This window comes from Primulina eburnea, chromosome 10 (assembly GCF_022965805.1).
Source record: "Primulina eburnea isolate SZY01 chromosome 10, ASM2296580v1, whole genome shotgun sequence".
NCBI lineage: Eukaryota > Viridiplantae > Streptophyta > Magnoliopsida > Lamiales > Gesneriaceae > Primulina > Primulina eburnea.
In genome coordinates this window covers 15,323,172-15,395,260 of record NC_133110.1, presented here as the reverse complement: position 1 = coordinate 15,395,260, position 72,089 = coordinate 15,323,172, and the positions used below count along the sequence as shown (strand labels likewise).

Genomic DNA, 72,089 nt, shown 5'->3' with positions numbered 1-72,089 from the left:
TTCTTAATCACCATTACTCCGTTAATTACCCAATTTGGAATTCGGGCTACTACATTCTCCCCCCCTTAAAAACGATTTCGTCCTCGAAATCAAGCTTAGAGAATGAACAAAACGAAATAACAACATCATTACCCTCAAAATCTAAGGGACAACCCATCACTAGACGCTTGGCTAAAACCGAATGACCCATCGGATTAGAAACGGAAAGAATGACATCTAGAGAAACATGCGGTAACTTATGACGCTTAACAAATCGTCCTGGTCACCCCAACGACCTACACTTCCCTGACTACTCTCATCACCAAAGTGGTCAGCCATTGCTACAACATAGAATGGGGAAACTAGTAAATTGGTCAACGGAAATCCCAAAACAGAAATCTATATCCCAAAATCGTATGCATGCTCTGATACCATAAATGTAGTGACCCGTTCCAGAATCACCTACTAATCAAAAACTAAGCATGCAATTAACCTAATTAACAGTAATCAGAGATAACAGCGGAAAAGTCAACAACAATACCGATTAACTAAACCAACCAGATACTCAACGTCCTCCTCCTGCTCCTCCTGAGCTGTCCAACCTGAGGCCTGCCCCGAGGGAATGGGGTGTCCAAGAATAAACAAAACCGAGGACGTGAGCGATAAGAACGCCCAGTACAAAAGTATGAGTATACAGACCTATATGAAATGCACATGCTATGATCATGATACCGGGGTAGTCAAGAAACAGGAATCACAAAAGGATCTCAACAATGCTCAGTCTAGAGGCGCCAAGTGGATAGTGCCGCGCGGTCCAACCTCTGGGTCACTGCATCCACTACAAGACAGACGTGGACCTAAAATGTCCCGGACCACCGAAGCCCTCCCGACCCGTCGGCCACTGTGTACTCTCGGTGTCCATGCGTCCACAAGACAGGGCTGAGCGGCCCCAAGATATAGCTTATCTCGAAAGAGATACAGCTCAACAGTAAAGGCTATCTCGAAGGAGAATACGGCTCAACATGAAATGCAACGTGCAGTAATAAACGTGACATAATAGCATGCATCATATGACATATATCAATGCACCACATAATCATGCAACACATATAAGAATGTATACTCAACCAGGATATCTCGGATAGTACTTTCGTACCTCTATCACAGCAATCCTAATCCACTGGAACCACCAGACAACAGGTCTAATCCAAGCCTATTCATCAAGTGAAAACCATCACTAAACTTATCTACCAGACTTAACTAGATAATCCTGAGATAAATACTGATAAAATTCCAAACCTTCGTCCGTCGCTAGCCCGCTGATGCCGCTAGCTCCCAACTAGAGCACAGCTCTGCTACAAGACCAGCAGCTCCCCGCTAGTGCCCAAATCTCGGAACAAGACTAGAACCTGTCAGAAACGACTGAAATGCTATGGAATTCTCTGAATTGGCGAGTCAAAATGAGGAAATCCGACCACTATTTATAGGCCATGTTCGGATCGTCCGAACCCTCTTCGGAACGTCCGAACTCTTACGTGTCCATCGGCTCTTGACAGCTCATGATCGGATCCTCCGATCATACACTTCGGACCGTCCGAACATGCACGTGTCCAGCTGCTCTTGACACCTCATGATCGGATCCACCGAACCTACACTTCGGAACGTCTGAACTCCCACGTGTCGATCAACTCTTGACACCTAATGATCGGATCCACCGAACTCACTTCGGACCTTACGAACTCTTCGGTGCTTCCGAACCATCTTCGGTCCGTCCGATCATGACTCGGTCAAAATTACACCTTAAACCTTCTTAATCACCATTACTCCGTTAATTACCCAATTTGGAATTCGGGCTACTACACTTACGAACATCATGAACTTCGTTGGATCGTCCTCGGGCATGCTGCCACAACATCCTAAAATAGTAACCGAAAACAGCCCTTAAAGTGCATTCGACACATACAACTCTCAAATTAAATAGTAACACTTAGGATGTACCAATCTACTCGGGACTCGACCCACACATAAAATAAATCCCAACCTACTACTCAATGAACTAAACCAACCCCAAACCATGCCCGAACCTCATACCATGTACAATGAACCATGAAGACACAAGCTCCCCTAACGAAAGACACTATAGCACTTATGAGTTCCGTATAATTTCCTATCAATTCCAACTCGAACCAAGCCCTATACTAAACCCTTAGACATCTCTTAAGACCCTAGTTTGACCCTTTCTAGACTAAGACACATGAACAACCCCTAAACTACACAAAAATCGTAGCCCTAATCAAGAGCACCCTCACCTGCACTCACGAAAACCACGACTCCAGTCCTTATGCTAGCCAACCAGACCATAATGAACCCATACCGGGCCTATCCCAGGACCCTAAGACCCATCCTAGACCCTAGCCATGAGCCTTGGTCGAGCCTACACCACCATCTGCACGCACCAAGCCACGACCGTCCCTCATGTGCACGGTTGCGCTCTTTTTATTTTCTGCTGCACCCGCAGCCTTTTCCCCATAATGGACCACCTAATGACATCTAAACACACCTTAAAACATAATAATATGTAGCATCAATCCCTAGGTTCAGTCCAGCGAAGCCTATGATCAAAAACTCGATGAAAACATAAAGGTTCATGCATAATATGTATCAAAACAATTTTTAATAACATTATAGCATTCATATAATCAAACCAACAAGTTTTCATGCATACTTTGTATCAAAATACAATATATAACATGATCGATGCATAAAAGAAAGGTTTAGACATGCATTTGTGTTATCACATAAAATATCGAAAACAAACGCGATGGAGAACGGAGGCCGATCGGAGATGGTTTGCTGTGTTTTAATGCTTCAAAAGTGACTAAAATATTCAAGAAAGGTAGTGTGATGATTTCCCATAGTTGTTGCTAGGAGAAGGGCCAAGAAAAATTCTCCAAGCCCTAGCTAGGATCGGCCGAAAGATGAGTGTTTAGCGTGTGTCAGTGAGTGTGTGTGGTTGTTGTGTGCGCGCTATGTGAGAGGCGTGAGAATGAGTGTGAGTTAGGGTATGACTCTTCTTATAAAATATTATTTACTAAGTATTTAGGTTAATTAATCAAAGTTTTAATTACTAATTTAGCCGTCCAATTTATAAAATTTGACAATTGAATTGTCCTTAAAATTTTAAATTCTACCATAAGTTAAATATTACCTAATTTAATTAATTATGACATAATAAGTATCAAAATATTATATTTCGAGTGGAAGTATTTAAATTCCTTACTTTTCGAAATATGCTAAATAAAATGCTTTAACGTCTCTATTATATTCGTTATATTAAATTTTGCTCTTAAATGTTAAAATTCATTATTCCTTTAAAATACTTAATTACTCAGCTAAAAATAAAAATGTAACTTTAAATTTTGACAAAAACGTCTCTGGTCCCCTTTCTCGGTTCACCATCGAACATTCGCCTGAAAAGTAAAACTAGAGAAATCATTTTAAATTGCATAATAAAATAAATAAGTAAATATATATATATATATATATATATATATATATATATATATATATATATATATATATATACTTTTAAAATAATTTAACACATATCATGCATTACCTAGATTATTAATTAAATTATTTCAATCTTGCATGAGGTTTACATGTACTGGTTTTTGGGCACTACAGTTCTTATCCCCGTTAAAAAAATTTTGTACTAGAAATTAAGGCTTACCAAATAGACCTGGGTATCAACTTCTCGTGTCGGATTCGGTCTCCCAAGTAGCTTCCTTATCAGAATGATTCAGCCACTCGATCTTGACCAACTTGGTAACTTTGCTTTGTAGTCTCCTCTCCTGTCGATCCAAAATCTGAATAGGCCTCTCCTTGTGTGTCAGGTTAGGTGATAGCTGTAATGGCTCGAAGCTTGGTACATGTGAAGGATTCATCATGTGCTTCTTTAGCATAGAAACGTAGAACACATTGTGCACACCTGCCAGATTCGGTGGTAGTGCTACACGATAGGCTGATGTTCTTTCTTTCTCAAGGATCTCAAATTGTCCTATGAATTTCGGACTTAATTTGCCTTTCTTCCCGAATCTCATAACACCCTTCATAGGTTTTATTTTTACGAAGACGTGATCTCTTACGGCAAACTCAAGGTGCCTCCTTATCTTGTTGATGTAGGTCTTCTGACGACTCTGAGCAGTCTTCATCCTATCTCAGATTTTGACTACTACGTCAACACTCTGCTGGACAATCTATGGATCAAGTTATGATCTCTCGCCTATCTCATCCTACTGAATAGGCGATCCGAACTTCCTTCCATTTAATGCCTTGTATAGAGTTATACCTATAGATGACTGAAAACTGTTTTTATAGGTGAACTCCACTAGAGGTAACTTTGATTTCCAATTCTCATAGAAATCGATCACGCATGCACGTAGTAAATCTTCCAAAATATGTATAACCCTCTCTGACTGTCCATCTATCTGAGGATGAAATGCAGTACTGAGTAGCAATTTTGTCCCTATTTCGGAATGCAAACTCTTCCAGAAGGACGACGTGAACCTCGGGTCTCTGTCGGATATGATAGTAACTAGGATCCCGTGTAATTTGAAAATCTCCTAGATATAAAGTTCAACATACTGCGTCATAGAAACAAATGTCTTTACTGGCAAGAAGTACACTGACTTGGTAAGACAATCAACAATTACCCAAATGGCGTTAGATCCTATGACTAATCTCAGCAAACCGACTACGAAATCCATGTTAATTTTTTTCCATTTCCACTCGGGTATATGAAGAGGTTTGAGCATACCTGCTGGTCTCTGATGCTCTGCTTTCACATGCTGACAAGTTAGAGATTCAGATACGAAGTGTTGGATGTCTCGTTTCATTCCTGGCCACAAATAAAACGTCAAATCTTTAGACATCTTGGTGCCTCCTGGATGAATGAATACAGTTCTGTATGTGCTTCTGACAAAATTTCTCCTCTAATTGAAACATCTCTAGGTACCCAAAATCTCCCTTTTACCTTACAATCTGATCGCTCACTGCATAAAGCTTACGACCCTTAGACTAATTTCTCGACCGCCATTTCTGTAATTGCTCATGAGATAAATATCCATTACGAATGCGGTCTATCAAGGTGGACTGCACTTCCAAGATTGATAACCTAGGAGCTCAGCCCCTAGGATAGATGTGACGAACCATGTTTTAAAATACTATTACTTTAATATTTGCGAAAAAATTTAAAATTTTCTTATTAAATAATTTGTTATAAATATAACTTGTAGAATAAATCATGGCCACCACTCGTACTAAAAATAAAGTTAATATTAAACCTCCATCGTTCGAAAACTACAACCAAAATCCAAGTTAAAAACATCCATCATATTTTGAAAATTCCAACATAATATACAAAGTCTCAACTTACTGGTCACCAATACTAAGGCATAAAATTAGAGTAAATAGTTTTAAAATGTGAATAATAACTCTCGTAAACTACAAGGTCCTCGGGTTTGCACTGCCACTGGCCCGAACCTGCTCACTGGTCACCACTTCCCGTCTCCTCAACAACATCATCTGCATCGATGAAGTCTAGTGAGCATAATGACTCAGCATGGATAAACTGTGGATAAGAAGTAATACGTAATAAAAATCTATGCAATTTAAACATAGCGCGCATACATAGCATAATATAAGCATAAATATGTATAACACGAATTTCCTGCGTACACATTTTCATAAAATCATATTTTCATGCTCGTCATAGTAATTGAAACAGTAAATCATTTCTTGTAGAGTTCTGTTCAATACAAATGGCCCATAACATAAATTGTTTGATCAAAATAACCATAGTACTGGGCCAGCAGGGATCACAACAGCCCTTGAACTGGATGTACATTCCCTAACATAACATATTTCCTCCGAAGAGGTTGGAGAGGTCCCCAAACACCTTTTTTGGCTTCCAAACCCGTAACATAATTCGACCACAAGAAAAATCACATACCTCAAAATAATTATTTTGTACGTCGTACATACTTATCGTGAACTTTGTTGGATCGTTCTTGGACATGCTGCCCTAACATACTAAAATCTATACCCAAAATAGCCCCTAAGATGCATTCGGGCCACATATGACTCCCGAATTAAATAGAACCACTGAAGACGTACCAATCGACTTGGGACTTGACCCATACATAAAACACATCCTAAACTAATGCCCAAGACCCTAGACCAGCCCTGAATCATGCCCGAACCCCATACCATGCACAACAAACAATCTGACACAAGATGCCCCAAAAGTGACGCTATGGCACACATGCTTTCCATACGACTTCCTATTGATTCTAACTCGAAACAAACCTGAATCAAGCCCTAGACTCAACCTTTAGACATAACTTACAACCATGGTCTAGCCCGTTCCAGCCCATACACACACAGTCCCTCAAACAACTCAAATTTGTGCACCCTAATTTTCAAACACACTCATGCACGCTCACTTGTAACTCACGGCTCCAACCCATGTTGCCCAACTGGACCCTAACAGTCCCGTACCAGGATTAACTAGGTACCTTAATACCCCTCCTAGACCATAGCCACGTACCGAGGTCCAGCCATCAACCAAACTCGATGTGAAACCCGTGCACGACCCTCTTGGTGCGGCCATGCGCTTGTTTTAGTTTCCTACTGTACAGCAGCCCTTTTCCCAATCATGAACCACCTAATGACAACTAAACACATCCAAAAAAATCACCATATGTAGCAGAAAGCCATAGGTACTGCCCAACAAAATCTATGATTAAAACTCAAAGAAAACGTAGAAGTTCATATGTATTTCGTATCGAAACGAGTTTTAATAACGTACTAACATACATATAATTAAACAAACGAGTTTTCATTCATATTTTATATCGAAATACAGTATATAACATGATCGATACATAAAAGAAAGGTTTAGACATGCTTTTGCGTTAAACACACGAAATATCGATAAACGAACGCGTGGGGAAACGAAGGCCGAACGGAGACGGATTGATGCATTTATTGGCTTGAAAAGTGGCTAAATAAATCATGTAATGTTGTGTGATGAACGCCTAAGGTTGCTGATGGAAGGAAAATTGAAAACTTCAAGCCCTTCCTTTTGCAAACTTCGACCGAGCTTAGTGTGTTGCTAGTGTGTGTCGTGTGATGTGTTGTGATATAGGGTGGAGTCTTTTATATATATTGCTTAGGATGATGTTTATTAGGTTTTAGTTTAAATAAAACACCATTTAAAATTACTAATTAATCTATCACAATTTAAATTACTATTTATGTCCTCCAACTTTTCAAATTAAGGGTTCTACAAATTTTAAATTCTACCCATAATTAAATACTACCTAATTTAATTAATTAAATCATAAAAATAATTATTAAAATTTTTTATTTCAAGTGAACGTATTTAAATACCTTATTTTTGAATTTTGCTAATAAAAATACTTAACATTTCTATTTCACTCGATGAATTAATTAGCCATAAAATTGCTAAAATTTATAAATCTTTTAAAATACTATTTTCTTGACTTAAAATAAAAATATAACTTAAAAGAATATAATTTAAATTTTTAACATCTTAATCTGAAACATGCAATACTTTTATACCTTAAAATCCTACTAATTTTTTTTTTATTCAAAATCGAAACTTGAATAGACAAAATTTCCAAAATCCAAAGTTAATTTAACATCAAAATAATTTAAAGTGCATAAAAATCCCTAAATCGTCAATTAACAAAAATCATACGTCAACCTTTAACATGATCAACTAACTTCAAAATAAATCATAAATATCTCTAACTAATTCATTAACAAAATCTTTATTCCAAAACTTCAATCATCAAACTAATGCGGAAAATAATGTCTCTCGAGAGTGTATTGCCGGACTCGATCCACTCAAGCGTCAGCGCCTTCCTCCATCTCATCCTCACCTACAACATTCAAACATATTGAGTCTAATGACTCATCACGTTCAAAACATAAGTAATAAATAATACATATAGGCGCACATCTATTAAAAATCATAATTTTATTCAAAATAGCTAGCATAAATTATAAGCATAATTTAATCATAAATCGTCAAACTATAAATTTTTCCATCATTTATCATTTTGGGTGAAGTTTGATCAATGAAAGTGACTAGCTGTATCCTCTGGCCGACTGATCAATCTTAGCTCACCATTGCGCATGGGATGGATACTAGGCACCAACGTAAAATGGGAATACGATCGTTGGGCTCCCTCTAGGGATTTCTCCAGTAAATAGGCTCTCTCTGGGGCCTTTGTCCTCACGATATTCTCAAAAATCATATATCATATCCTTTTTTGTCACAGTTAATTCACATCCTTCAAAATATTTTTCTTTTCTTTTTAATCATAAAATATTGCTTCCTCACCAAATTCGTAAAATACCATTTTAACAGTAAAAATCACAAAGCTTTATCATAAAATCTTTTATTTTCATCGTAAACGTTTTAAAAATTCATTTAGCATATGTTATGATTCTTCGGGACACTGCCATCCATTTTTGTACTACCCAAGTGTAAAATGTCCGTTTTGCCCTTAGACTCGAAAAATTCCCGATTTTGACGTTTCTCTCTTTTGTTGACTCGAGATTATAAAATTGAGAAAAATTCAAAACCGAGAATTTTTCAGTCCAGGGGAAAAACGGTCAATTTACATTTGAGTAGTATAAAAAGGTTTGACAGTGTCTCGAAGAATCATAACGAAAGATAAATGATATTTTAAAACGTTTATGATGAAAATATGGGATTTTATGATTTATGATAAAGTTGTGCAATTTTATTATTAAAATGTTATTTTTCGAATGTGGAAAGGACACGATATTTTATGATTAAAAAGCAAAAGAAAAATATTTTGAAGGATGTGAATTGACTATGACAAAAAAGATATGATATATGATTATTGAGAATATCATCCCTTGCCTCTTTTGGAGGAGCCTTGTAAAGTACCTATGCAATCTTCTCCGAATTCAAAAACAAACTTTAAATTGAACCATAAAACCTATGATTGTTGTTTCATCATATTTCCGATTGACATCAAACAAAACGATATAACGAGATTAATCACCTCGTTATAAGGATGCAAAGTTAAACTTTTCAACCACTAAGTCAAAATACAACCTTCTACGTACTCTATATATGTTCATTGTCAATTTTGAAACACTTCCACATAATTTTGGTAGGTTCACTCTAACTATTTTTTAGCTGTTATACTAACTTTCAGAGCTTCCAAATATGGAATCCGCTTATAAATTATTCTATAAGCTAAAACGTTTGTTCACCTCAAACTCCCATAAACAAATTCAACTTCTTAAACATGACTCTCTCAATGGGAATATAGAAAACAATGTTTGTGTGATCGTCAATGGTTCAAAGATATAACTAGTCATGTTTCTCTTATACATGCTTAACTTAATTAGCTTCATTATATGCATCAACTCATTGATGATAAGAATGTCAGAATTCATTTCTAATTACACCAATTGAATCATAGTAAGAACGTCTAGTAGCATCGTTCATGATTCTCTTAGTATCACTGATAGTGTATGCGCCGGTCATAAAGACTAATGGTATACAACTATAACCACATATTTATTTAATCGATGATTGGTAACCACTTAGAAAGTCTTGAGAAGGGTTGTTCGGTAAGCTTATCAAGTGAGCACCCATAAGTATTCATATTTGAATATCTATATTTTCTCACCAATTAAACGTGCTACAGATCTAGGGTGTCAATTTGGGTGGGTCGGGTCGGGTCGGGTCGGGTTGAGCAATAGTACTATTCAAAAATTTCTCAACCCGAACCCAAGCCAACCCGAAAACTCTCAACTGAACCCGAACCCGAATCAACCCGATCAACCCATCAACCCGCATAACTCGATTTTGAATTTTTTTAAATAAAATTCAAAAAATAATAATAATATATTTTAGTTTAAACACATAATAACAAAAGCTCCTTCATATATATGATTTAAATTTGAAAGTCTAATCGTAGAAAAATAAAGTATACTAAATCAAATAAAAAATTATTCAAAAAATAGAAAAATATTAAATTATGAAAATTTATGATATAAATATACAATAAATGTTTTTTCAGACATAAAATATATAAAAAATGTAGGCAATATTTATTAATTATTTATTTTTAAAAAAAAATTAAATTTTCCGGTCGACGTGGGTCGACCCGAACCCAACCCGTTCATTTTTTCAGGTCAGCTATCGGGTCCAACCCGAACTGACCCGAATCTGAAAACCCCAAACCCAGACCTTATTTTTTTCGGGTTGAATTGTGTCGGGTTGGTGGGTCTTGTCGGATTTTGACACCCCTATACAGAACATCATAGATGCTAAATGTCGAGCTTTAACGATCTTTATCCTTCTTTTAAGCGGTTGATCCGACTAAAAACTTGTATAGAATATATAGTAACTTAATATGTGTTTCATGATTGTCATCATATGTACAACCTTATATTTATTATACTATAATATATTTAAAGTCTATATTTATGTGTCTTGTATGTGTATAAAGATAAAATAAACGTCAAAATAAATATAAAACATAAATTATATTAAAATAAAGAATTTATTATACATGACTCAATAAAATTAACAGCCACCACTTAACTTGTCGGTAATCTACTCAAACACTAGCTGCACGCACGTCGCTCGGGTGAAGACTCGGATCCGATCCTATATTTTTTGCATGGAAGAACCGTGCGTTGGTCATTTTGTTCCATTTTATTTACTGAAATTTGAAAGAAAAATCGAGTAGGTTATCGAAAATTAAATTAGAATTTTATTGAAAAAATTTTAAAATTGCATTTGCCTAAGTGAGTAAAATTTAACTAAATTTTACGAATGGAGTGTTATTTTCGAAAATGGAGTCACTCAAGAAGCACGTGTATGCAAGTTTAGAATGAAATCTTATAAATGTTTTAAATGTATTGTGGCAAGGTTAGGGTTGTGATGCGATCCGCGTGGATTGGGTGAGCAGGGTCGGGGCAACCCACCATATCTGATAAGAGTTTTGTTTGAGAAGATGACCAAGAAGATATATCTTGTGATGAAGGTATATCTCTGTATAATATGGCTATAACCATGTCCTGCGAAACGAACTCGTAAATGGACGTCGGAGGGTGTCCGGCGTGACCATTCTGATGTTTAAGTCAGTAGGTTAAGGATGAAGAAGAAAACTATGTATATGTGTGAATATACGTGAATGTCAAGAGCTTAGAAGCAAAAATATTCGGATGTCTCAAATGAAATATATACCTGCTATTTATAGAATGAAATCCCATGATTACTTTGTTTACAGTATCCACCTGCTAATTAGGATAAGGTGGCTGCCCATACCTTACCTCTGATGACTTCTCTGACACGCCAAACTCATGTAGTTCTGACAGTAATGATTGTCAATCATAAGGTAACTCATACAAATGCACTCGAGTGAGGTGCTATTTTCTAGGTAGCCTTAGAATGCTTCCTGGTAGCATGTTTGAAAGTCTGGGTTTCTGATAGCCCGGTGAGAATACGTCCCAGGTATCCACTTGCCCAGCTTCAGAAGAATTCATCCTGCAGATTTACCATGATTTAGGCTATTCATATAATATTTCGGGTCATCCATGACCCATGCTCTAATGGGGGTATCACTACACATCCCTTAATTCATACTCGTTATCCGATCAATCATGCTTGGAATTCAACAAAAAGATGATCAATTCGGGCTATAAATCCATCGGGGGCTTCATGTTTCCTAGAGATGGGATGATGTGTCGGGGCCTCATGTCTCCTACGGAGCCCTGGGCCAGGGTACGGGCCTGGACTTACAGAATAGGCTGGGCCTCATATCTCCTGGTTTTAAGAATATTTTTGTCGTTTAGTATTCTCGTGTATTATGTATGATGTCATGATGACTTATGCCCTAGAATTTGAACAGTCCGAAACGTTTCGTATTCTTAGCATGCGACCAGTCTGACATACCTTGATTCTCCCACAATCTTCTTTAAAACCCAAAAACGTGAAACAAAAATTTTCCTCTTCCGGCCCTTCCTGAGCTCTGAAAAAGGACATGGGTAAGGGCAAGGCCCGTTCTTATGAGGCTCCGGGAGTTCCTTGGTTTGCTTCAATGATCAGCACCTTGCGCTCAGGAACGGACGAGGAACTTATGTCTCTTGGCTCTATCCCCTCTTCTTTTCCCATCTTAATTCCCGGTCCTTCTGATAGGGTTGACCACCCTCTACCTGGTTTCAATACTTTCTTCCGGGACCATGTTAGGAATGTCCTTCGATTCCCCATTCTTGTTTTTTTTTATTGAGGTCCTCATATTCTTTGGTGTACTGGTTAATCAATTTCATCCCAACTCTTTCCGGATTATGGTCTCGACCTATATCCTTTTCAAAATGCATGACCTTCTCATTAACCCTCTTGTTCTTCACTATTTTTTCGTTTGTCGGCTGGGAGATAATGCTTTCTCCTTATCTGCTCTGCTCAAATATTGATTACTTGATGATATCCCTTCTTCCTAGAAGGGATGGAAAGGACGTTTCTTCTATATAAAACTCTCGACCTCCCTTCCCTATTTGATCGGGTTTCTTTCTACTCTTCCTCCACAACCATCTCTCCCTAAATCTTATAAATTCGAGGAACCTTATACCCGAAGCCAAGAACTGGTGGAAGCTCAAAAATTTTCTTCTTCCATCCTCATTTCCGAGGAAAATTTAATAACATACAGGTTGAGTGCCCGATCTGAAGACCCTATAGACCGGGTAGTTGAAGAAGTTGATGTCTCGGGCGTTCAACCCGATGACTCTTAATTCTTTGAATTTTATTTTTTATCTTCTCTGTATGCCAATTTAAGTTAACCTTATTTCCTTCCTTGGCTTTTCAGATAATTCCAAAATGCAGGAGGACTTTGCCAAGAAGTGGGCTGCCTTCAATTTTGCAGCCAGGAGAGCGGTGACTGAGAAGAAAAAGATGGCCGAGGAGGAGGTGGCCCGGCTGCATGAATCTGTTCGGGCAAAAACTCAGCAACAACGGGAGGCGACTCGGGAGGACTCCCAAAAAGAGCCTGAAGACAATGTTCCCCTAATCCAGAGGAAGAGAAAGGCTATAAAAAGCTTGGAACTGATACTGGTTGAAGGCAACCAAAGAGAAGGCCAGGGCACCACCTCCCAAACAACACAATCCACCCCTCTTTCCCAAAGCCGGCCATTCCAAGAACGTCAGCAGCCCAATCTGCCTACCCAGGCCAATATCTTCACGGAGGGAGCCACTCCAACTGGACTTAGGCTTCTTAAACAAATGCTCATTCCTGTTGAGGAGGTGCATCTGAAGAGCTCCCTCCCAACCTTCAAGCTCTTTGAGGGGTCCAATCAAATCATTTACATAAGTCTTTCTGATTTTCTTTTTTCTTCTGCTTTCCTTGTTTTTTTTTTTTAACTAACTCCTTCTAAACAGTGTGTTCAAATGCTGATATCGGACTTTGAAGAGGTAGCTTCGGTGGCCACAATTGCAAATAATAGAGCCCAGGCATCCCAAGATCTTCACGAACAATTGCAAGGGGGATTGTCCCAGGTTAGATCAACTCATGATAAACCAGTTGCCGGCCTTCAAGCTGCCCTAGAGAAGGCCAACCAACAGCTCTCAGCGGCTCAAGCAGATCTAGCGAAGGCTAGAGATGATGCTAATGAAGGCCTCGTCCAGGAAAAAGCTCACGAGGGACTATATCTGTGTTGGAGTCGAGGAATCATTCTCTATCCGAGCAGGTAGAGACACAACAAATCCGGGTGAAAGCTGCTGCTGCGTACAATAAGGACAAGTGGCAGGCAAACTTCTTCCAATCTCCGGAATTCAAAAAAGCAGTTGGAGATCGGGCTTATTCTTTCTTCCGGACCAATTTTGACAAGTTTCGAGAGCAATTTGAAGAAGCCGATCTAATTCCAGAAGATAAGGAAGAGTTTTCGGACTTTGAACGAGCCATAGCATCCCTTCCCAAAGATGCCGAAGGGGAGGAGGACCCCTCAAGCCCAATAGATTTAGAATTGGATTGTAATTCTTTTTCATTTTCTTGATTGTAATACTTGCCTTAGGGGTTTTTTCTTTAATGAAATTTATTTTTCTGAACTGTCTTCCTTAAATAGATCTAAAATTCTTTAAGTCATGAATAATAACCGGGTTATTCTTCTTTGTAGAATTTTAACTACTTAGAGAAATTTCTAAGTGTTGGAAAGTAACCAGTATTTTCAATAAGTGATCGGAATATTGAGCCCTTAGCCAGGTCTAAATCAATTTACTTAGTAAATGATCGTGGTGCAAAGCCCATGAGCCAGGGTACAGAGCCCTGGACTTGATAAATAACTTGGGTATGGAGCCCTGGGCCGGGGAGCGGATCTCAGAACTTGAAGTGGTCGAGGTTCGGAGCCCCGAGCCTGGGTATGGAGCCCTGGGCTTATAGAATAACAAGGGTACGGAGCCCTGGCCCGGGGAACAAATCCTGGGACTTGGGTTGGTCGAGGTGCGGAGCCCCGAGCTAGGGCATGGATCCCTGGGCTTATTGAATAACCAGGGTACGAAGCCCTGGGCCGAGAACGGATCCTGAGACTTGGAGTGGTCGAGGTGCAGAGCCCCGAGCCAGGGTATGGAGCCCTGGGCTTATACAATAACCAGGGTATGGAGCCCTGGGCCGGGGAACGGATCCCGGGACTTGGAGTGGTCGAGGTGCGGAGCCCCGAGTTAGGGTATAGAGCCCTGGGCTTACAGAATAACCAGGGTACGAAGCCTTGGGCCGGGGAATGGATCCCGGGACTTGGAGTGGTCGAGGTGCAGAGCCCTGTGCTTATAGAATAACCAGGGTACGGAGCCCTGGGCCGGGGAACGGATCCTGGGACTTGGATTGGTCGAGGTGCAGAGCCCCGAGCTAGGGCATGGAGCCCTGGGCTTATAGAATAACCAGGGTACGGAGCCCTAGGCCTGGGAATGGATCCCGAGACTTGGAGTGGTCGAGGTGCGGAGCCCCGAGCCAGGGTATGGAGCCCTAGGATTATAGGATAACTAGAGTACGGAGCCCTGGGCCGGGGAACAAATCCCGAGATTTATATATTAGCCGGGGCATTGTTCCTCCCGAGTTTAGATATAAAATTTTTTGAGAAGAAAAGAACTTCATTATATCTTCAAACAATAATTACATCTTTCAAGCGTAATACTTTTTCAAATGAAATATATTTCAGTTCGCTTGAGAGAGTGTCCTTGAGCATCCTCCAGATAAAAAGCTCCCGAGCTAAATTTACGGATTATCTTAAAAGGTCCTTCCCACCGAGCTTCCAATTTACCAACATCTCCAGCTGGATTGACTTTTTTCAACACCATATTGACTATTTTAAGGTATTAGATTCGGACTCGCTTGTTGTATGATTTCATAACCCGGCTTCGATAAGCTTCCATTCGAATCATAGCCCACTCTCTCTTCTCCTCCAAAAGATCAAATTCCATATCCCAGTTCTGATCATTGCCATCTGGATAAGATTCTACCCGGGCAGAAGATTGTCCAATCTCAATAGGAAGAACTACTTCAGAACCATACACCAGGTTGAAAGGAGTTTCTTGAGTAGGTGCTCGAGGAGTAGTCCTGTATGCCCAAAGGACAATAGGTAGCTCCTCCACTCAGTCTTTTCCTTTGTCTTGCAGCCGAGTTTTCAAGGCCTGGACAATAATTCTGTTTACGACCTCTATTTGGTCATTTGCTTAAGGGTAAGCAACAGAAGTGAAAGACTGAGTGATTTTCATTTCTTGGCATCAGGATGTGATCTCCTTCCCCTAAAACTGCCTTCCATTGTCTGAAATTAATCTCCCGGAAACTCCAAACCAGCACAAAATGTTCTTCCAAAGAAGCTTCAACCCCTCCTTCTCAGTAATCCTAGCCAAAGGTTCCGCTTCAACCCACTTGGAGAAATAATCCACTGGTACCAAGAGGAATTTCTTTTGAGCTCGAGAAATTGGAAATGTCCCACAATATCCATGCCCTACTAGTCGAAGGGACAAGATTCCCAAATTGGTTTCATAAGATTGGTCGGGTTGTGCTGAAAATTAGAATGATGTTGACAACCTTGACAACCTCAGACAATTCGAGAAGAATCTTGGGTGATACTCGGCCACCAAAATCCAGCAAGCATTGCTTTTCGGGCCAATGTTGTCCCTCCGAGATGCTCCCCTCAGCGTCCTTGAATTTTCCGGAGTACATAATCCACATCTCCCATAGACAAGCACTTCAACAAAGTCCCTGGTATGATCTCGTGTACAAGATGTTATTTAAAAGAACAAACCCGAGACCTTGTAATTTGATCTTTTGAACTTGAGCTCTATCTTCAGGTAATTCATTATGGGCAATGAACTTGATCAAAGACGTCATCCAGGAATCCTCTGGTGCTGGTAGCATCTCATCCTCCATGGAAATAATTAGCCGGGTAACATGCAATATTTCTATAGTATTGTCTTCTGTTAAGGAAGCGACCATTTCGGCCAAAGCATCTGCTTCCCCATTCTCCTCTCGGGAGATCTACTTAATACTCCAATCCATAAAAGATTTTGCCTGGGCATTAATGAGTTTTAGATATTTAAGCATTCTGTCAACCTTAGCCTCATAAATATCCTTTATATGCTGAGTAATTAGTTGTGATAGCAACCCGAGGCTTGTATTCGGTGTCATATTCTTCCAGATACCTCCGAGTGAGTCATAAGACTATTGATAAGCACAATAATTTGGTGCGACAGAAAATAAGGCCGCAGTTTTCGGGCAGTCATAACCAAGGCTAGAGCTATCTTTTCCACTTAACTATACTGGAGCTCGGGTCCTCTGAGAGCATGGATGACATAATAGACATCCTTCTGATAAGATCCTTCCTCACTTATAAGTACAGAATTGACATCATACTCTGTAGCGGACAAATATAAAAACAACTTTTCCTCGGGCTCTGGCTTCACTAAAACAGGAAGTTTTGCCAAGTGACTCTTAAGATCCTTGAAGGCTTGCTCGCACTTCTCATCCCATCCAAATTGTTGTTCCTTTCGAAGGACCTAGAAGAATGGATAACTCCGATGTGCAGATCGGGATATGAACCGAGAAAGTGAAGCAATTTTCCCGGTCAGCTTTTGTTCTTCTCGGACAGATCGAGGGGATGAAATGTCTAGTACTAACTTGACTTTCTCAGGATTCACCTTGATCCCCCGGTCAATAACCACAAAACCCAAAAACTTACCACTCTTCACTCCAAATATACACTTGGCTGGATTGAGGTTGATCTCATAATGCATGAGAGTGAAAAAAGTCTCCTCCAAATCAAGAATAAAGCAAGAAGACTCTCGAGAATTGCCCAAGATATCATCAACATACACCTCCACATTCATCCCCAATTGATTCTCAAATACTATGTTCATCAGACGCTGATATGTAGCCCCGACATTATTTAACCCGAAAGGCATAACCACATAACAAAATGTGCCTCCCGAGGTAATGAAGCTGTCTTTATTTTGATCACTTTTGGCCAGGGGAATTTGATGATACCACTGGTAAGCATCCATGAAACTGAGTAATTCATATCCAGAGGTGGAATCCACCAACTGAACAATCATGGGCAAAGGATAATGGTCTTTGGGGCAAGCCTTGTTGAGATCTCTAAAATCAACACACATCCTCCACTTCCCGGCCTCCTTTGGTACCAACACCAAATTCGAGAATCATGTAGAAAATTGTATTTCCCGAATTTGATCATCCTGCAACAAATCTCGAACCTGTACATCAATTGCTTTGTCTTTTTCAGGACCAAAGTGTCACTTTTCCTGCTTAATAGGTTGAGATTCCAGGAGGATGTTCAGATGATCCTCAGCTATCAGGGGTGAGATCCCGATCAATTCCTGTTGGGACTAGTCAAAAAAATTAAGATTAGATTTTAAACAGTTTAACAAACTGACTCGGGTAGATAAGTCGAGATATCGAGCCATCCGGATCTCCCTGCCTGGCCCAATCTCCACCACTTCCTGCTCCTCCTCCGCTACAAAATGAACATCACCCTTTTCCACTACTCTCTCCTCCTCCTTATCTCTGCTCACTCTCTTCTCCTCCTTCCTCGCCTTTTTTATCCACCCTGATTGCTTCCACGTAACACTTCCGGGAAGAGGACTGATCTCCCCGGACTTCTCCTACTTGGTTTTTCCACTAGAAATTTTATTTTCTGATGATAGTGGATGCTACAGCCTTCAATTCATTCATTGTCGGCCGCCCCGAAATAATATTATATGATGAAGAGGCATCCACAACAATGAAAGTGGTCATGGCAGTGTTCTTCAATTCCCTGGTGCCCAGAGTCAAGGGCAAGATAATCTCTCCCTCCGGGTAGACAGCGTGGCCAGCAAAGCCAAAAAGTGTTGTTTCCAATGTCTCCAATTGGTACCCTTGTAAATCCATCTGTATGAGGGCTTCTTTAAAAATAACATTTACAGAACTGCTCGAATCGACAAAAGCCATCATGATGTCATAATTTTCTACCTGGGCTTGGATTACCAGAGCGTCATTATGGGAAAGACTAACATCCTTAAAATCCTCCGGACCAAAGCTAATAACCGCCTACTCCTCCTCACTCCTTCAACTTCCATACAATCTCTCATACTTCTCGACTTCAGAGCCCTATTGGAATCACCACCGGTAGAACCTCCAGAGATCATTTTGATTACCCCCAAGGCAGGGGGAGAGATCTTCTTTCTCTCGGGCTCCTGATTTCTCATCCCACTAGGGGCACCTCTCGAGTTCTCCCGGGCACTGAGTCCTGGCAGTGCTCTATGTTATGAAAACACAATTTATGAAGGGTACATATCCCTTTTTTTTGGGCCTAGCAGGCTGTGGAGTGCAATTCAGATCTTGTGATCTTTCTGCACTACATTCTTGTACTTCTCTGTCCCGGGAAATCTTTAAAGGCACATGTTGAGAAAAATGTTCGGGACTGCCCTTCCTCTACCCTCTCTCCTCGGGTTTGGCCACCCGATCACACCTCTATCTCTCTCTTCAAAGCCTCTCTTTTCTGCTTCTGCGCCTCCTCCATATTAATATATTTTTCCACCCGGGCCTAAAGATCTTCAAAATCCCCAGGCGTCTTCTTGGTCAACGATCGAAAAAATACCCCTTCCCTTAGCCCCTGAGTGAATGCAGTAGTTTTGGTCTCCGGGGCGCAGGAGGGAACATCCAAAGCAACACGATTAAATCTTCGGATGGGCTCTTATTTACTTCAAAAAGACTAAAAGCAGTCTTTTTATACTTTTTGCTGATGTTTAAGTGATGTAAAAACACCTTTTGAAAATCCTCAAAAGATTGAATGCTCTGAGGGGACAATCCTTCAAACCACCTCTGGGTCGAGTCCACCAGAGTAGTTAAGAACATCTTACACTTGATTCGATCCCTATAGCAATGCAGCATGTCCATGTTCTCAAATCGGGCCAAATGTTCCTCAAGGTTAGCTCTACCATCATAATCCTTGATTTTTGCAGATTTAAAATGCCCGAGCAGAGGTTCTCAGACAATGGCGTCTACAAAAAAGCATCCTTTAGTGATTACCCGAGCATGATTCTGACTCTCCATTTTCCCCACCAAAACTCTCTTCTTTTGCTTCAATTCTTCTAACTCCTCGGCCACTGTAGGATACTTAGAACTGGCACTAGACTTCCTCTCATCCATTCTCACTTCCTCATCCCTCACCTCTTGCTCTCGCTCTTGCTCCCCTTCAGGTTGTGTAGCATGATGAGAAAGGGGCCATTCTTGCTACGGCCTTCTCTACTGCATCGGATATAATCCCAGCCAAATCCTCCTCTGACAAACTAATAACAGGTGGAGATCCTGTGGGCAGAGGACCACCTTGTCCAGAGATAAGTGCATCATCTCCAGGAACCCGGGAAACATCTTGATTTGTCCTTCTGGTAGGATCCATGTTGTTGGAACATTTCATGTTCGCAATCTTGATTTTTATGTTAACAAAACTTGTTATTTTATTTGTAACATAGTTACTCAAGTGTGAAGTTGCAAACACAAGAAGCAAGCTAAAACTGAATTCTGTACAAACTGAATTTCTGGCAAGTTTCGGTATTTTGATGATATCTCTCAAATGGATGATTCAAATGACATTCCACCAACTGAGCTGATCAGAAAACGCAATTTGGAAAAAGTTGTATTTCACGTCAGTTGGGAAAAATCGGATGTTATCTATGTCAAACTGATCATAACTGATCGTAACTGATCGCACGAAGACATCAACCAGTTTGGTTTGAGCAGCTGCAGTATTTTGGTCATATCTCTCAGCTCGGTTATCGAAATGAAGCGATGCAGTATGCGTTGGAAAGATAAGACGATATCTACAAATCATCTTCAGAAGACAAAGTTTGATTCAAAGCCTAAGATGCTGATAAATGACGATGAAGCTACTGGTTCTGCACAAACTGAAATCAGCTAGGCTGATTTCAGCACAATAGCTGAAAGTGGACCAACTGCTGACCAGCTGACCAACCAACTGAAACTGAACCAGACCAGCTGAAACTGAACCGAACCAGTTGAACTGAACAAACTACTGACCAACTGAATTGAACCAGTAGTTGACCAACTGAACTGAACTGAACCAGCTGCTGACCAGTTGAACTAAACGACCAGTTGAGTTGACAAGAGTTGACCAGTCGGGAAAATGTCCAGCAAGGCGAATTTGACCGTTTCAATTCCGGAAACAGTACATAAACTTTTCAAACGGTCATATTCTTGTGTCTAACGTATATATTATTGTTGGAGCCTATAAATAAAACATATTGAAGATCAAACAAGAGCTTTTGAAGAGGATTCAAAATATGGGCAATTAGCATGAAGAAATCAGCTAGTTGAGAGCACAAGCCCTTTTGTGAGGATATATTTGAGATGTACACTGTAAAGAAAAATTCCTCATACACAATCACTCACATATACAAGAGAGTTGAACTTCAAAGTTTAGTTGAATGAGTCTTCACACAAAGACGTAAAACAATGTGTTTGTAGTCTTTGCATATGAGACATTAAACAATATGCTAATTTTGAGGTGCTACCTACAATCTTGAGTGCTAAGAGTTCAGTTTAGGCAGTGAGTAAGTCCTAGCTGAGTGGGTTTGTACAAAGAGTTGTATAAATCAAAGTTTTCTAGTGAATCCTTCCCAAAGGAAAGAAGGGGTGACATAGGAGCATTTGAAGTCTCCGAACATCCAAAAATAAATTCGTGTCTATTTAGTTATTGCATTGCTTATCATTTTCATAGTTTTAAAGATGCATTGTTGAAGCATTTTATGTGTTCTTCAAATACCAAAATATTGCATACAAGTTTTTGATAAAATGCTTCAACCAAAATATTTTTACTCATTCAATTTGCATATTTTGTAAATGCTTTACAAAATGTTTAATCGGCTTTTCTACGAAGGATTATTACGAGTGTATTCCGCTTGATTTGAAAACCAAACTTGATTTAATTCATCTGTGTTCAATATTTCAAGAACCGAGCTATTATAGCTCAACGATTACCTCCCAAATCGATCTCATAACATGTCTTCATCTTGAGCTCTATTTCCCACACACGGCGCCAATGATGCGATCCACGTGGATTGGGTGAGCAGGGTCGGGGCAATCCACCGGATCTGATAAGAGTTTTGTTTGGGAAAATGAGCAAGGAGATATATCTTGTGGTGAAGGTATATCTCTGATAATATGGCTATAACCGTGTCCTGCAAACAAAGAAACAAACTCGTGAATGTGTGTCGCAGGGGTGTCCGGCATGGCCACTCCGATGCTTAAGTCAACAGGTGAAGGATGAAGAAAAAAATGACTATGTATATGTGTGAATATACGTGAATTCCAAGATCTTAGAAGCAAAAATATTCAAATCTCTCAAATGAAATACATACCTTCTATTTATAGGATGAAATCCCATTATTACCTTGTTTTCAGTGCCCACCTGCTAATTAGGATAAGGTGGCTGTCCATACCTTACCTCTGATAACTTCTCTGACACGCCAAACCTCTGTGGTTCTGACAGTAATGATTTTTAAGCATAAGGTAACCTATACTGGTGCACTCGAGTGAGGTGCTATTTCTAAGGTAGCCCGGGTAGAATGCCTCCCGAGAGCTTGTATGAAATCTGGGTTTCTGATAGCCCGGGGAGAAGACGTCATGGGCATCCCCCTGCCCAGCTTCAGAAGAATTCATCCCACAGATTTACTATGATTTGGGCTATCCATATATTATCCCGAGTAATCCATGACCCGTGTTTTAATGAGGGTATCAGGTTGTTTACGGGTTTTGAGTTTAGGTTTTTGAATCTGGACATCTCTATCACTCTGAATGATTACGGGTTTTTGGTTTTGACCGTTGAGTTCTCTCTACTAATTTGACTGATTATGGGCTTTGGGTTTTAGCTCTCAAGTCGGAGTTCTTCTGAGTTCTGCCAACCTAGCTCCATGATATTTTATGTTTGACCAAATGGTTATGACTAATGACTATAAGGAATTTTTGAGCCACATTTCAAAAATTAAAGAAATATTACAAGATTATTTTTTAGGAAAATTTGACTGATTAATTTTACGGGTACTAGTTTATGCTCGATGTGTAAGGTGAGGAGATATTTTTTATAAATTGTTACATACATTTTCCAAATATGCGTATGTGAGAAAATAACTTTTTATTCTAATTGTTTTGAGGATTATGAGCTCAAAGCATGTCTTCTTTTTTACTACAAATTATTTGTTATATTCGGAACAATTTGTTGAGTCATCGGGCTCATTAACTTTTATTAATGCATGTACGAACGATTGAGGTGATGCATGCTCGCTAGCTAGGATATGCAGTCCGAGGTTGAAGAGCACTTATTCGATCTTATTTCATGCTTTCTGCATCCTATTAGTATTAACATATGTTTTTCCTTGACGATGATGAATTAAATTAAAGTTTAGTAATTTGAGAATGGATTGAGGTCTAATATTTGTGTCGATGGGTGAACAATAATACGTTTAAATTTTTTTTTTTTTAATGATGACAGAGGTATTATTTTTAAAATTAGAATTTTTATGTTTTGATTCGTGGTTTCGTAAAATATGTATTAAAAAGATCCCGCTTTATTTTTAAAAAATTACGGTCATTATAGAAATTATTTCGGACATGAAGAAAATGAAACATAAAAAGACTTGAAATTTGAACTTTCATAAACAAATTCGATTCTATTTATTTTATGTCATTTAATTATTGTTGTTATATTGATATCATAGTTGAAGCATTTTATGTGTTTTATAAAATATCAGAATCTTGCACGTGTTTGATAAAATGTTTCGATGTTTATTTATGTTTAAATTGCATGCTTATCATATTCTCTCAAATATTTAAGAAGTTTTAAATGGGTTATTTATAGTGCCTTGTGCTCGTTTGAGAGGCCAAACTCGATATAATCTTTCATATTCCATTGATCCTGATAACATCCATCATCAAAAAGAAGATGCAGGGAAAAGTATTTGTTGTTGTAGTTCTTTTGCATGCTGGTATGATGGGAAAAAAGTTGTCCATTTCTATTGGATTTAATCGAGAAAATTGAGTTGTCTTCCTCATTTGGAAACCAGTTTGATTACTTTTCAATCTTCTGAGTGGGCCTAAGATATGTATTAAAAAATGGAACATTTTAAATTAATCCGTAAAACGATCGTTCACGCTACCAAACACTATTTTAAAGCATAATTTGGTACACGTGATAGGATAAACATGTGATATATAATATAAAGATAAGTTAAGGATAAATAAGATGTAAGATATTATATTTAATGTTTGATATGATTTTGATAAGAGTGATTAAATTTATATATTAGATTGTAATGACAAAATTAACCTTATCATAATAAATTTTATAATTTCAAAGTTGTTGCTTGAGTTCATATTTTTTATCTGTTCATGCACCAATAGTGCTTGCATATTTATTTATTTTTACCTAATTTTATATATTATATAATATGATAATTGAACTCTTGATTTTGTGAGTCAAGTCAAATATCAATTTTTAAGGTTAATCGTGTAATACTAATAATTTTATTGATATTTATAAAAATTATTTATATAATTATCTCGATTTCATTTATATAATTATCATATTATATAATATATAAAAATAAATAAAAATATTTTTATTTGATTTTAATTTCTACCTACTAGCATAAATTTATAAAAATTATTTATAAATTGAGGGTAATTAAGTAATTTGTAGTGTATTTTATCCTTAAATTAAAATTATCACACTTAATAAAAGAGACATTTTACCCTTCTAAAAAATTATTTATCAAAAGCTCATGACAATATCATGACTTTTTAAAAAGGTACCAAACATAGGATATGGAGGATTATTTATTAATCCATTCCTTATCCCATGTACCAAACTATATTTTAAACAAAAGGGAAGTGTTCTTATTAAAAAAAAACTATAATTGCGAATATAAAAAAAAAAATGTCATGCCAACAATTACCATCTTAAAAATTCGAGATCACTAAGAAAACTTTAAAACAACACGATACCATCACAACAATCGTCGAACTATCAATCAAATCTACAAGCTATAGGACAAAAATGAAGAGATTTTAAAAAAGGAGAAAAAGGAAAGATTTGTTTTCTACAATTTGTATCCACAAGTGCAAAGGACTGTAAAATGCTAATATCGCCTTCAAAAAGTTGAGCTAGCAGAGGGCAAGCTGGGCGAAGACATTGAAGATCCAGCTTCTCCTGCCACGCCCTTTTGTTTTAGCGATGCGAAGTCACCAAAAGAACCAGGTTCTGGCACATCCTCTATGTCCAATGAGTCAGGAAGCTTTTCAGAGTAATCTATATGGTCATACTGCACAATTTGAAAAAATGCCGTACATCATTATCAAGCAAGTCCAAATTTCAAACTAGTAGGATCAGCTCAACTTGCAAGAATTCATCAAATATTCAGTATAACAATCTAGAAGCAGAAAGCACAAACTTAGATGATCTGGGAAAGTTAATGTAGTTTATCGATGACACCAAGACCTGAAAGATTAACAAATCATGCGTCCACCAATCTCAAGACAATGTTCGGTAAGGGTGTAAGAGAAGATTATAAAAACAAGCCAAAATCCAGGAGTAGAAGTACCAGTATAAACATCCTAAACAGAAGAAAACTACAATCAATAATACCTCAAGACATTGTCAATATTCTACTAGAAAACATGTCTACGTCTTTAAACTAGCGCAAGTTATAAAACTTCAAGGGTTTCAGCTCCGGTTCTTCAATATTTTTTGTCCAAGCATCAATTTCCAATTGCTCAACTCCTCTTTCTTCTAATGGCAATTAGTACTAACTAACATGGTGAGTGGAAGTACTATAAGCTTCTGCTGCATTTGGCTCGAGATTTTTGGAATTATTACAAATTTGATTCTTGCTTCCCTTTAATTTTTTTTCTTCATACTAGATCTTATTGATTAATGATGAACACATACTGAAAATACCCATGCACATAAGTGGACACACAAAATGAACACCTATATACAAAAATAGAAGCACATGATGAATAGAAAACATATTATACAGAAATTGCATAATTCAAGGGAAAAATTGGAAGCATTCATATAAAAAAACTGAGAATATGAAAATGACATAGACCATTTAATATTCTTTCATATTCTTTGGATAAATTGCCATTTCAAAAAAATGAACTTCGAAAAAATCTTGAGGCTCTTCTCTAAGGACAACTATAACAAAAGAAACACCGAGGAAAACAAAAGCACATAAATCCCGGAAGTCTTTTACTTGTCATTTTTCAGAATAATAGTAATATCAAATGCAGAACACGGAAGGTAGCGAGATACTACTGGTACAATAGGGGGAAATACTTCATAATCAAATCAGAATGCATGCATAAAAGTTTAAATAATTCAAAAACTTTTGTAGTTAAAAAAGACAACCTCAAGATGATTCAGCATGTCAACTGTGGCATCTAAATCACCTCTGTTGGCCATATAGGCTTCAGAAATAGACTCTTCTGATATTCCAGGAAATGCCATCTGAAGATATGCTAAATCCATATCAGATTCTTCATCAGAGTTTGACCTTTCAGGCATATCATTTTGATAATAAGATGACGAAGCATAAATCTCGCCAGCATGACGATCCTTCCATTTAGAAATCTCAGCAGATTGGAAAGCACCAGCATTAGGTAAATAACTACTCGAGACATTTCCGAGCTGTCCTTGGGTATTTCCTGGTTGATGTCCAAGCCAAACAGCCTCGTTCTCATTCTGCAATTCTAGAAGTATATTCGAATCCTTGCTCTTATCAACAGCCACTCTTTTTGAGAGTGGTACGTATGATGATGCATGGGGATTCAAAGTGGACGATCCAGGCTTCATCACTGCAAATCCGCACACTCCACGACCTTGTAAAGGAATTTCCACTTCGGACAAGCCAAAACAAAAAATAATATTTTTTAACAAGAAACCACAAAACATCAAAGATCAATGAATAACAAGAAAACCAATTGAAGGAATTGATTCACGATCATAAAGCTAATATGTCAGATTATAAAATTCATGGTCATACAGAATTCCATTAGTACTAAGGCAAATCAATATAACATGAATAAACTAGTTCAATTTAGAGAACTCTGTTAAATGAGTTTGTTCCCAAGCAACTAATGTTGAATGTGATCTGATACATTTAGCAATGCGAATCAAGATCTTCTGGCAATACATATACCAATGATTTTTTCACATATCTACAGAGAGGCAATACAATTTCTCATCTTTACCCAACTTTGCTCTTTTTCCCCGGAGATATTTATTAATGAAGTTTCCCATGCTAACATGAGCGTTCCTGAAGGTGGATATAATGGGACTTCCTTTTGTTAGTTTGTAATTTTTGTAGAGGTTTCGGCGTTGCCCCAATTTATTATTTTTGTCCTTTCTAATGCCAAACCCTTGCTCTTACCATGGTGGTTTTCCTTAAATATTTTAAGAATACAAGAATTCATCAGACCATCTTGATCTTGATAAATCATAAACCGATTAACACAAAACAAACTATTTAATTCAGGTGCAAAAACAAACGAACGCCCGGAGATTTCACGTTAAGAAAAATTAATGGAAACTTAAAACTTTATTCAGTTTGGAGAATACGATAAATAATCAGAATAGTCTCCAATTCCATTCATTTGTAAGAAAACAGAAGCAAATTAAAAATCAGGTTTATATATACGTGATCATACACGGATTTCACATCAAAGAAGGAACAGCATGTTTCGTCAATTTGTATAATACAACAATTGATCAAAAGCGTCTCAAATTCAAAGAATCGGACTTATGAACAAAATCTTGGTAATTCACAGATCAAATCAAGAATCCAACGAATGTAATTCGACCAAAAAAAAAAAAAAACCTTGATTATGCGATCGCTGTAAACTTTAGAGTGTTGTCATCCCCAGAAAGAGAAGAAATGAAGAAACAACCGTGGATATAGTAGCCTCGGGGGATTTTACAATAGATAAATAACTATTTTTCACTTTTATAACATTTATATTTATTTATACTCATACAGATAATTTTAATTTTATTTAAAATATATGTTTCTAATAAAAAATGCAAGTGTGAATATTAATTAAAGGGGAAATTTGTAATCACTCTCCATTTCCATTTTAACTTTCTCTTCACTCATCATTCCTTTATTTTTTGTCTTTAACTCCTTACTTTTCTAAAATTTTCAAAAACATCCTTAATTCTTATAATTTCGGTACGTGACATTGTTATATATATCGAGTCTGTTGTTGAAAGCATATAGCCTCAAGACATACAACTCAAGACTTCCAGCCGATATATCATTTTCAAATTATCGTTTTTTTATATATATAAATAGTTCATCATGCTTCCGTATAATAAATCTAACTATTTACCTTTTTAACCAAAGTGTCGTCGGGTTATATCCACTTGATTTTACAGACAGCTCCAAACAGCATAACCACGCAGTCGCAACAGATGTTCCTGATGCATATTCCTTTAACATCACCTAACATAACCCTGTTTCGTTTCCTACCTCAGGGTGCACAGTAAAGTAGTTTAATCTGAAACTAATACATGAGAGGGGCAAAAGCCTTGGTTCTTTTATTCAAACATAACAATTTATTATTACATAGTAACCTCCTGTAGAAAAAGAGAAATTTGTTTAGCTACTTATAGTAGCCGAACTTACAGCACACATAAAATTGAAAGAGAAATTATGATAAATTATTTGAAGAAAAACGAATAGGTTGAGTGATGCCTTCATCTTCTTTCTGTCTGATTATTTATAGAAATCCCTGGCGTATTTGTATTGCAGACTTCAAACTCTTGCCATAACTTTTCTTTAATGCCTTCCGGCTGTGGTTGGCATTATCCTTTTGAGTGGGTTTGAGGGAGTGGTTGAGTAGTCCCTCTACTTTTCTTGAATTATCTTTTTCTAGATTATCAATCTAGAAACAGCTTGTTCTTCTGCTTTTTTCTCCAGGCATAAATAGTATATATGCGTTTGGAACATGTCAGCTGATATCACATTTCCTACTTCCTTTAATATTTTGTAGAAAGCTTTGAAATTTATCAGTTGTTTTCTTATTACCTTGACGCGTCTTTAGAAACCTACAAATATGTATAGTACATTTTCTTCAAGTTCAGACTTTGTTCTTGTGTATTTTACTGGTTCTCATTTACTCTTTATTTATAGGTGTAATTGGGTACAAGTTCTCTTGTTCATTTAGTGGGTTAGTCACATGCCCACAATCTTTTTTCGGGGAATCTTTAACTTTTGTTATCCCCAAGAAAAGTGATTAAGGTCACATGTCTACTTATTTTTGTCGAGGAATCTTAAACTTTTGATGTCCCCGATGAAATCGTGGTTGTGGTCCTTCACCACTTGGTAATGTCTCTGCAAGATGCTTCCTGTCCGATCTAGGTTTGAAGCCCTTGCCAAATTCTGGCTCTTTTTGATTTGGGCAGATCTGTTCTGAACATCTTCTCACATGAGCCATGTTGCAGAATTTTCGACGAATTTCTTTACTTCCTGGCAGCTTGCTATTTCACAAAATATTTCTCTTCTTTCGAATAAATCTTCTGCAAAACTTGTTGTTTTTCCTCTCATGGTATTTAACAGGAATGATCCGTTTACTGAATTATGATAAAATTTAAACGGAAACTTGACTTTGTTCATCTCGGTTAGACAGACCCATAAAGCTCATGCTCTTCTAGTAGAAATGTCGTCTTCAGTTATTGAAGCAACAAGGGGTATTTCTTCTGTCGGAGGATCTTTAATGAATTTTTGAACTTTCATATATGACCTCCTTAACTTGATGAAATGAAAGGCTTTGTGTGATCCTTTCCTTGCTGGTTCTGGGGTTGTACTGAAGAAGTATAACTCCAGAATATCTCCTCTAGATAAATAATTGTTATTCGCCCAAGTTTCATGAACAGCTTCCTGATCCATTCAGATAGTCCTGAAATTTCTGGGAAGCTGGATGATGTGGTATAAACTGAGGCTAGAGCCCCGAATTTATACCATTCTTTGATCTCCTTTGTATATAATTTGGTTTCATCCATACCTTGAGATATTTTTCGGAAACATCAACCCTGAGTGTAGCGGGTTCATGCCTACTCTTGCTTTTAATTTCTCCCACAATTGTTGATATACCTGTAATGGAGAAATTGTAATTTAATTATTACAAACCTTAGATTTACCCTTGTCATTATTAGGTCTAAGGTTGATCTTCCCTCTTCAATCCCTGAGGTGAAGAGTTGACTTGAAGACTCGAGATAAAGATCTGGAGTCTCAATTTTTGTTTCAGCCGATTCTTCTGGAGATGATCCCGACTTAGCACTTGTGCTAGAGGTATTTGAATCCTTTGCTCCAGGTGTAGAGTCATATATTCAAAAACTCTCCATTTGGAAAACCAATGGCTTCTCAATGCCTTGGAAGATAGACCTTTGTATTACAGACCATAACTGAGTATAAGCCTGTAAACATCCTGTAATTCGATCAGAGACAACTCTCTTATCGGCTTGTTGTAGCTTTCCCGCAACTTCTGCGTTTAAGGCCAGCTTGTTGAACTCGGTTTGAAGCATTTCAAGGTATTCCCTCAAATGCCTTTGCATTTTCATTATGGCATCGATATCAACGTTGTCCATGTCTTGTTAAAAAATCTGCAAGAATTTTTTCATGAGATTTTATAATCACAATATCAAAAATATAATTTTGACATAGAGCTTGCAATCTTAATAATCTTGCCTTCTCAGGTTTAGATTCAATTATATTCCTTAAGAAAGATTTCACATTTGTGTTATCAACATTTAAAGTAAATTTCTTTGCAAGTAAAAATAATGGCTTTTTTCAAAAGCATTTTTTACTGGATAAAATTCATTTTCGTTGATATGTCATCTTTTGGATTCTGCATCTGAGAAAAGTCCACTGCAATATCTGCATGAATATTCTCCTTCTGGTGTGAGCTTGGTTAAAACTGCCGTCTACCAATGATCACTGGCATCTGTTTACAATACCAGATCATCTTCATCAAGAAGAATAGCTATTTTCGGAAGATTTTTACAAATCTCCTTTAGTTGACTAAGTCTCTACGTGTGTTCTTTTGACCATATAAATTTTGTATCTTTTTGTCAATATTGGACTGAAAAATTTCATGTGTTTTGCTAGGTTCTTAATAAATATCCCCGCAAAATTAACAATTTCTAGAAAACTTTGAAGTTGTTTCTTTTCTTTTAACTCATTTGGAAAATTTTGCACTTTCTCTACTATATGATCCAACAAAATTACTCCCGACTCATCGATTTCTATTTCAAGTAATTCAATCTTTCTTGTGGCAATGATTGCTTTCTTTTCTGATAGAATCAGTCCTTCTTTTTTATAAACATTAGAAATGAGTTCTAAATACTTGATATGTTCCTCCATATTTTTAGATGAAATTAAAACATCATCAATATAGACAAACATAAATTTGAAATAATCTTTAAAGAGATTATATATTTTCCTTTGAAATATCTGAGTTGAATTAGTCAATCTCATTGGTAATACTTCCTAGATATAGTGTCTTTGTGGTGTGGAGAAAGCTGTAAATTTCTTGTTTTCTTCCTGCATCCTAATCTGATAAAATCTAGACTTACAATCGAATTTAGAGAATATCTTTGCATTGCGTATGCAACTAATTAGATGTTCTCTACTAGGTATGAAGTACCCATCAAACTCCAGAATCTTATAATTTCTTGATAATTAATAACTAATCTGGGTTTGTTCCTTTTAATTTCACCATGATTTCTTACAAGAAATCCTGGACTGCTATATGGTGAAATTCATGCTTTGATCAACCAAGGTCCAAATGTTCCTTGATTATAATTTGCATATCTCTTTGATCAATTATGTTCATTGGAATAGGCTTGCATCAGACAAATTAATATTTTTTCCTTCCTTAATTTTAAGGCAGGCTTGAAGTTGATTTTTATTCCACAATGCCAAGGGATCTTCATTGTAATTTTTTTTATCCTTCTCTTGACATCTTATAATGATACTTTATATTCGAATTCTACCTCATTCTTATGTAGAACTATCTTAATGCATTCTATTTCTTCTGGTTGGAGCTCTTTATATGCTTTAGTTGGAGCATTGTTTCTCCAAACCGTCTAGAATCCTTCATTTTTGGGTTCATAAGTTTTCCTTCATCACCACGCTTGCTGCGAAATTGAATTGACTGTTTTATGTAATATGCCTCTCTTAATCGCTGGACTATGATTTTATTATCACATGGTGTTGTGAATACTAATCGTCTAGTCTCATTTTCTTGCGTATAGGACTTGAACATCTGTAGGAAATTATTTCCTAGCAAAATTTCAGCTCGTGTATTATGAAAATAAATCGATGGTGTTTTGACCTTATACCAAGGGGTTTGCCCAGCACCTACGATTATAATTTCCGTCATCTTCATCCCTTTACACAAGATCAAGATTCTTCTGGAAATATCTCGTCCAGCTATCTTTGGTAATTCTTCTTCCAAATTTTTTGGAAAAACTCCTCTTTTTGGTGTACAGATTCCAACACCTGAATCAATATAAGCTGTAAAGTATTCTGCTTTATATTGTTCATATAATATTCCTACTAGAATGTATATCAATAATGAGCTTGTGGTCATTGAATTTTCCACATTTTTTCCTCGGCCATAAACTTCATTAAATATTCTAGACGTTTCCAAGACGTATGTTCATCGAGAAACTCTAGTACAAGAACCAATCGATCTGGGTCTTTTCCTAGAATTCCTTTAATATTAACTTCCAATTCTCCGATCTTAATCTTTCCTTGGTAAGTTCATATCATAAGTTGTTCTAAATAGTATATGGTATTGTAAGGAAATTGATTTCTTTGCTTCATGATATCAAATACTATTTCTACTTTTTCCATCATTCTGGGCATCTAAGCTTTCCTATTGTAAAAAAGCTTCTTGGCTCCTGTTGGGTTTCTTGGACAAGAGTTTTTCCCATCTGTAACTCGTTATTCTATCGCCTGGAAAAGATAGTCTTCTTGATTTCAATCTAAGACTTTGATTCCTCTGTAGAATCGGTTTGTCTTGTATTTGGATATATGTTTCCTGTATTAAAGGAAACTCAATTCTTTTTGGATAAATTGTCTGAGCAAATTTTCCAAATATCTTAGGTATTTCAATAAACTCATTTCTAATAAACAATTCTGAATGATGTGTATTAGATAGAGCATATGAAATTTGATAAGTAATAGAATATGGTCTATTACCTTGTTTCATTAGCCTCTTTTTCTTGAAATTCTGGTGCAATGTCAAGGCATGGCTAAAATCTCGATCTGTCAGGTTATAGGCAATTCTTGGATAAATTACTCATACAATTTCTCCTACACAGAGATTTCCTGATATTGTTCTCAGTACTGAATCTTGAAGATTATCCATTCTTTTATCGCATATAGCAATATCAATAGGTGAATCTATTCCTTCCTTGAAAGTAGCTTTTATCATAATCTGGATTGCTTCGATATGAATCCATGACATGGTTCGTGCTAATTCTATCTTGAGTTTTTGTAATTCCTCCTTAATTTCTTCAGAAGAGATTAACTGCATCTCCATTTTATTTCCTGTAAGTTCCATTGGAATTGTCATTTCCCTCCTGGAAATTTTATAGATTAGATGATTCTTTATGTTTTTTAGGCCAAGACTTCCTAAGAACTTCTCTATCTGTCCTGCAGAGAATCTTTGATATCTCTGAAGACAAGGATTTTTTTTAGGATCCTCTAGACCATGTTATTGGATAATGTTGTCTGGATAAAGAAACTAGACAAATCTTCATGTGTCTCGTGTCAAAACACCTCGTCTTCAGTTAGATTTCGATTCAGTTCCATCCAATTCTTCCTGACTTAAAACTTCTTCGTCTTCATATATACTTTCGTCTGAGACAATATCCTCAAACTGGTATACTTGAATAATATCCTTGTAATAAAATGCTTCTTCAATATTCGGGGTTGGATCGAAGCATTTTATTCCTCTTTTTCATTTTCTGGATAGTTGGTCGAAATATGAAATCTTGCTCCATATGTGCAGCAGTTACAATCCTTAAAACTTTCATTAACTCAAGTGTGAGCTCTTCTTAAAGTTTTCTTTGTAGGTGTTCTCCATGTGCTTCGAGATGTACTCGATGCTTGAGATGGTATCCTACTTCTTGATGGTCCACTTCTTTGTCCAGATTTGTAAGATCTGACTTTCGGTCTAGACCATACTGTTTTTGGTTTCCAATAACTTCTTCTACTTCTGGCGTAAGGATGATGTCTAAAATGGTTCATTTTCTTCCTTTGTGGTTTACTTCCAATAATTGTTGGAAGATCATTTTCTTTACAACACAAAGGAGTTTTTTTATTGATATCCCTTAAGCGTTTGTAATTCTTTTGTAATGTTGTCATATGACATCATTCTGCCAATTTTCCTTTGAGAAAAGAGGTTCTTCTTGCCAACCTATATGGATTGCCAGAGACATATTCTCTTATAAGAAAAGCTGCATAGCTATATTTTCTTCGACCCCTGAATTCCATCTATATTTAGTGAATAACATAATATATTCATCCACTAAACAAATATCATGTAATTCAAGGCTATACAGAGATTGAGTATATTTCTTCCTCTTCTTTGTATCTTGACTGTTAAAATAGTCTAGTCCTATGAATTGTGCTTTGAATATGGTAGCTATTTTTCCAGCTATCTCACTAAGAGATTCTCTAGCTACGATTGACTCTTTAGTGTCTAATGAAGTCATATCTCAAGCAATTTTAACTGATCCCATAAGAATAATTTCTAAATGTTTAATGAATCCTTCTCTGTTGAGATCAAGTGTTCCTGCAGCGATTCTCATAGTAGATGTCCAGTCATCTATAAGATCTTATCTGTTTTTGAAATCTAGTACATAAAGGTTAAGCATAACCCCGTAAAGATGTATAGGTTCTAAAACAGTTTTTCCATAGGGTGTTTGGTGCAAGGGAATTCGATTTCTCCTTGTCCTTGTTCCCGTTGGGTGTGATTCTCCACCAGTATGAAAATCGGGTTGAGCTTCTCTCATATTTATATTCTGAGATCCCACACTTTCTCTTGGTGGTTCCTGAGAAGATGACCAAGTTATAGAAGGTTGTTCACCTCCCGCTGTGTTCATCTTCATATCTACGACCTTGAAATTGCAAATGATTCTGCAAGGTCTTGTAGATCCTCGAGACCAATCCTTTCTAAAGTTGTCATCAGATTAACTTCTTTTCTGAGACAGATTTAATTAGATTGATCATTTTTTCTTCTTCAGTCAAAGGTTTTAACACTACTTTGGCATTTCCTTTTTGATGTAACAAGGGTTCAGTACCAAAAGATAGTGGCAACCTTCCTTCTGAAGTTCTCTTACTAGAACTTGGTTGTTGTTCTAGGATTTGAATTCTTGTTTGAATATCCTTTAATATTCCAATAATTTCTTCATGGTTTTCAAGGATTTTCTCCACATTTTGTGGTACATAATACATCATATTTCCATAATTTGTACTGTCTTTTGAATTTCTCTAAGATCTCCCGAGAGTTTAGAGGAATATGGTACTATTTCTAAGAACATGTTATTTAAATCATAAGTTTACCTTAGTACTTTGATAAGTTCCTTCTTGATATCTAACATTGGTTAGATCTTCCTGTTTCAAATATTCCGGAGTTTTGGAATAAATCCTGTAAATAATTAATCTTAAACCTGGATTCAGATTCATGTTATTTGAGAAAATTCTCCTCCTCAAACATTTAATTACTTCATAATAATCAGTTTGTATGTTTGAAATAATTTTACCTAGGCTCTGATACAATTTTCCCCAGGAAAATTGATCATTAAAATATGTAAGGGTATTTTTGTCAACTTTAAACTTTTTAGGGAGTTTGGGCAAAGTTTTTAAGTGTAGGGAGTTAGGATAAATATAAGTTTGGGTTTGGAGATTTAAAACCAATTTTTCCTTAATTAATTAAATGAGTGAAAATATATTTTGGTATAAGAAATTTAATTGAAGTAGCTCCTAGTCTTTTTTATGCGAATACATTGGATTTATTTATTTTTATATAAAAATTGATACACTATTATAGAATATAATCAATACCGTATATATAAAATATTTCAAAGGATAAAATGATCATTATAAAATTATTAGGAGTAAAGTGGAAAGAGAAAAAATAATAGAGGTAACACTGACAACAAATAAAAAATTCATCGCATACTATATGTGTTAAGGATCGACACTATAAAAAAAATAGTATTATATGTCAAGAGGCAAAAACTTGTGTGATACGGTCTCACAGATCGTATATTATGAGACAGATGTCTTATTTGGGTCATCCATGAAAAAGTAGTAATTTTTATGCTAAGAATATTACTTTTTATTGTGAATATCGCTAGAAGTATTACTTTTTATGCTAAGAGTATTACTTTTTATTGCGAATATCGGTAGGGTTGACATGTCTCACAGATAAAGATTCGTGAGACCGTCTCACAAGAGATCTCCTCATGTCAAGAACTTAATATTGCTAGAGCCTTTGAAGAATTTTCATTCAAAAGAACTTGCTCTTGTCTACAATTACCAACCTATTTATATATTTCTACCAAAGAAACAAAGAACAAGAGTACGACTTTAGCTATGAAGCCTACTCTTGTTTTATTTCTAACATTCCCCTCAAGCTTGACAAAAATTTAACACTTTGACAATAAACATTGATGTTGTACTCTTCTCGAAGTCTTTGTAATGATGTCTGAATAGTTGTTGATTCGCCGGAACATACGTTGTTTCAATAAGCATCTCATGTATGTTATCCTTTGTTAGATGTCAATCAATATCGATATGTTTAGTTTTCTCATGATATAATGGATTTGCAACAATATGAATCACTGCCTTATTATCGCAATACAACAAAGTTGGTTTGAGCAAATAAACTCTAGTGTCTTTTAAAATTCCAACTATTAGTACTTGTTTCTTTGATTTCCAAGATATCAAATATTCACTGAACTTAACACAATATCTTGTAACTGATTCCTGCTCAAGGCACATGCTACCCATTCTAAACCACAATATACTATTAAAATAAGAGAATGTGTAAAATCTAAAATTAAGACAACGTAATCCAACTGTATGCAAATATAGAAGAAATGGAAAATAGCTAATTAAATAGTTTTAATTGTATAAATTGAATATGATGTGCATGGTTGCATGCATAAAATTTATTTTATACACGAATGCATGAAAACTGTATTTTTAAAAGGTTATTTGAGATGCGATCGAGGAACGGAGATCGATGGCTGAAAAAGAGAAAATATTATAATTGTTTTTAATTATATAAAATAAGGTTGCTAATTGATATTTTTGAAAATAAGGTGTTTTGAGGTGATTTTTTATGCCGAATCGAAATTTTTAACATTATTTGATTTTCAACTAAAATATGAATTGAGAACTCGGCTATTATTTTCACGAACTTTCCTAAACAAATATTTTAAATATTCACTAATGGACTTAGTGGGACTGTTTTACCTTGATTAATGGGCTTAGGCTTGCACTTGAGTTTTAATTAAAATAAAAAGCACTAAAAACCTAAAACTAAACCTCACAAAATCACGCACACCACTCCATACACGCAAGAACTCCTCTTGGCAGCCACCAAAAGCACACACACGCGATTTTGAGTAGGGAGAGCCAAAATTTTGAGGGGAAAAGTCAGCCTAGGTTTGTACATCGCTGTTCTTCGTATTGCCAAAACGTTTTCGTGCATAAATTACGCAAAAGCACGTCATAAATCTCTTTTTTATCATCTATCACACCATATTACGTGTTTGAATTACGTTGGCATGCAAAACATGTTCACCTTATGATTATTTTCGTTTGTTTGCCTTGACATGTGAATAACTTATGATTTCATGATTCAAAACACGCGATATTATTGCATGAAATGGCTGCCCATCCTACTAAAATAAAAAAATGTCAAGTTTAAGGGGGTTTCAGTGCCTCGACGAGAGCACATACCACATCTACACACGACATGAACACGGATTGAACAAAATTATTGCTTGTTGGTGATCAAGGGTTCGGCTTTGGGGTATTAGGAAGGGAGGTCGCACGAGGCTCTTTCAGGGTGAAGGGTTGGGCTCGTGAGGGTCCTGGTCTTGAGCCAAGAAGGTCCACGCGAAGCTGGAAGGGCTGGAGGAGAAGAGGCGCACGGCTAGGACTCTTCCTAGTCGCAGCCGCGTAAGGAAGTTGGTGCCTGCACGTTTCTATGCATGGGCCATGGGGGCTGGGCCAAGGGGAGTCTAGGGAGGTTACTCATGGTCCTAGGAGGGTTCGGGCTCATTGTGGGTAGGGGCTGACAACGGTCGGTTTGATCCGGTTTTACTCTACAACGGTTTGGTTTTTTGATTTTCGGTTTTGAATATCTCTAGTCCAAAACCAAACCATTTTATTATGGTTCGGTTCAGTTTTTATGTAATACGGTTCGGTTTATACGGTCGGTTAGCTAAAATTTGTTAAGAAATAAAATTATACGTCACTTTATGTCTTTAAAATCTAAATCATAGTATTTTTCAAACAGGGACTTGATCTTATATATATATATATATATATATATATATATATATGTGTGTATATATATATATATGTATGTGTGTGTGTATATGTGTGTGTGTGTAGCGCTACCCGAGCCACTACTAAACAGACTAATAAACATGCAACATTAAACTGAATACCCATTAAACTTAATACCAAAAGTTAAACAGCGGAAACCAAATACTTAATCATCTTACAACCCAAATGAAAACAAAACAATAACGACAGTCTTAAACATTAATACAACCATAACAAATACATGATTCTGAACGAGAAAACTATAAACCACAGAAAACCTCCACTGGATCACCACCGAAAACCCAACTGCTCTAGCCACTGCCCTAGTCGCCCGAACCGTCCAACCTAAGACCTGCCCCGTAGAATGGGGTGCCCAAGATGAAAACAAGAACGTGAGCGACAATCGCCCAATACGAGAATGTACGAGTATACAAACTGATATGATGCATGCAAAATGCAATATGCTCGGATATCAAGGATCAAGTCAAGAATCTCATGCTCAGTCTAGAGGCGCCTGAGTGTGTAGTCTCTGATCTGCCCTAGGCATGTTTTGGCTCCCACACTCATCATCAAGACGTGGACCTGCAATGTCCAGGTCATCAGAGCCCGCGGGTCCCGTCGAACACTGTAGCTCTCGATGCCCCGTCGTCCACAAAACAGAATAAGACTGAGCGGCCCCAACAAACGAGGTATATCTCAAAAGATATCAGGATCAACATGATATGTCATGCATAATATGCCAAAGCAGTAAAACATGTATCATGCAACAGATAAATATGCAGCATATAAGTGTGTATACTACACTTGGATATCTAAGTCAGTACATCACGTACCTCACTAAAACAATCTGACAGAAAGATCTGAACCTAGACAATACCAACATAAAGAAATCACTAACAAACCAGATCAAATATGCTACAAGTTCTCCCTAATGATCCTTAAATCACTATCTAAGGATTTAGGATTATACATGCGTCCGTCGTCAGCCCGCTGATGATGTCTCGATCTCAGTACAACGACCCTCCTCGAGTCGACACTAGCTCCGAAACTTCCCGACACCAAAGTGCCCTAGAAACTGGCTAGAAAACCTAAGGTACAACTAGAGCTCTCTCTGAAGAATGCGGTGAAGAAAACAAAAGAATCTGCTTCCATTTATAGGCTGCATCCGCACTATTTCATAAAATCCGAACCAATCTTATCTGCCACGTGTCAGATCTCATTGGTCTAGTTGGATTTCTCGAGATAATGTAATCCGAAGTAGGTCGGGTTATCCATTTAAAATTCGGTGGATACCAACAGCTTAATCCCGAATTATCAATTCCTTAATAATACTTAATTAACAACTCATTAATTATGTCTTAATTAATACTTCATTCAAAATGTCGACCGGTGAGAAAGAAGAGAAAACGATCGGATTGAAAATTGAGGGTTAAAGATACTAAGTTTCTAAATCTTAATAGGCCCAATATAAATAAAAAGTCTTATACTTAACAATAATATGGTCCATTATACATAAAGACCCTATAATTAAGAATAATATGGCCCGTTCGGTTATTCGATTTTTTGGGAGATTAAAACTGAAAACCGAACCGAAAAACTAAATTTCATAAATTTTAAAACCATAACCGACCGAAAAATCGATAAAACCGAACCATTTAAACCGAATTATTCGGTTCGGTCGGTCTTTTCGGTTTTTCGGGTTTTATGCCCACCCCTAGTTGGGGACTCGGGTGGCAGAGTCCTAGTCGGGTAAAAGACTCCTACTCTAGGAAGGTAACTCGCGCGGCTTCTATTGCATCGTGACGGGGGCAGCAGTGGATTAGGTCGAGTCTAGGGGGTCTAGGAGGGTTCCTAGATGGGCTGAGCAAGGGGTGGCTCGAGTGTGGCTCGAAGAAAACGAGAGATCGATGGTAGCTTGTTAAGGTTCGAATGCTTGGTATAAAATGTTGGGGATTGAACCGTGGGTCCATGGGAGTGGCTCATGGCTCACAAGGGTATTTTAGGCAATAAAAAGTCTATGTTTAAAATTTGGGAATTTATTATTAAAGTTTGAATTAATTCGGGATTAAAACATTCTAAGAATTAATAATTATGAAATTAAATCAAAAATCATGAATTTAAGCTAAATAAAAATATAAGAAATGTAATTTAAGCCTAAATAATTAATTGGGATGGTTTAGAGTCAACGAAAGTAAGAAAAAGTCAAAATCGAGAAATTTTATGTCTAGGGGTAAAACGGTCATTTTACACCTGAAAAATAATAAACGTCTTGGCAATTCCCTGAATGCTGTAAAATTTGTTAATATGTTTATTTTAAATGTTTATGGAATATTATGATGAAATTATAAGGCACAAAAGATATGTTGCATGCTTGTTTTAAAAGAAAATTGATTATTATATGCTTTAATTTTTATAAGTGATAAAAATTCGAAAAATTGAAGGAGGGAAAATAATTGTGACTATTACGATGATACGATGATATGATGATATGTAAGGTCAAGGATCAGTTGACGGGTGAGAGTGTCACTGATGTCCCCATCACCTAGTACTGTGGTTACATGTAGATTGATCTATCGACCTTCAGCTGATACGAAAGTTACATTTAACAATCCGGATTCAATAAAAGGAAAACATATATGTATATGATGAAAAGGAAAATGTTTATGATGCAAGGAAAAATGTTTATGTTTATGCATGTTCATGAAATGTTATTTTAAGTAAAAGTATGTTCATTGTTGCATGCGATTGTATATGTATTACTTGTTACCAAGATTATGGTTTGTTGAGTCATTAGACTCACTAGGTGTGATCGATGCAGGTGAGCACGATGTTGATGTTGTTGAGGGACTCGATGGTTGATCTTACTGGACTGAAGGTGCACACAACTCGAGGACCAGCGCTAGTTTCAGCAATCTAAATTAAGCTTACGTTAAGGATTTTAAGATTTTTATGATGTTTTTTGAGTGGTTCTGAGAGAATGTTTGAGTTAGCTTTATTTTGAGATATTGCTAAGTTAGGTTTGGTAAACGATTGACGACTTTATGTTTTGAATTATTTCCTTTGGATTTTTAAATCTAGTTGGTCGTTTTATTTTTAAAATGGTGCAAAGTTATTTTAAAGTATATATGTATTAGTGCATTCAGCCGAAATTATTAGATAGAAAAAAAAAATTCTAGAATTTTAAAGAAAAACAAATAGTGGACGTTTTAGTTGGTATCATAGCAATGTTCCTGTAATAAGTTGTGCCACCGTCAATGTCGGGAAGCTCAGTCGTCATGCCTCAATCTGTAAGTTTAACTGCTTTATATGATTTTAATGATAATACATGCATGATTACATGGATTAGATGTTTATGTTGTATGTTTAATAGCTTTGCGAGGATAAATGTTAAATAAGCGTAAAATTGCTCAAAAATGGATTATTATATGTTGCATGATTAGAAAACTTAGATTTAAATGCATGTTGGTTACGTTTAGAAATTTGGAAAAACGTTCAGATGTAATGTCTCCTAGACGCGCACCTAGTATGGATAGGCAAGCAGAGAATGTTGATGATCGTCATGTGAATGCACCCCCACCTCCTATGGGGATGCTGTTATTCGTGCACTAGAGGGCATGACACGCTTCTTTGAGAAGCAGTTTCAGCATGCTCCGAGGCCACAACATGATGTATATGATCAGTTCCGGAGGCTCGGTCCAAAGGAATTTACTAGCACCACTGACCGATTTGCTGCTGAAGGTTGGATTCGATCACTTGAGATGAACTTTCGCTGTCTGAATATGGGAGATGCTGACCGCGTGAGGTGTGATACTTATATGTTTAGAGATGATTCTTCCCTTTGGTGGGAAGGAGCGGAGCATGGTATTAATCTCGCCATACTTACTTGGGATCAAGAAGATCCTACTGGAAATTAGGTTGCATGCTCTACCTTAGTTAGAATTAAGACATGATCATGGAAACCATATAAATTGGACTTGAATTTTGAACCTTAATTATGTAAGGTATGTAATTATTTCGAAATGAAAGTTTTGAGGCCAAAAAATTGGGAAAAAATTAAAACTTTGGGCATGATTGGATATTTTCGAAAATTTGAAGGACTAAATTTCAATTAACCGAAATCTAAAGGACTAAAGTGTAATTCCCGATAATCTAAGGAACGAAAATGCAATTTTTGAAGAAATATTAGTGTCTAAGCGAGTAATCTTCATAAAATTTGGGAAAATAATGATAGAAATTCTTTAAGCTTCAACATAAATAGATTTAAAAGTGTTTACGTCGCAGGAAATATATTCATTCTAGGTGTAGCTACCTATACATTAGTGGATTGGGGAGCTGCACTCTTTCATATCCGAGACTTTCGTCAAGAGACTGAATATTACACCTGAGGATATGGGATTGGGTTTCAAAGTTTCTATTCCTTCAGGTACTCAAATGGTCACCACGAGCATTATAAAGAATCAGGAGCTTCGTTTGCAAAAATACGTGGTTCGGGTAGATATCATCGTAATCCCTATGCCTGAATTCGACATCATACTTGGCATGGATTGGTTATCAATGAATGGAGCTTCGATATATTTTCGGCAGAGGACAGTGTCTATTCGACCACCTAGCGGGAAGTCTTTTATATTTGAGGCAGCGAGGAACAAGAAAATGCCGCACATGATATTTTATATGTGCGCAAGGAAGTTTATGAGACGAGGATGCCAAGCTTTTCTATCATGTGTTATTATAGCACATTCCCCTATCAGTTAGAAGCTAGAGGATGTTGATCGTGAGGTGGAATTTTCTATTGAGTTGATTTTGTGCATTGTACCCATTTCTAAAGCACCATATCGTCTAGCACCTGCTGAAATGTAAGAATAAAAGAACAAATTGAAGAATTGCTAGACAAGGGTTTTATCGCCCTCGTTGCACTCCGTGGGGCGCACTGTATTGTTTGTGAAGAAGAAGGATGGTACTATGTGACTATGCATTGATTATCGAGAGCTAAATAGAGTCACCGTCAAGAATAAATATCCTCTACCAAAAATTGAAGACTTATTTGATCAATTACAAGGAGTATCGATATTCTCAAAGATAGATCTTTGTTTCGAATACCATCAGTTGAAAGTGAAAGAGTCTGACGTTCATAAGACTGCTTTTATGGGTCGTTATGGGCATTATGAGTTTATGGTCATGCTATTTGGATTGACCAATGTGCCAGCGATCTGTATGAATCTCATGAATCGCGTATTTCAGCCGTATCTGGATCAATTTGTTATAGTCTTCATCGATGATATTTTGATCTATTCGAAGAGTAAAGAGGAGCAGAGTCAACATTTGAGAACAGCACTGCAAGCACTGCAAGATAGTAAATTATATGCAAAGTTCAGTAAGTGTGAGTTTTGGCTTGAGAGGGTGGCGTTCTTAGGCCATATAATTTCTAGAGATAGGGTGGAGGTTGATCCAAGAAAAATGGAAGCAGTGAAAGCATAGCCCGTACCAAAGAACGTAACCGAGATCTGTAGTTTCTTGGAACTAGCCGGCTATTATCAAAAGTTTATTTGAGGATTCTCATCTATAACGGTACCCATGACCGCCTTGACAAAGAAGAATGCAAAGTTTATATGGGGATCCGAGTGCCAAGAGAGTTTTGACAAGTTGAAGCAAGCTTTGATTTCAGCGCCAGTCTTATCAGTGCCATCGGGACAAGGAGAGGATGTTCTTTACACCGAAGCTGCGAAACTTGGTTTGGGTGCAATTCTGATGCAAGACGACCAATTTATAGCCAATGCGTCTAGACAGTTGAAAGTCCACGAGAGAAATTACCCTACTCATGATCTTGAGCTTACAGCGGCAGTATTTGCATTGAAGATTTGGATACATTACCTATATGGGGATAAGTGCAAGATTTTCACCGACAATCTTTGAAATATTTCTTCACACAAAAAGAGTTGAATATGAGGCAACGAAGATGACTAGAGTTGGTAAAAAACTAGGACTATGACATTAGCTACCATCTGGGAAAAGCTAATGTAGTAGCGGACGCATTGAGTAGGAAGACAAAAGTCATTACTCAATTATCACTTCACAGACCGTTATAGCCAGAGATACAACGGTTTGAGCTGGCAGTATACGCTAGGGGCGAGGCCCCTATTCTTGCCACCATGACAGTACAGTCGAATCTGAGAGATAGAATCTGTGAGGGACAGTCTACTGATGAGCAATTGCAAAAGTGGAGATCGAGAGATGAAGCCAAGTGCCGGAAGCTGTATTCTGAGGTGGATGGTATAGTTCATTATCGAGATCGACTATGGGTTCCTAGTGGCGATTCTTTGAGGGAGTTCATTATGAAGGAAGCCCATGACACGCCATATTCTATTCATCCTGGAATCACGAAGATGCAAAAAGATCTTCAATTATTATATTGGTGTTCCGACATGAAACAAGACATCCTGCGATTTGTATCCGAGTGTTTGACATGTCAACAAGTTCATGCCACACATCAGAGGCCAGCAGGAAACTTAAGCCACTTCCTATTCCCGAATGAAAATGGGAAAATATTACTATGGATTTCATTGTGGAATTATCAATGACTATCAAGGGGTTTAATGTTATATGGATGATAGTGGATCGTCTTACTAAATCAGCGCATTTTCTCCCTATCAAGATGACCTTCACCATGACACAGTATGCCGAGTTGTATATTCGAGAGATAGTTCGTCTGCATGGGATTCTCGTATTTATTGTTCTGACAGAGATCCGAGATTTACATCATCTTTCTGGAAGAGTCTGCATGTAGTGATGAGGAATAAATTATTATTCAGTACAACATTCCATCCTCAAACCGATGGTCAATCTCATAGAGTTATTCAAATTTCGGATGATCTACTTCGAGCTTGTGTCATTGATTTTCAAGGAATTTGGGAACCGAAGTTGCCATTAGTGGAGTTTACCTACAATAATAGCTATCAATCATCGATAGGGCTCCTTATGAGGCACTTTATGGGAGGAAGTGTAAATCACCTATACATTGGGAAGAGGTTGGTGAGAGAGGATAAATTGGTCCGGACTTGATCAAGCAAACAACGGAGCTAGTTGTTAAAATTCGAGATACATGCCGACAAGTGACGAAGAGAGCTATAGTTTGCAGTAGACGACCACGTGTTTGTGAAAATAGCAGCTATGAAGGGTGTCGTGATTTGGAAAGAAAATAAAACTTAGTCCAAGATTCATAGGGTCATTTGAGATTTTAGAGAGGATTGGAATACTAGCCTATAGAGTGGCATTGTCACCGATGCTATCTGAAGTACACAATGTATTCCAAATCTCGATGCTATGAAAGTACATGTCAAATCCTTCACATGTACTAAATCATGAACGTCTGCAATTGACTCCAAATTTGACTTATGAGGAAAGACCCATACAAATCTTGGCTAGGCAAGAAAGAAGACTACAAAACAAATTTATACCAATGATCAAGGTTAAGTGGCTAAATCAATCAGAGGAAGAGGCTACTTGGGAAATCGAGAAGGACATGAAGAGTTGCTACTCGGAATTATTCAGAAAGTTCTATTCGAGGACGAAATTTTATTTAAGGGATGGAGGAATTGTAAGGTCCAAAATTAAGATAACGTAATCCAACTGAATGTAAATATAGGAGAAATGGAAAATAGCTAATTAAATAGTTTTTATTTCATAAATTGAATATGATGTGTATGGTTGCATGCATAAAATTTATTTTCTAAACGAATGCATGAAAAATGTATTTTTAAAAGGTTATTGGAGATGCGATCGAGGAACAGAAACCGAGGGTTGAAAAAGAGAAAATATTTTTATTAAATAATTGTTTTTAATTATTTAAAATATGGTTGATGATAAATGATATTTTTGAAAATAAAGTGTTTTGAGGTGATTTTATACGTCGAGTCGAAATTTTTAACGGTATTCGATTTTCGACTAAAATACGAATTTTTCGAGAACTCGGCTAATATTTTCACGAACTTTCCTGAGCAAAATATTTTAGATATCCACTAATGGGCTTAGTGGATCTATTTTACCTTGATTAGTTAGCCTACGCTTGCACTTGAGTTTTAATTAAAATAAAAAGCCCTAAACACCTAAAACTAAACCTCACAAACTCACGCACACCACTCGATACACGCAAGGACTCCTCTTGGCAGCCACCAACAGCACACACACGAGATTTTGAGTAGTGAGAGCCACAGTTTTGAGGGGAAAAATCAGCCTAGGTTTCTACGTCGACGTTCTTCGCATCAGTAAAACGTTTTCGTGCGTAACACGAGATTTTGAGTAGGGAGAGCCACTGGTTTTGAGGGGAAAAATCAGCCTAGGTTTCTACGTCGCCATTCTTTGCATCGGCAAAACATTTCGTGCATAAATTACGCAAAGTGTTGGAACTTTACAAGTTCGCAATCTTGATTTTAATGATAACAAAACTTGTTAATTGTGTTACTAATGATCTACCATAGTGTGCAACATCTAGGATCACTCACGAGATGTTTACATCGCAAAATTGAAGACCCAACTGTTCGCACAAAATGAATCGGTCTAACTGGTTACGTCAATTGAGCAGTCCAGTTGATAGGTAATTGAGCAGGAAAACCTCATAAGCCTGGCCAGCCGAATGAGTGTTCAACTGATGAAGAAACCCAACTGATCAGTCCAACTGAACGGTGTGAAATCAGTTCAACTGACAAGTCAACTGATTTCACCAGCCCAACTGAAAGATCAGTTCCACTAACCAGTTCTAAGCATCAGTTAGAATCCTTCAGTTATGGATGAAGACAAACTCTTTCAAGTGGATTCCAGCTGTACGTGAAGGTAAAAAGCCATTATACAGTCAAAGGACAATAATGGATGTTGCATCATAGCATTAAAGAAAAAAAACTTCAGAAAGACAGTCGAAAAGTCGAGACACAAAGTACAAGAAGCCGATTCAAATGCAACAGATACAATAATTGAGTCTCACTGTACGATCAGTTTTCCCGCCTATATAAGGAAGAGATCAGTGAAGAATCAAAAAGAACATAACAAGAAGAAAACTCAAGAAAAAGAGAGAAGAGCACGCTTCAAAGTTATATAAGTTTGAGAGAAGCATTCAGCCCAGTAGAGGGATCTCTTCACAGATATATCAGCTTAGATTAGAAGCATATTTCCCTTGGTGTGTGAGAACAACCTTGTTCAGTTCTCAAACACAAAAACACTCTCATCACCCAAAAACAGTCTTGCACAAAGACGTTAAACTTGTGTATGTACTATTTGACACTTAGACGTTAAAGAAATGTTGGCTGGAAGGTGCTGCCTTCAGTCGTAGCTAGGAGTTCAGTTTAGGCAGTGTTTAAGTCCTAGCTGAGTGGGTTTGTACAAGTAGTTGTATAAATCAAAGTTTTCTAGTGGATCCTATCCGTGGAGATAGAAGGGGTGACGTAGAAGCAGTTGAAGTCTCCGAATATCCATAAACGTATCTTGTGTATTTAACTGATTAACTACTGCTTTCAAACTGTTTTGATCAGTTGGAGTATTCGTCAGTTCAGTTGTCACCGTAACTGAACTGGAGAATGAAAAAACTAATCTAGTCTCCTTCAGTTAGTCAGTTTACATAAGTTAAAATTTTTTCTAATATAACAGTATTATTCACGAAGGATTACTTCGAGTTTCTTCTGCTTGGTTTTAACCAAACTCGATTTAATTCATCGGTGTTAATATTCTTAGAACACGAGCTATTGAAGTTCATTGGAGATTGTCGAGTACGAGATGTCTTCGAAGGCACTAGCACAAACGATCCTTCAGTTGGTATCAGAGCAGGTTTCTCTAAGAAGAACATTTGAAAAAAACTGTGTTTTAAAATGTGTTACTTTAAAATAGTGTTAAAAGCTATTTAAAAATGTTTTATACAATTTTCAAAACTATTTGAAAATATTTATATGTCGCTCTTTGGTAAAGAGTTGAGAGGATTGGTTCTGTAATGTTCGTTATGGCCACTTCTTTAGACTCTTTACTTAGGGGTTTTAATCAGGTTGCAGGGGACTAAGGAACATATGCAAAGATGCACAGCTAAATTGGTCACTGAACAAGAAATCAGTTGCAAACCTACCAAGTCAATTGTTCTTCAGACGAAACTCATCTATGTTGGGATGTTGGCTGATTTAATCATCAGCTGAACTCCACGTGAGCCTAGTCAGAGCCTGTTTGACCAGTTGGGTGAGCACAGAGGACAAGTCCAAAGCAGTTTAACTCGTTTCTCTAGCAAATGGAACTCACAACTGATGCAGCAGTTCAAGCTATCAAGACAACTAGCTGATGGTATATCAAGTTCTGTCATAGAAACCGACTGATATCGATGCTGTTTAAAATATGCTATTGCTATAGCAATTTTCCTTTTTCAACTGATGTATACACTCAGATTTAAATTCTTGAAAAACTTATAAAACATCATGTTTATTCAGTTGTGTTCCGTTGGGATTGAACATATATTCTCAGTTATCTTGTTTACGATGCTTGAATGATTAATTGACCAATTTAAATATTTATTAAATACGGGTTTTATTCAGTTTATGAGGGGGAGCTTTCCTTTGTAACAAAATTTAGCTTAAAATCTAGTTACTCTCTCATGTCAACTAAAAAGTACTGTATTAAATCCTTCTTGTCTACTAATTCAGTTATAAAGGGGGAGTTTTTTTTTTCTTTAGTCTTCAAAATTTCTTTAATTCAGTTTTTAAGGGGGAGCTTTCGACAGTTTGAATGTACTAACTCTTAAACTGAATATATTGCGCTTAACTGCTCAAGTTTTGTATTCATCAAAAAGGGGGAGATTGTTGGAACTTTTCAAGTTCGCAATCTTTATTTTGATGATAACAAAACTTGTTAATTGTGTTACTAATGATCTACCTTAGTGTACAGCATCTAGGATCACTCATGAGATGTTTACATTGTAAAACTGAAGACCCAATTGATCGCACAAAATGAATCAGTCTAACTGGTTTCGTCAATTGAGCAGTCCAACTGATTGTCCAGTTGATAGGTGATTCAGCAGGAAAACCTCATAAGCCTGGCCAGCCAAAGGAGTGTTCAACTGATGAAGAAACCCAACTGATCAGTCCAACTAAACGGTGTGAAATCAGCTCAACTGACTAGTCAATCGATTTCACCAGCCCAACTGAAAGATCAGTTCAACTGACCAGTTCGAAGAATCGGTTAGAATCCTTCAGTTATGGATGAATACAAACTCTTTCAAGTGGATTCCAGCTGTACGTGAAGGTAAAAAGCCATTATACAGTCAAAGGACAATAATGGACGTTGCATCATAGCATTAAAGAAAAAAAGCTTCAGAAAGACAGTCGAAAAGTCGAGACACAAAGTACAAGAAGCCGATTCAAATGCAACGGATACAATAAGTGAGTCTCATTGTACGATCAGTTTTCCCGCCTATATAAGGAAGAGATCAGTGAAGAATCAACAAGAACATAACAAGAAGAAAACTCAAGAAAAAGAGAGAAGAGCATGCTTCAAAGTTATATCAGCTTGAGAGAAGCATTCAGCCCAGTCGAGGGATCTCTTCACAGATATATCAGCTTAGATTAGAAGTATATTTCCCTCAGTGTTTGAGAACAACCTTGTTCAGTTCTCACACACACAAAAAGGTGATGCCTTCAGTCAAAGCTAGGAGTTCAGTTTAGGCAGTGTTTAAGTCCTAGCTGAGTGGGTTTGTACAAGTAGTTGTCTAAATCAAAGTCTTCTAGTGGATCCTATCCGTGGAGATAGAAGGGGTGACGTAGGAGCAGTTGAAGTCTCCGAACATCCATAAAAATATCTTGTGTATTTAACTGATTAACTACTGCTTTCAAACTGTTTTGATCAGTTGGAGTATTCTTCAGTTCAGTTGTCACCGTAACTGAACTGAAGAATGCAAAAACTAATCTAGTCTCCTTCAGTTAGTCATTTTACACAAGTTAAAATTTTTTCTAATATAACAGTACTCTTCACGAAGGATTACTTCGAGTCTCTTCCGCTTGTTTTTAACCAAACTCGATTTAATTCATCGGTGTTAATATTCTTAGAACACGAGCTATTGAAGCTCATTGGAGATTGTCGAGTGCGAGATGTTTTCGAAGGCACTAGCACAAACGATCCTTCACAAAGGCACGCCATAAATCTCTTTTCTCATCTATCACATCATATTACGTGTTTGAATTATGTTTCCATGCAAAACATGTTGACCTTATGATTATTTTCGTTTTTATGCCTTGACAAGTGAATAACTTATGATTTCATGATTCAAAACACACGATATTATTGCGTGAAAAGGCTGCCATCCTAGGACAATAAAAAGGGTCAAGTTTAAGGGAGTTTCAGGGCCTAGAAGAGCACACACCACCGCTGCACACGATAGGAACAAGGCTTGAACGAAATTATTGCTTGTTGGTGATCAAGGGTTAGGCTTTGGGGTATTAGGAAGGGAGGTGTGAGGTCTAGGAAATTAAATTTACGTAACCTGAATGCATACAATTGCAATCTAGGATTTTATTTAAATGATGTGTTTATTTATATTTTATGCATTTAAATAATAATTATTTCATGATAGGATTCATTTCACGATCATTATAAAAGTTCACGCATTAGGATTTCTATATGCATTTTGTGCTCAATCGAGGAACGGAGACCGGGAAATTATCAAGAAATTTTTTTATACATGTTTAATTTTTATTTATTAATATAAGGTGCTTTAAGTGTATTTTCCAAGAAATGGGTTTTGTTGGTTATTTTTACCCGTCAGAGCATATTTTGCCCAGTACGTATATTTTAACGATTCGGAGGACTTTTTGAGGGCTCGGGCAATATTTTCAAAAACTTACCAAAATAAAATATTTTTCAGGAGCATTTCTATGCTTGTTGGGTTTGTTTTATTGCTTAATGGGCTCAAATCATTTTTAAACCTTTTTAAATATAATGAAGGGCTCAATAGTGCTTTGTTTTCTATTTAAATTACCACTTAAACCTTCCCTACACCTAAAAATCCATAGCAGCCGCCCCTCCCCTCCATTCAGCAGCCTCCACCTTCGGTTTTCAGCATCAAGCGACCCCCTCCTTATTCTTTCAAGAAAGGTTCATTCCCACTCCTCCGGTGCCTCCTTGACACGCATTTTTTCAACTTTTCGTTCTCAAATCTTTAAGGATGTATTTTATTTTATGCATCATTCATGTCGATATTAGGCTGTCATGTGTGTTATGCTTATGTGTTGGCATGATCAATTGTTTATGGTCTCGGTTTTCCATGATGCACGCATTAAACTTTCAACAACTCACGTTCTTTGTTTAAAATGATGCAAGGGGCTACCGAGCAATCCTCTTTAGTGGCTGAATATGTCTAGGAGCATGCTGTCACTAGGCTGGAGTCGATGGAGTGCAGGTGTTAGGTGAAGGCCGAGAGATGGTGTGCTAGGTGGATAGGGTTTTCAGGAGTTTTGATGCAAAGTAAGGTAGACTTGGCTGAAAGGGGACTGAACCAGACCAAGGTGCGATCCATGAGGGTCCCACCAAGGTCCAGGGAAGGTCTCAACACAGTTGGTCTCATGTTGAAAAGGGGTCCCTAAGTTAGGAATCGATGCAATTCAAGGGAGGCTCGGTCGTGCACTTTCTTGATGATTTGATAGGTGCGCTTGCATGTGGCTGTGTTCATGGGTTCAGTAGGCTCAGAGGGGTCCTAGGTTGGTCTAGGAGAGGCTGGTTGGTTACTGGTCCCAGCGGTTTTGGTGTAGGGTCGGTGTATGTGAGTTAGGGCCAAGGCTGGGGTTCAACTAGATTGAGTAGGAGAAATTCCAGCAGCTGGTGGCCTAGTTTTCGTGGGTATTAGTGGGATGGAAAGAGTTGTTTAAGGGCTGGTAGTGTAGATTTAAGTCACGGTTTGAGTTTGAAATAATTTGGTTAAGTTTCGTTTGGTTCAGGTTAAAACCGGGACCCCGATCCAAGTTTTTAAAACGAATCGGGAAAGTTTTGTAACGGGCTGGATTTTACGCCTAAAAAATACTTTTAATTATGTTTTGGAATGTTTTAAGGAGTTTGGTAAGCTTCGGGTCGAAATTTTGAGGTCCAGGGATAAAACGATCATTTTGTGTTTCCAGATGCAAAATGGTCATTTTGCATCCGGGGTGAGATTTTAGTCATGGCAGTGCCTCGAGCACAAATTAATCATACTTTTAAATGTTTATGCATCATGATCATGATTTTTATGAAATTATGAAATATACGTTACAAGCTTGATTTTAAGAAAAATTTACGCATGTGCATGATTTTGATAAGTGATGAAAATGATGATGTTTTGAAGGATGTGAATTAGTTGTGACTAACGATGTATATGTAAATGCTTAAGATGTATATGTAAATGTTGATGATGAGGCCTAGGCACAGTGGATGGGTAATACTGTCACTGATGTTCGACAGCCGCCGGGTATCACGGCTTTATGTAGATGGATCCATCGTATAAGGATGAATGATGCTACGAAAGTCATAACTAATGAACCGAATTCAATTAAAGGAAATGATGTATAAGTATGATGATAATGATGAGTTGTTTTGACATTTTATGATTTCATATGACATGTATACATTACGTTTATAAAGTTCATGAAAGGTGTGTTGATTACAGTATATTTTCATTGATGTATGCTATGTATATATACTTTTTATTTGCGGTACAAGTGTGTTGAGTTTTTAGACTCACTAGGCATGTGTAATACAGGTGAACATGTTTTTGAGGGGACTGGAGGTGCCGAACTCTGAGTAGGCAGAATTGGATGTTCGTGCACGACCCGAGTACCACATTTATTCCGCACATTATGATTTTTGAGATTGAGAGGACATGAGCATTTTTTTATACATTGTTCTTGATACGATGTTGGTTTTAGCATTTTTTTTTACTCGTTACGTTTACGCATTTTTCTGTTGGTCGAGTTGGCAATTTTAACTGTTAAATGTTTACGCTTATTTTTAATTGATGTATTTTTCAGTAGGGTTGCATGCATGCATAATATTTAAATGATATTCACGAAAATGTGAGTATTGTAATATATCTGTATTTTAAATTAGTAGACATTACAGGAGGCTGCGTGGGGCTATTTTAGGGTGAAGGGCTGGGCTCGTGAGGGTCCTGGTCTCGAGACAAGAAGGTCCACGCGAAGCTGGAAGGGCTGGAGGAGAAGAAGCGCACGCTAAGACTCTTCGTAGCCGCGACCGCGTGAGAAAGTTGGTGCCTGCACGTTTCTATGCATGGGCCGTTGGGGCTGGGCCAAGGGGAGTATAGGGAGGTTTTTCATGGTCTTAGGATGGTTCGGCTCTTTGGGGGCTCGGGTGGTAGAGTTAGTCGGGTAAAAGACTCCTAGTCTAGGAGGTAACTCGCACATCTTCTGTTGCATTGTGCAGGGGGCTTAAGTGGTTTAGATCGAGTTCAGGGGGTCCACGAGGGTTCTTAGATGGGCTAAGCAAGGGCTGGTTCGGGGTGGCTCGGGTGTGGCTGGAAGAAAACGAGAGATGGCTCGATGGTAGCTTGTTAGGTTTCGAATGCTTGGTCTAAAAGGTTAGGGCTTGAACCGTGGGTCCATGGGGGTGGCTCATGGCTCACAATGGTATTTTAGGCAATAAAAAGTCTATGTTTAAAATTTGAGAATTTAATATTAAAGTTTGAATTAATTCGGGATTAAAACGCTCTACGAATTAATAATTATGAAATTAAGTCAAAACCATGAATTTAAGCTAAATAAAAATAAAAGAAATTTAATTTAAGCTTAAATTATTAATTGGGATGGCCTAGAGTCAACGAAAGTAAGAAAAAGTCAAAATCGATAAATTGTACGTCTATTGGTAAAACGGTCATTTTACACCTGAAAAATAGTAAACGTCTTGGCAGTGCCCTAAATGCTGTAAAATATGTTAATATTTTTATTTTAAATATTATGGAATTTTATGATGAAATGATAATGTAAAAAGATATGTTGCATGCTTGATTTAAAAGAAAAATGATTATTAATTCTTTAATTTTTATAAGTGATGAAAATAAGGAGATGAAGTAATTGTAACTATTACGATAATACAATGATATGAAGATACGATGATATATAAGGCCAATGCTCAGTTGACGAGTGAGAATGTCGCTGATGTCCCTGCCGCCTAGTATTGTGGTTACACTTAGATGGATCCATGGACCTTCAGCTGATACGAAAGTCACAATTAATAATCTGAATTCAATAAAATGAAAACATATATGTATATGATGAAAAAAGAAAGCGTTTATGATAAAAGGAAAAATGTTTATGTTTATGCATGCTCATGAAATGTTATTTTAAGTGAAGGTATTTTCACTGTCGCGTGCGATTGTTTATGTATTACTTGTTACAAAGATTGTGGTTTGCTGAGTCATTAGACGCACTAGGTGTGAGGATGCAGGTGAACACGATGTTGATGTTGTTGACAGACTTGATGGTTGATCTTACTGGAGTGAAGGTGTACACAATTCGAGGACCAACGCTAGTTTCCGCAATCTAAATTAAGTTTACGTTAAAGATTTTAATGTTTTTATGATTTTTTTTGAGTGGTTTTGAGATAATGTTAGAGTTAGCTTTATTTTGGGATATTGGTAAGTTAGATATACGATTGACGATTTTATGTTTTGAATTATTTCTTTTGGATTTTTAAATATAGTTGGTCGTTTTATTTGTAAAATGGTGCAAAATTATTTTTGAATATGTATATGTATTATTGCATTCGGCCGAAATTATTAGATATAAAAAAAATTCTAGTATTTTAAAGAAAAACTTGCAATGAATGTTTCAGAATGTTTTGTTAGGCAGAAAAATTCAAAATCAAAGACTTCCTTTCAGATACTTCAAGACTCTTGCTACCTCCAAGTGTGATACTTTTGGGACGTGCAAAAACTGACTCAAGTTTTGAATCACAGAACAAATAGCGGGCCTTGTGATAGTAAGCGTAAGGTCCAACAACTCTATGCCTGGTTCGGTACGATATACGGATTTTTCCAAATAATATCATACCGAAAAATTTTCGATACCAAAAAATGAATACCGATATCGTATCAAAATTTCGGTATAACATAAATTCCTTACTTTTCTCACCAAAAAAAATTCGGTATACTGAAATTTCAATACAGTGTCAGTATAATACCGTCTATACCGAAATTTTTTCTTAAAAAAATTATGTTATTATCGTCACCAAAACAAAAATAAAAAAGCCCAACACTAAAAATAAGAATTGAAAGAGTAAGTGAACCCAAAAACATTATATTATAATTTTTAAATTATAAAAAAAATATTGGTCTTTCGGTATATAGCGAATAGTTCGATACCATCGATCTGTATTCTCCTATATAGCGAATAGTTCGATACACAACATGATTTTCCTAAAGAGAAGGCTTTATACTTTCAGATGGCGGAATCTTCATCGGTGACCGACCATATCAACGCACTAAATACTCTATTTGCCCAACTCATTTCCATGGGGCATAAAATAGGAGAAAATGAACGTGCAGAGCTTCTACTTCAAAGTCTACCATATTCATATGATCAACTTATCATCAACATTACCAACAATATTATTATGGGCTTTCTGAAATTCGATGATGTCTTAATTGCAGTTCTCGGAGAAGAAAACCGACACAAGAATAAGGAAAATAGATTGGTAACATCGAAGCAGGCAGAAGCTTTACCGATGATAAGAGAAAGATTTATGGACCGTGATTCTAGTGGGAGTCAAACACAAGGTAGATCAAAGTCGAGAAATAAGAAGAAAAATATTTACTGCTTTAAATATGGCGGTAAAGAGCACTTCAAGAAAGAGTGTACGAGTATCGATAAAAGTTCTCAAGGAAATGTGGCTAGTATTTCAGGCAGTGGTGAAATATTATCCAGTGAAGCAGAAACTGTTGCAAAAGGCAGACACAAATTTTGTGACACATAGATTATGATTCAGGAGCGATGTGGACATGACGTCTCGGAGAGAATGATTTGATCATTATGAACCAGTATCAGGAGGATCTGTATTCATGGGAAATGATCATGCCTTAGAAATCGTTGAGGTCTGTGCTATTAAAATTAAAATGTTTGATGGCACCATTCGCATCATACAGGAGATAAGACATGTAAAATGACTGAAAAAGAATCTTTTGTCCTTGGGGCAATTGGATAACATCGGGTGTAAAACCTGTATCGAGAACGGGATCGTTAAAATTGTGAAGGATGCGCTTGTGGTTATGAAGGCGGAAAAATTTGCTGCAAATCTGTATGTACTTTTGGGATAAACACACAAAGATGCAGAAATAGCTGTTGCATCAATTGGTTCAGGAGAAGAATTAACAGTGTTATGCCATAGAAAGCTCGGGCATATGTCAGAACGAGGGTTGAAAATTCTCTCAGAACGGAAGCTGCTGCTGGGACTGACAAAAGTGTAACTACCCTTTTGTGAGCATTGTATTACCAGTAAACAACGCAGATTAAAGTTTGGCACTTTTACTTCCAGAAGCAAAAGTATATTGGAGCTGATTCATTCGGATATTTGGCAAGCACGGTTGTATCCCTAGGAGGAGCGAGATACTTTGTCTTGTTCATTGATGATTTCTCTAGGAGATGTTGGGTGTATCCAATCAAGAAGAAGTTAGATGTTTTTCAAGTCATCAAAGATTTCAACGGGTTGAACTTGATTCTGAAAAAAAAAAATCAAGTGTTTGAGGACTGACAATGGAGGAGAATATACTAGTGATGAATTTGATACATATGGTCAACATGAAGGCATCAAAAGACAGTTCACGATGATTTACACACCTCAACAGAATGGAGTGGCGGAGCGAATGAACAGAACCTTGTTGGACAGAACAAGAGCTATGTTGAGGACTGCATGTCTAGAAAAATCATTTTGGGCTGAAGCAGTCAAAACCGCTTGTTATATTATCAATCGTTCTCCTTCAGTGGTGATTGAACTAAAGACTCCGATGGAGATGCGGACTCGAAAGCCGACATATTATTCTCATTTGCATACATTTGAGTCATGTGTATGTACAATGAGCAAGAAAGATCGAAGTTGGATTCGAAATCCAGAAAATGTATCTTCTTAGGTTATGCTGATGGAGTAAAGGGGTTTCCCTTATGGGATCCTACTGTGCACAAACTTGTCATCAACAAAGATGTTATCTTCGAGGAAGATAAAGTAAAAGGAGACAAAGGCACGCCGAATTCAGAAATTACTAATTTTCAGGTGGAAAATATAACGGACGAATGTCAAGTTTCTTGTGAAGCAGTACTAGAGCATGAAGAACAAGAACATGTTGAGTCTGAAGTTTCCAATGTGAGGCAATCAACTCGCACCTGGTTGGCTTTCAGACTATGTCACTGAAAGCAATATTGCATATTTTCTATTATCAGATGATGGTGAGCCATCGAGTTTCTACGAGGCTACTCACAACTCGGATGTATCCTTGTGGGTGATAGCAATGCAAGAAGAATTGGAGGCATTAGACAAGAATAAAACTTAGGATCTTGTTACACTACCACGAGGGAGGAAAGCCATTGGAACAGATGGGTCTATAAGATCAAGCGTGATGGCAATAACCAAGTGGAGCGGTATCGTGCTAGATTGGTGGTAAAAGGCTATGCTCAGAAAGAAGGCATTGACTTCAATGAGATATTTTCTCATGTGGTTCGGCATAAAACAATCAGAGTAGTGTTGGTATTGTATGCGGTGTTTGACCTACATCTAGAACAGTTAGATCTAAAAACGTAATATCTTCATGGAGATCTTGGAGAAGGAATCTATATGCTTCAGCCAGAAGGTTTTGTGGAAAAAGACAAAGAGAACTTGGTTTGTAGGTTGAACAAATCTCTGTACGGTCTCAAACAGGCGTCGAGGTGTTGGTACAAGAGATTTGATTCCTATATCATGAGCCTTGGATACAATAGATTGAGTGCAGACCTTTGTACATATTTCAAGAGGTATGGTGATGATTATATTATTTTGATGTTGTATGTGGACGACATGATGGTAGCAGGCCTCAACAAAAATCAGGTCCAAGGATTGAAGGCACGGTTGGCTAGGGAATTTGATATGAAGGACTTAGAACCAGCAAACAAGATTCTAGGGGTGCAAGTTCACCGAGACAGAAGTAATAGAAAGATTTGGCTTTCCCAGAAAAATTATTTGAAGAAAATCTTGCAACGCTTCAACATGCAAGATAGTAAGCCAATATTGACCCCTCTTCCTATTAACTTCAAGTTATCCTCCGAGATGTGTCCTAGCAGTGAAGCAGAGAGAATGGAGATGTCTCGAATACCATATGCATTAGCAGTGGGAAAAGTTTGATGTTCGTCATGATCTTTACAAGACCGGACATTACTCAAGCAGTGGTAGCAGTTAGTTGGTATATGGCGAATCCTGGAAAAGAGCATTGGAGCACTTTTAAGAGGATTCTTCAGAATATGCAGGTGATCCTGATAAGAGGAAATCTACTACTGGTTATGTGTTTACACTTGCAGGAGGAGATGTAAGCTACGTTTCAAACTGCAGACAGTTGTGACGTTATCTACAATGGAGGCAGAATACATGGCAGCTACTCAAGCTTGCAAGGAGGCAATATGGATTAAAAGTTTATTGGAAGAGATCATGCACAAACAAGAAAATGTTTTTTTGTTTTGTGACAGTCAGAGTGCATTGCACATCGCAAGAAATCCAGTCTTTCATTCCAGGACGAAACACATTGGAGTCCAATTTCACTTTGTGCAGGAAATAGTAAAAGAAGGAAGTGTGGATATGTAAAAGATCCATACAAAATATAACATAGCTAATTTTCTGACCAAGCCAGTGAACACTGATAAGTTTGAGTGGTGTAGATCCTCAAGTAGTCTAGCGAAAACATAAGCAGTAGGGAATGACAAGATTGAAAGGATGTGTAGAGATGTGTTTGATTCTTAATCATATCACCAAGTGGTAGAAATGTCGGCAAATAAGTCAACAAAGGTGGCTGAAGTTGTTGAAAACATGTTGTAGGCAATTCTGAGGGAAATAACATGTTTTTAACGCTTATTCACACGAGCAAGGGGCTTTATAAATACAGCTCCTCCCTTTATTCTGATATAATCCCTTCTTCGAGTTTTCTCTCATCCTATAGCATTTGAGTGCTTAGTTCTATAATATTTTTTAAATGTTTGTTCTCCTGTATTAAGAGAGTGTGTATTCTCTTTGGAAACACGGTGAGTAAGTTGTACACCACAAAATATTGTAGTGAAATTCTTTTCATCATCCCCGTGGTTTTTACCCTAATAATTTTTAGGGGTTTTCCACGTAAATCTCGGTGTCTAGTTTATTCTTTATTTTTGAGTTTATTATAATTACCGCAAGTGGGACTAACATCATAAAAATTATAGAAAATAAAAAAGAAAATATTTATTTTTACTGAACCGTATTTACCAAATTAAAATTATCATCAAAAGATCAATTATCATTACACTCAATAATCAAATGCTACATCTTAATCCATCGCTAAGACTAACAGTATATTAATATGTTATCCTCAACCATAAAAATTTCATTTGCTACTATAGTATGGCCTAAATCGTACTACATTGTGAAAATAATCTATAGTGGCTCAATAACTTGACAGTGTGTCCATAGCAATGATACAATAAAAATCATGCATGTGCAATACAATCAACTCCGTGATCATAATGCTATCTTCGTAATGTAACACACAATCTAACACAATTTGCACAGATGGAATAAATCGACCAGCTGACGTAAATACAGATACAGTTTCATGAAATGGTGTAGTCCAAAGTTCTGTGGAGCCTATGGTATAGACCTTGTCTCAATCCTATCTAAATTCCTATCACCTTGTCCACAACTTTTGTATAAGTGGTAAGTGATCTAGCCATGATCATAGCATGTATCTGATAGTCAAATCTTTCAAAAAAATTTGAAATTTTTTCTTTTCATTGACAGCCACATGTGATACATAAATGATGGGAGCATAAAGCTTATATTCTTCGACAGACATAGTTCCATGAAAATAATATATGAAATTTCGATTCTGATAGGCTCATAATAGTTGGCATTTTTTGTTGTAATATCTCTCATTATTACCACTTTCAACGTGCTTAATTGACACATTTTTGTGTGATTTTATTGTAGGATGAAGTTTCTTGCTCTTGCAATAAATTTGGGCTAAAAAGGGTGATTTTATATCACAATTAAAGTTGCTGATATGATCTTAGTGGAAGACGTGGAGCAGAAAAATTCAGAAGATGTTTTTGCATAAAGCGTGATCATGCCTTGTGACGATTCTTCAGCTGCCTAGTGAGAAATAAAGAATTTTTATATCAAAGAATAAATAAAGGATAGAGTTTTTTTATAGAAAAAAAACTCTATATTCTTGGAGGATGTTTTTTTAAGTATTTTTTAGTTTTAGTGATTAGGTCATTTTTTTTAAATTATTGGGCTATTAAACTTGTTGGACCCAATTTTTTTCTTTCCTACCCTACCTCACGTACAAGACACTCTCTTCTTTTATTTTTCTTGACCAATATTCACGCACAGTAAAAGAGAGGCGGCAGCAATGAAATACATCTCCCAATCAATTCTCTCCACAACCTCTCCAACAAAAACTCACGTGAAGAACAAGAAGAAAAGGACTCAAGGATTTTATCTCCAATTTTCTAGTCTGGTTTAAGGGTTGTTTTTACTGTTTAATTAATCACTGTGAGGTATTCGTTCTTAAATTCAATATTCTTTTTATTCCAAGTATTTGTCGATTTATGATTTAATTCTATGAATATTGTATATCGATTAATCTGACAATTTAATTCGATATAGGATTTTCTACTGCTAACCATGAATTCAGTGATCCGTAATTGTCTTGAATGATTGGTACACGAGTAGCATAGATTAGATGTGTTGTGCTATCATAATATATTTAATCTAAATAAATCAACGAAACTCGATCTATCAATTGCAGTTATCTGGGTTGTTAGATTTTAGGATTAACCGTTTTCACCAAACGAAAATGCTATCTTTAATTAATATGGAACGCTATCGTGCCCAGTTGGTTATTGATAAGTTTCAAGGGGATGCTGGGTTCGATCAATTAATTTAGGAAAACACAATAATTTTAGTGGATATCCTTATAATTCTAAGGTTAATTGCTTGAAACAACTTGAATAAATTATTTGTTTGTCGATGAACAGTGATATAATTAAATAGTAGAACTCCCTTGAATCAGATATTTCTCGTATCAAATTCTTCACTTTATTCTAGTTGATTAATTGTCATTTAAATTTATTGTTTTCCTCTCTTGGATAAATTTAGTTTAGTATTTTGTTAAATTCATATTCCAAAATCCTCCCTTTATTTGCATTTTACTCGAAAGAAATTATCCCTCGTTCCCTGTGGATTCGACCCTGCTCACCATTACACTAGTTTTATTTAAAGAGTAGGAATTTAAGTTTGGTGGCCCAATGACAGCACACCAAATTTTGGCGCCGCTACCGAGGAACGGTGCAAGGTTAGTTTTTTTTCGAGTTTTGTTTTTGTTTTTCTTATGCTTTGTTTTTATCTTACAGGTGATTCATCAAGAGAAGAAGAATTTTAGAATTTTTTGTTATGAAATATTTCGAGATGTTTCATCGCCAAGTATTCACAAGTTTTTCCCAACAAAACGGAGAGTCATTCTACGCACATGGGAAAGATTCAATAATTTAACAACAACATTCAGGAATCATGATTTTTCTAACTATGTCCTTATTCGAATTTTCCTTAAAGGTTTGGATGCAGTTACACGAAGATGGTTATTTAATGGAGCACTGACAACTGGTAGTCCACTACTTAGTCGACAAGAAGGCAGTGTGATACATATGTTAAATGATATTTGTTCTCACCCCCTTTCACATCTTCTGTCACATGCTTCGTCCACACTGCCATAGCAATAGAAGGCTTTGCTACGCGATGCCCAACAATTTTCAGGGGAGTTTTCTAATTTCTTTTGCGTTTTTACAGTCTACGTTGTGCATCTACTTTTTGTGTCATTAAGAACATTGCCACATATAGGTGTGGGAGGGGGTATATAACTTTATTTCTAGTTTCATTTTCTATTTTTTCTATTTATTTGGGAAAAAAAATTATGAAAAAAAACAAAACAAAAGAGGAAATGAGAGAGTAAGACAAAGTAAAGTTGTTTTATCCATAAAGTATTTAGTGTTTATTCGTTATCTTTCTCATTTGAATCTTGAATGCCTCTGATGCGAGTCTATGAAAAAACCTGATGTTTCTTTTGTATGCAACTTATTTTGCATTATTACTACTACATTTATGGGTAGTTGCTCTAGATGATGTGTTTAAATGATAAGTGTATGGAGTCTAGCACACATACCTTTTTCCTTGGTGAGCTTTGAGCCTATGAGCAAACATTATATCATGCTCCATTTTATTTGATTGTGTGTTGATCATTCATTGTTGATTTTTCTAGAACTTGCATTATTATACATGTCTTTGTTGACACTTGTGATGGATTAGATGCATAAAAAAAGTAAAGGGCATTAGGTTCAAAATGTTTTCTTTCGCATCATTTGTGCCGTTCTTTTGAGCTCACCCTGATTCATTACCCTAGTGAGCCAAGTTCGAGCCTGAGCCTAATCGTTGGAAAATAACCACATTACAAGCCATGATAAATCCTTTTTGTTGTTTATTCCTCTGTTTGAACCTTGAATTGGAGAATCATACAAACTTTTCGCATTTAGCATAGCTTTGAGCCAAGAAAGTGCAAATTGTTAAGATCTAGTTATTCATGCTCGAAGTTGTTGTCTCAAAAAAAAAATTCTTATGCAAAAAAAAAAGAGGAAGGAAAACAAAATATATGAAAAAAATGGGAGTGGGAAGGAAAATAAGAGCAATGAAGAAGAAAAAAAATGCTCTTGGATGTTATAATGAGATTGAAGATGTTATTGTTAGCTGGATGCAATTGTCTCTGTGAAAAGTGTGTATGTGTTCTTCAGTTCCATAAACTGTTGTACTTCTTTCCTACCTAGCCTCTAGCCACAGTACAACCCATTTATAGCCCTTGTTTGTGCATTTTAATTCATTCATTTGGTGGAGGATGTTATATATTTGCTAGCTTATGGTAAAAAAATTCAGTATTTTGACATGAGAGCTCCTTGATACATACCTAGACACTTACGAGTGAAATGAGCGAATCCTGTGAGGACTGTTTGAACTTTATGCATTTTTATTTCTACACATTCGGATGGAAGCAATTGCTCATGATGTTGGTAGTCAAATGCCCAACAATTAAATTTCTTTGGTGCATGAGAAAAATATTATTTTACGGACAAGTAAATGAAGCAGAAAGAGGATAATGAGTTGAGCTAATGAATTGAACTCTTTTATGCTTGAGAACAAGCATGGTTTAGGTGTGGGAGATTTGATAGGCTTATAATAGTTGGCATTTTTTGTTGTCATATCTCTCATTTTTATCACTTTCAACGTGCTTAATTGACGCATTTTTGTGTGATTTTATCACTTTCAACGTGCTTAATTGACGATTCTTCAACTGCCTAGTGAGAAATAAAGAATTTTTATATCAAAGAAGAAATAAAGAATAGAGTTTTTTTATGGAAAAAAAAAACTCTATATTCTTGGAGGATGTTTTTTTAATTATTTTTTAGTTTTAGTGATTAGGTCATTTTTTTAGATTATTGGGCTATTAAACTTGTTGGACCCAATTTTATTTCTTTCCTACCCTACCTCACGTACAAGACACTCTCTTCTTTTATTTTTCTTGACCACTATTATGCACAGTAAAAGAGAGGCGGCAGCAAGAAATAAATCTCCCAATCAATTCTCTCCACCACCTCTCCAACAAAAACTCACGTGAAGAACAAGAAGAAAAGGACTCAAGGATTTTATCTCCAATTTTCTAGTCTGGTTTAAGGGTAGTTTTTACTGTTTAATTAATCACTGTGAGGTATTCGTTCTTAAATTCAATATTCTTTTTATTCCAAGTATTTGTCGATTTATGATTTAATTCTATGAATATTGTATATCGATTAATCTGACAATTTAATTCGATATAGGATTTTCTACTGCTAACTATGAATTCAGTGATCTGTAATTGTCTTGAATAATTGGTACACGAGTAGCATAGATTAGATGTGTTGTGCTATCATAATATATTTAATCTAAATAAATCAACGAAACTCGATTTATCAATTGCAGCTATCTCGGTTGTTAGATTTTAGGATTAACTGTTTTCACAAAACAAAAATGCTATCTTTAATTAATATGGAACACTATTGTGCCCAGTTGGTTATTGATAAGTTTCGACGGGATGCTGGGTTCGGTCAATTAATTTAGAAAAACATAAGAATTTTAGCGGCTATCCCTATAATTCTAAGGTTGATTGCTTGGAACAACTTGAATAAATTATTTGTTTGTCGATGAACAGTGATATAATTAAATAGTAGAACTCCATTGAATCAGATATTTCTCGTATTAAATTCTTCACTTTATGCTAGTTGATTAATTATCATTTAAATTTATTGTTTTCCTTTCTTGAATAAATTTAGTTTAGTATTTTATTAAATTCATATACTAAAATCCCCCCTTTATTTGTATTTTACTCGAAAGAAATTATCCCTTGTTCCATGTGGATTGGACCATGCTCACCATTACACTAGTTTTATTTAACGAGTAGGAATTTAAGTTTGGTGGCCCAACGACAGCACGCCAGATTCTCAGGCTGAATACTAGGATGGTGGAGCATATTCTTGGATAAATTTAGCAGAAACAACTCCCAAGTGATTTAACTACCTGTTGGATGCAGTACATTGGTAGTAGCCTCCCACCAACGCTGTGCACAATCCCGTAGTTGGAGAACTATCATAGTCAATCTTCTATCAAAATCATAATGTACCGTGTTAAACAGGACTTCCATGTGCTTCAACCATCCTTCTGCTCGGTCACTTCTTTCATTCCCTAATAATTTCACAAGATGCATATTTCGAAATCGAGCTATAGTCAATTCCATTTCATCCACTCTATGTGCCAACTGTTATACCTATGCATCAGCCTTATGGGTTCTCTCTAGCAGGACGCTCACATCTACCTCGGAGAACTTTGTAATTTCCCCTCGATACTATGTGCCTCGAACTCTTGGGTCACTTCTTTTCCTTTCCTTTTATTTCCTCTAGTTGTTATTCTACAAAATATACGATTAAATTCTCAAATATTAATTAACCTCAATATAATCCAAAGCACCAAAATAAAGCCCAAATGCATGGTCTACATGTCATATCCCTAAAACATTAACATGCAATTCATTCCAGACAACAGCAAGAAATTTCAAATAATCAAACATATGCGCACAAATTTCTTGTGCCTAAACTCGAGCGTACTAACTCTAGTATGAGCATATCCTAATCTACGCTCTGATACCAACTGTGAGAGATCATTATCATAATCACGATCTATAACATGCAATCATGATTAATCAGTAAACAACAAAAAAATGAACTAAAATTTTGTATTTGGGCCTACAAAAATTTTGGTATAACCTTCTCGGAAATGGGACATACCAGAAAACAAAATACTCAAAATAAAAAAATATGGCCTGGATAAACACAACATAAAAACAAGTGTCGGACAAACACAATCATGATATATTCAAACAAAAATATCATAGAGCCGAAAAAGATCGATAATAATATAATAAAATCATCCAAATATATGCTTATAGTAACTGGGTGACGAGAACACTATGCAATACCTAAATACAATTGAGCCCACTTGTAGGGAGCTCTCGTATTTCCTGATGCTTTCTCTCGAGCATCTAAGGTAGAACCACATGTATCACATATCATGTCCACATATAAAAGACACGACAGCCCCTATCGGCGTCAGAAACCCTAGTACGAGACATCAAGAAACCACGATATATGACATAAAAATTCAATGATGTCAGGTATAAATGCAATGCATGAATATGTGCAAGATATCAGGACTCAAATGATCGATATCAACAATCATACGTAATATGTTTGAGCTGGTCCATGACACGGTGGACCACGCATGAGATATGGCACGACCTCGAAGCTAGCAACTACCTAAGGCAGACCGAAACAAGGTAGCCAACATCTCCATGACACAATATAATGTCATATATGTAACGGATCTCAACTGAAATATAATTGGATCTCAATAACATGTTCAACATTATATGTTCATTGGTATTGATGTACATAACTAAAATAAACTTGTGTGTGGATAAAAAAATTTATTTTATTTTTCCACATCAAATACCTACTGATAATATGCAAGTCAGCACATAATATCACATAAAATCAACAAACAGCAAATAAACCATACACAGAATCACCATATGTCTCTGTCAAACATCATGAGAATTATTGATTTCTACGTACCTCAACCAATTTACCAGTATTTTAAATCATCAATAAATCCTGAAAATGTCAACTCAAACAAATCAACCGAATATTAAATTTAAATTGTCTGGTTGTCATATAAAAATCTCATGACCTTTTAAATTCAACTAAATTCCAATTTTAACTATTTAGGCAACTTTAAATTCCTACAATTTCTAATATTTAATTTATAGTTATGGCAAATCCCTAGCAGAATTGGAAATTTATTTGCACCATCTAAGAGGTCAATTACCAACAATATTTTACGACTGTTTATAACAATCCATCTACATTAATTGTCGTAAAGAAAACAACACCATAAAGAAGATCCAGGGTAGTTGGATCGAGAAACTTTCATCTGCGTGTCACCAAGTAACCTCGATCCTTTACTAAATCAAATCCTAATCTTGTTTAAGGAGTATCAAATTTGACCCAACACAGTAATCGTCCTTATTTACACAGTTTTTGAACCAAAAAATAGGAAATAAGTAGCACCTATAACAATGGAAGGGCAGTTAGTTATCTCGGCATTCACCGATTTCGTTATCGCTCTATATTTTTATTCAGGAATTCGGGAGAAAAAAGTTTTCCCTTCTTATTATGACGGTTTACGTGTTTTTTTAGCATATATGTCTATCCATAAATATATTTTTATTAATATATTAAGGACAATTAAGGCGGTTAATTGTCCAACACATTTTTACTACAAAATATTCAAACTACACGTTTCCAATTTTTTTTCTTTCGAAAATCTGATAAATTTAAAATTTTGCTGGTGCATCAATTTTCTGAAAAACTTTATTGTGTGGTTAGAAATATTATTCAACATGATTTAAATCATACGATAAAGAGAACCGGCTCTGATACACTGTTGGGATCTCGGTTTTCTCGTGTCCAAAACGCAGCGGAAGTTTTAAAAAATTTATTTTGACTTTCAAAATATTTGTTTGGACACTCGTACGGTCTAAATTAAATTAACATTTAAAGGATGTTTAGTAATATACCTTAATGAATAATTAATTCGGCTCCAACTATTCCGATATTAGCAGACGTAGTTCTTATTGTAAATCTCATACGAACTTTCTTCAAAAACTCCTAATCCGGTCCACGACTAGAATACTTATTCCTCTTCCATCTTGCATCAGAAAGTTAGAAGATATTTTTGTATAGAAATAAAACACTAAAAAATTGACACAATTCTCAAACTAGGGGTGACCAAATTTTTCTTGCAATAAAAAAATGATTTTCGAGGGCCCCTTAGGAAGTGCCGAAAGTATTGATCTCTTTTCTATTGGGAAGAGCCGAATGTTTCTCGAGAAAAAAGTTTCGGATGCCTTTTAGTAAATCAGGAAAAATTTTCTAATCTTTTATTTACTTAATTAATCATATTAATTAAGTTAATTAAAGATTCCAAAAAATACGTCCCTGGTCAATCTCGATGCATGCCTTTTTATTAGAATAAAAAAAATTCTACTTATATTTATAATCTTTCTTTTTACTTAGTTAATCCAATTAATTAAATTAATTAAATATTCTAAATCCATGTCATATTAAATGCAATCTCGAATATTAATACATATATTTTGAGAATATTGATGTTGCACGAAATTCGGGTGACCAAGTTATTATGAGAGAATATCAACTACTTTTGTGTCCACACCTGTAAATTTCGGGGTCGCCACCTACATCACGATATGAGGTTAGAGGTGTCGGGAGATAATCGGCGAAAAATCCTCCAACACTCAAGTTAGCAAACGCCTCAAATATGTACTCACAAAAGCTATAGACTTTTGGAGCATATAATGAGATAATGTGAATCTCCCTTTAAAATGGAGAGATGGCTCCTATTTATAGACTTCCATGATGGGCCATGGGCTTGAACCTCATAGGCTCTCTATTGAGCCTATTTTCCTTAATTAATGGTTCATACAAATCTTTACAACCTTAATCAATTTTTAATTATGCCAAACTAATATTCATAAAAATAAGAAATTTTCTAGACTAATACCCATCATAGGCCCCTCACTCTCGAATACCTACATTCTGCTGAAGGTGATCGAGAGTATCAATTCAACCGAAGAAAAAGCTTTCCCCCATGCTCCCAAATAAAATAAAATATTAGTAAATTAACAACAAATTCGTTTTTCTCTTCATTTTAATTCTTCCACTAGGTCAAAACCTACCTCCCTATATAAGGGTCCCACATGCCTCATCCCTCTCCAGAATTCCCTGCTGCCATGTCAGGTTACACCTTTTGCTTTGTTTTCTTTATTTATGAGTCATCATTCTTGCTTTTATATTATATACATATATTCACATGTTTTTCTTTTATTTTTTGAATGTGTGCTTCATGAAACAATCGTCTCTCTTCTTCCTTCTATTTGGTTTACTCCTGTAACTTGGTGAGCCACCCTGGAACTCTTCAACCACAATGCCTTGGTCTGATCTTGGTGGAGAAAATGTCTGAAAGCTCCGGCGATACCATCCTTTTCATGGCGCTCTTCTCTTCTGCAAACCGATCGGAATCATATTGCCTTGTGGCCTGTAAATCGCTCAAGTTTTCCAAAAATGGTGGCTTGTTTTCCACACTTCCTTGTTTTCTGTTGGTATTCACAGAAGGAAATAGCTGCTACTCGACGAATGGCGCTTGTGCGATTGTTCTTGGTTGGGCTGGGGATGTCTTTGTCGTTTGATTTTGAAGAAAATCCTATTTTTTTTGTTCTTGGTTGGGCTGGGGATGTCTTTGTCGTTTGATTTTGAAGAAAATCCTATTTTTTTTATTACTTTGGTTCAGGGACTGCCACATTTTGATGCTTCAACCGATGATCTAATTGCATTTTTTATTCTCCTTATCATATTTGTTCATGTTTTTTGTATGAATTTTTCTAAAATTAAATTTTTTTTCTCCTTCCTGCTATCCACTTGCATGTGCTCGAAAATGGTATTTTTGGTTTTAATGGGACCTTTCGGTTCGGTGACAGTCTTGGGCTGGGCTGGGCTGGGGCAGGGGTTGGCAGTCACGTGAGGGCGCAAGATCGCTCATTCTTTTCACAGCATGTGGGTGCAACTTGGGTTTGGGCTGGGGTGACTTGTGCCAAGAGTTGGGTTGGGTAGTTTTGTGCAATGGGTTTGGGTTGGGGTGGTTTGGGGCAAAGATTGGGCTGAGATTATTTGTGAAGTGAATTTTGGTTGGGGTGATTTGGGCTGGGCTAGGGGTTGAGCTGGGATTATTTGTTGAGTGGATTTGGGTTGGGGTTGATTTGGAATGGGTTGATTGGCGTTGGGGTAAATGAATAATCTTTGCAAAATAATATGAGTTGTGTGCCTGATGCTACTTCTTTCGGGTTAGCTGATAAATTTTAAAACTTCTTGCAGGGTGTGCGCTTCGTGGTAAGGAGCACTCCTCATAAATGGCTAGTCGTATGCACAAATCTCCCCTTTCGTGTGATTTTAGCTGGGACGAAGCTTCAGATACGTATTCCTACCACTCTGACACTCCGTCCCTTTTGAGCGATTTGGGTTCTTTGGGTGATCTGACCCTTCTTGGTGACTTGGGTTCTTTGGGTGATGATGATTTAATAGATGAACTTGAGAGTTGTTCCACTATCATACCCCCAGTGCCTATACTTAGCCTTCATGGTTCCTCATTTGGCGATAATCCTGATCGAGAAGTTATTCCCGGGGACCTAGATCGGAGCCTTCTGACTCCTCGAGATGTGAAGTGCTTGGGTGGTAAACTGGAAATTTCATCTGACTATAAGTTTAAGGCTCCTGAACTGGGGGATTCTTATCACAACCCACCCACAGGGTACTTCACTGTGACCCTGGCCCATTTTTTTTGTGGTTTTTATGTCCCTCCTCATTCCTTACTAGTCGAGGTGACTCGTACCTTAGGTGTAAGCTTCAGTCAATTGTCCCCAAACTCACTTACTTATTTTCTGGGATTCTGTCATCGAGCAAACGAGTTTCAAATTTAGGCTACTACTTCTCTGTTTCATTCTGTTTTTTCAGTGCGATGCCTTCAACCTCGTGCTGGTTGCAAGTTTATGGTCAGACTACGCTCGACTCGAGGGGATTGACCGTCCCATTTTCTTTTTGTAAAGGATAGTGGGTGGGACGTACCTTCAACTTGGAGCTCTAGCTGTAGTGTTGTGAAAATGAGAATGATTCGTCAACACTTGCGAGTTCAGTGACAAACCCTAGGGTTTTTTGATGATTTATTCGATCCTAGGAGTTTGTTGGCCCGCGGTATCCCTTTTCTTGCTCTAATTTTCTTCTTGCACATTGTAGATTTTCGCTATTTTTAGCTATTACATTTGATTTATAGACTTTTGATGCTTCATTGCCCCTATCTTTCTTGTAGGATTGCGCGTGAACTTGGCCACCTTTCAAGCTCACGAAGACACTATGGGGAGACCTCCTTACCGGAGAGAAGAAAAGAGTTGATGACCGGCGCCACCCTGCCGCTTCTCGATCTTCTATCACTACCTCGGGTTCGCACCCCCACAGTCTGGTCGTGGAGGAGGGTCTAGTTCTCAGGGTCGCCAGGGGCCTCATCCTATGTCGACTAACAGCCGTGCTCCTGGAGCTGATTTTGATCAAAGAAAGGACAAATGTACTAGAGGACACGACGATGGCAAGAGAAAGGGTGAAGTGGCCACCCCGCAAAACTTTAAGAAAGTTCGCGGAGATCTGATATCGTCTTCTCAAGGCCCTCAGAAGAACTCTCTATTCTTGGAAGGAGTTAATGCTAAAGAAAGAGTGGGGTCTTTTTGAGATACAGACGATCCTGATACGGGATGGAGAAAGGGGAGAGAGATGATATGCGACTATGACATGGCCCATATAGTCCCTCAAACACCTGCTGCTCTGTCCCACTCTCTGGTCTTGATAGGTTGCCATGTGATTTCCTCGTCCCTCAGTGCCTTGTCTGCAGGGATGTTTATGTGATGTAACATATTGTTTCTTGCTTCTCAGGTTGTGTCTCTGGCCTGTGCTTACCAGGCTTGAGAGGAGAGAGGTCGAGCTGAGGAGGCTCGATTTCGCCGAGAGCTTTCCCAATTAAAGGAATAAAATGAACGCCTTCGATTGGAGAACATAAAGTTCCAGGATGATCTTGCTTGCTTGACAAAGAAATGTGAAGAAAGGACTAGAGATGATGAGGAACTGCGCAAAGAGCTTGGTTCCCTCTATGATAAGCACCATACCGAGGTGAAGAGTGGCGGGATGTTCTTGGCTTCTAAGACGGGGAAGTCTTTTGTGATGGGTGTTGAGGAGAAAGCACTAGCAGCCGTTCGAGTTTCTCCGGCCTATGCTGATGAGGTTTACAGTCACGCTTTTGGTCTCCATGATGAGGTGGTGCGAGACTGTCA

The 72,089-nt window shown here is 36.9% G+C and overlaps 3 protein-coding genes across 4 annotated transcripts; 1 reads left to right on the top strand and 2 right to left on the bottom strand.

Moving 5' to 3' along the window:
• Positions 1-3,728: 3,728 nt before the first annotated feature.
• LOC140842934 (uncharacterized) lies at positions 3,729-4,193 on the bottom strand. The gene has a single exon (XM_073211139.1). The coding sequence runs from the start codon at positions 4,191-4,193 to the stop codon at positions 3,729-3,731; it is 465 nt and encodes a 154-aa protein (XP_073067240.1).
• A 20,354-nt stretch (positions 4,194-24,547) lies between these two features.
• LOC140803142 (polyadenylate-binding protein-interacting protein 6-like) lies at positions 24,548-27,627 on the bottom strand. 2 transcript variants are annotated; one of them, XM_073158842.1, is made up of 3 exons: positions 27,500-27,627; positions 26,032-26,519; positions 24,548-24,940 (listed from the first exon to the last, which is right to left on the bottom strand). In XM_073158842.1, the coding sequence occupies exons 2-3, from the start codon at positions 26,473-26,475 to the stop codon at positions 24,770-24,772; spliced, it is 615 nt and encodes a 204-aa protein (XP_073014943.1). In that variant the 5' UTR covers positions 26,476-26,519; positions 27,500-27,627; the 3' UTR covers positions 24,548-24,769. The 2 variants fall into 2 exon arrangements, with proteins under 2 accessions (XP_073014943.1, XP_073014944.1); XM_073158843.1 differs by having other exon boundaries at positions 26,032-26,501; positions 27,500-27,593.
• A 16,204-nt stretch (positions 27,628-43,831) lies between these two features.
• On the top strand, positions 43,832-69,471 carry LOC140842933 (uncharacterized). The gene is made up of 3 exons (XM_073211138.1): positions 43,832-44,098; positions 44,344-44,703; positions 69,334-69,471. Exons 1-3 carry the CDS (start codon positions 43,832-43,834, stop codon positions 69,469-69,471), a joined length of 765 nt encoding a protein of 254 aa, XP_073067239.1.
• The last annotated feature ends 2,618 nt before the right edge of the window (positions 69,472-72,089 follow it).

Coding starts and splice junctions, on each gene's coding strand:
- LOC140842934 (XM_073211139.1), bottom strand. CDS start 4,193: ATGAAGACTGCTCAGAGTCGTCAGAAGACCTACATCAACAAGATAAGG.
- LOC140803142 (XM_073158842.1), bottom strand. CDS start 26,475: ATGAAGCCTGGATCGTCCACTTTGAATCCCCATGCATCATCATACGTA. Junction 24,941..26,031: donor ACATGCTGAATCATCTTGAG/GTTGTCTTTTTT, acceptor CAAATTGTGCAG/TATGACCATATAGATTACTC.
- LOC140842933 (XM_073211138.1), top strand. CDS start 43,832: ATGACCGCCTTGACAAAGAAGAATGCAAAGTTTATATGGGGATCCGAG. Junction 44,099..44,343: donor ATCTTGAGCTTACAGCGGCA/GTATTTGCATTG, acceptor AGACCGTTATAG/CCAGAGATACAACGGTTTGA. Junction 44,704..69,333: donor AACAAGACATCCTGCGATTT/GTATCCGAGTGT, acceptor TGGTATTCACAG/AAGGAAATAGCTGCTACTCG.